The sequence below is a fragment of the Momordica charantia genome, assembly GCF_013281855.1.
Source record: "Momordica charantia cultivar OHB3-1 chromosome 6 unlocalized genomic scaffold, Mcharantia_2.0 BLBB01000006.1, whole genome shotgun sequence".
NCBI classification, from domain to species: domain Eukaryota; kingdom Viridiplantae; phylum Streptophyta; class Magnoliopsida; order Cucurbitales; family Cucurbitaceae; genus Momordica; species Momordica charantia.
The window spans coordinates 10,237,854-10,303,882 of record NW_028275164.1 but is presented as its reverse complement, the minus strand read 5'-3'; the positions used below and the strand labels follow the sequence as shown (position 1 = coordinate 10,303,882).

Genomic DNA, 66,029 nt, shown 5'->3' with positions numbered 1-66,029 from the left:
TATTGTTAATTATAATGTGAGAATTCTCGTCTCACCCACGACGCCGATTGTTTTTACCAAAAGTCTCTTATAAAGAATCACAAGTTTCCAAAAACACTTGAAGATGAAAACTTACAAAAAAGGAAGTTAGCACTCCGAAATTTTGTTAGTACAAAATCAAAATAATTCAATTACACTCTCACTCATAAAGTTCGTGCCGTGTATCCCTTTAACCTAAGGATATTTATAGTGTCTTAAGATAACCAACGGTGGAAATAAATTGGAATTTGAATTTAGTAGTTATCTCCAGAATTTCAAACGAATTATACGAGTCGGGAGGGAAATGTATCGTTGGAGTCGAGTTCGGCATTTATTGCTCAGTTCAACGTTTACCGAACTTATCTTATTCGCGCGCATGAATAAGTTGCGGGTGACACATATTTGAGACAAATTTTCACCTTAATCATACAAGTAGAAGTATGTAGTGTTTACAAGTTTACTTTTTAAATATAGAAAATAAAAAATGAAATGATTATTAGATTGATTTTTAATTTAATTTTAGTTCAACGAATGTGATTAAAAAATTAAACCTTCGACCTCCATAAATGGATTGATATTATTATTATTATTATTAAAATATATATATATGTGTATATATCGTATTAACAACATATTAGGTACTAAAAAAAAAGATAAATGGTATAAACTACCCTAAAGTATAATTGTAAGTTACAATTATACCCTCCAATTTTGAATGGTAAAAATTAAACCATAAACTTTTATACGGATGAACGAATTGTACCTATAAATTTGAAAAAATTACACCCTTACCTTCCAATTTTTTCCTTTTCATCACCCATCACTAGCAGAGATATGCAGGCCAAGAGAGAATTTGAAGATTTTTTTGTGTTTGAATTAATTTTGAATCTGTTGTACTCTCTCCCAAATTTCCAACTACTCTTCTTAAATCACCTGCCTCCTCTTTTGACTTTATATAACCCACCCCTCACCCTCAGTTTCTTCCACCTCCCATTACAATTATTCCTCCATTCTTCGAGTTCCCTTATTCGTAGACGAAGCTCCCTCTTTCTTCCTCCCCTCTCAGCCTTCCTCGTCTATTTCATTTGGTACCATCTTCATATGCCCGGAGCCTCATCGGCAGCCCCAAGCTCTGGCCGCTCGTTGACAGCCTCCTGGGGCACTTCGCCAATCGCTGCAGAATTACGATCGTCTTGAACCTCCGCGGCACGGGCGGCGCCGCCACTTACCAAACCTATGGTGGCGCTTTCGGGTTTCTGGTTCGGAAACAGGTGCTCTTTACACGGTCATGTGCTATCCGAGGAACATAGAAATCGAAATAAAATAAGTCGAAAAGAGGGTCAAATTTTCTTGGCCCCAATATTTGCTAGCCATGGTGACGAGGAAGATGAAGCATCACGTTTTCTTGAGGGAGGGACAAGAAGGAGAGAGAAAGTAGAAAGAGGGGAGAGAAAGTAAAAATAAATTTAATTTTTTATAGTTTAAAATTTTAATTTTTGAAAATGAGAAGTTTCTGGGTAATTTTTTCGCTTTATAAAAGTTTGAGGCTTTAATTTTCATAATTGAAAATTTGTGGGTGTAATTTTAACAATCATGGTATTTTAAGAGTGGGGTAACCATCGTATTTGTGGGTGTAATTGTAATAATCATCATATTTTAGAGTGATTTATACAATTTGTCAAAAAAAAAAACCAAAACAACCCACACGATGATGTAAGATCTTTTGGCAAAAAAATACATGTCTTAATTACCAATATATTATCTCAAACTAATATTATACAATCAATTTCAAATATTTAAATCTGAATTGAAATGGAAATGAATCAGAATTCAATCGAAAAATGATGTTATTCATTTGAGTTTGTACCATAAATTTTCTAAAACTATCTCAAATCTCAAATTACTAGTATATTTTTAGCTAATTATAAATACATTATTATATTATTATTTTTTAATTAAAATAAAAATATTTTTTATTTTATTCCACGGGGAGTAAATCTTTTTATTATAACAATTTATTTAATATAAAAAATAAAAAATAATAAAAATAAAATTACCTCTAGACACCGTTAATTTTTGTTATTATTATTATTTTAAATATTTTTATAAAAAAACTACCGAATTACTTTATTATTGATTATAAGTTAAAACTTAAATTAAATTTAAAAAGTAGATTTTGTTTTAAAAGAATTTGATTTATAATTAAAATAAAAGAAATAAAAAGGTTTGATTTTGAAAAGTAATTTTATTTTAAATAAATAATTTGTTTTTTAAAGAAAGAATATTGATTCTGTCGTGTTGTTTTTCTTCGTAAAAAATCCAACGTGTGGCTCTTCTTGTTCCTCCCTTTCCTCATTTTTATCTTTCATTTATTTGACTATTCTATATTTTACCACTTTCTAATATCTAAAAAGGTTTTTCATCAGCACAGTTAAGAATACGATAAAAAGAAACGAGAATGATTTTTTTTTTCTTTTCTTTTAAAGGAATGTTAACTCCAAGTCCCCCACCTGTTTTTCTTCTTTCTCACTCGAAGACCTACACTTTTCCACCATTTTTCTTCTTTTTTCCCTTTTTTTAAAAACAAAATTTTAAAATAAAAGGTTTGGTTTTTTAAAAAGAAATTTAATATACATCTCGAGATGTTGGTATAGTGGTAGTGGCTTTAGTTGTTGAAACTCATGTTACAAGTTCACAAGTTCTAACCCTAACTAGGAAAAAATGAAAAATCCATGCATATGTGTTTTTTTGAGGAATATGTGTTAAGTTGTTTATTGTTGTTTGTTGTATTTTACTTAGGAGAGATTTTAAAGTAGTAGACAATTCTAAATTTTTTTTAGTCACATCAATCAGATCAGTGGGTGATTTTGATATGTCGATTTGATGAGATAAACATTAACATTCAAAGTGAGGTAAATATTGAGAGATAAAAGAGGCCAATTATATTAAAAATTTGAATTATTTAATTAATGTTTTTATACTTTAAAATAAAACTATGAAATTACACGTGCATCGGACCTATTTCATTCTAGTTTTTATTAAAAGTTTTATTAAAAATAATTAAAACATTTTTTTAATACGAATATAGAAGATTAAACTTTCAACCTCTTTGATAGTTGGTCTTTTATCTTACCTATTTAAACACAAATATTTAATATAGTGTAATAATGGAACATTTAGTTTACAAACATGAGATATGTTGCCTATTCAAAAAATATTTAATATTTATGTCCTATATATGTAAACCAAAGTCTTAAAATATTATTTTTATGAACACTTCAATTTTTGTTATTTTACTAAACTTCTAAATTTGTCTATTTAAACTTACAAGTGGTATAATCAATATCCTAAATTAGTAAAATTTATTTGTTCTTCTCTAAGATTTATGATTAGCCATTGGTAATTAAAGTTAGACGAGTTTTGCCAGTATTTATTCTACGCACCAAGTTTTCTAAAATTTTTATATATTCGTGTAGAATGGATGGTCTCTCAACTCCAAAATGTTTTTTTTTAATATATTTATATTTACTGTATTTAATATTAGTAAATTTCGTTCTTTAAACATTAGTGACCTTTTTTTTTGGCAGTAACATTAACATTAATGACCTTTTAACGTGTAAATATATATATATATATATATTTGAAAACTGCCTTTTAACGTATATAAATATGTATGTTTTTTGAGATTTTCTGAAAATTTAAAGGAGTGGTTTCATTTTAAAATATCATAAATATATAATTCCTTAGAAGTAATTGCAAATATAATATTCTTCTTCTTTAAAAAAAATTACAAATATAATATTGTAAAAATATAATTATTAAATAACATTTTAAAAGGGTTAAATATAAATGAAATTTGGAATAAAATAGTAAGCTAGTTTAAATATTTACGTGAACATGATTTTATTTTATATAATTTATTAAATAATTCGTTTCCGAAACATATAAAAAAATGCGTTTGCCGGGAGTCGAACCCGGGTCTATTGCTTGGAAGGCAATTATCCTAACCGTTGGACTACAAACACTTTACTGTTGAAACTCTGTAAATAAAAGCATTTTTATAATAAACCTTTTTTTTGATAATCGTTAACGTTTTTTTTTTCTTTTTTTTTTTCTTTCTAAAAAGCATATGGTAGTGAACTTATTGATTGATGTGTCCACTAAAGTAGTCACATTATGAGAGTAGTCATCCATATTTTTACTATGTATTAAGATGACATATTTTAGTGAATCATTTTTAGTCTTCTTATATCTCATTTATAGTTATACAACAAACATATATTCCTGTAGGACATTAATTCTATTAGTTTATATATATATAAATATTACGTGGAGTGGGAGTTCGAACACATGATCTTCTGGTCAGAGATACATGTCTTTAACTAGTTGAGTTAGTCTCAAGTTGACGATTAATTTTTATATTAAAGTTTGGATAAAACAAAAAGAATTTTAATGAGATCATTGCAACTATGTTAAGGAGGGTCGATGCACCTACACCGTATTGAATGTTGAGATTTTAGTCATTCTTAAGGCTCTTTGACTTGCCGAGAGATGAGAAATAGAGACTTATGGCCCGTTTTGTAAGGTTCTCGTTGCTCGTTTTCCGTTTTCCGTTTTCTATTTCTTGTTTCTAATTTTTTTATAATTAGAAACAAGAATATGTTTGGTAACCGTTTTTATTTTTTTTTATCGCAAAAAAGAAATAGAAAAATACGTTTTATAACTATTTTCTGTTTCTTGTTTTTGTTTTTAGTTTTTATAGTAAAACAATTCGTGGGATTGAGAATTTGAACTTATTATCATATTTATCTCGAATATATACCTGAACAAATATTGATTTTTTTTAATTTTGAGTTAAAATATAATTTAATAGATATAATACAAAAAGATATAACATATACTATTCTAGCAATTCAGATAAGATTCGGACCGCCAGAAAATATGGTTCTTGCCTCCCTCCTTGGAGCTCGTCAAATATAATTTATTAAAGAAAATATAATTTGCAATATATATTTCTTTGATATAGTAGTCTAAATGATTAGACTTAAATAAAGAATAGATTTTTAAAAAAATTTTAATTCAAAAGAGAAATGATAAATTAAAAAAAGTAAAAGAAAAAAGATTATAGGTAGTCTATTTGGTCCAAAGGGATTATGAGTTAATTAAAAGTGAATGTGTTCAAATTCCATGAATTGGTCTTGGTTATGACATTTGGGCTGGTGCCCAACAATTTGAATCGGTCTTGTTTCTACTCAATGTGAGTTCCATAAAATAACCAATTGTTCGTCTAGAAAAATTTCTATTCTAATATTGTTTGTCTTTGAAATAAATGTTCTATAGGCTCATTAATGTCACTAAGGGGAATGGGAGTTCAATTGTAGCGAAAGAACATTTCTTCAATAAAATAGAAATTCTATAGTTCATAAAAAATGGAGTTACAAATAAATAGATGAATGTAAAATAGTCTATTCAAGTAAAGGAATGCAGTAAAAAAAAAAAAAAAATTATAATAATCAAGTAAAGGAATGCAAATAGTTTCGACTAAATTCATTTTGCTTTGACCAATTTTTTTTTTAGTGCCATTTTCCTTTGTCCATTAGTTCTATTAAATAGGGAAGGGGAGGCAAATCAACGTGATTGTGACCATGGGTTGAATTTTTAGAATCTAAAAATACTTTAATTTATTTGCTTTTTTTTTTTTTTTGAAAAAGAGACTTTAATTTAAATTAAAATTAAAATTAACAAAAACTATATTAGCGACATTAAAGGTTGAGCTAAACATACAAAATGGTTTTAAAATTCTCAAATGTTTTTCTTTTCTTTTCTTTTTAGAATGAAAGAAAACAAGTTAAACCACTAGAGATCCAAGGTCAGCTAGGAGTTGAGGTACAAATCTATTCTTCTCTCCAGACCATGTGTCACGTTATTTGCTTCTCTATATACGTGTACTATTGTTGTGCCTCTGTTAAGTTAAATAAGAGGTTCTTGTACAAGTACAGACTTGTTGGGTGTGTTACCCTATACTCGTAGTTTGTATTTATGTAAAAACAAATTTATATTCAATAAAGTTTTATTCAATTAATTTATTGTTGAATTCATAGCATTGCATTGTCAAAAATCCAATAAACTAAGCATCCAAGGTTATTATCATGTAATCGGGACAGTATATATACTGGGTATATATTTGCTATATCCCTAATATACAAGTGGATAATGTCACGGGAATAACCTAAAGGGTCTATAGTACATGGATAAGGCTGAGTACCTTATCCTAGCAACACTATGGATACGACCCACTTTGTAGATGTTACAAACGACCCGATCTAGATCGTTCGTGTGGAGACTGCAAGTGGGGGTATCTTATACAATGAATTTTTTTAAGACCGGACCGCGAAATAACCAATCTTTAGATGTAACGCCGTTGACTAACCGATTGTTATTTCATAGGATGACTAGACAACTCATTCTCAATCCTGAGTGAGTTATGGATTCCTGCTCGTGTGGGCTCGTCCTTTGACCTGAATGGGTGAGAGTGGCCCGAGTCGCTGACTCAACATTCCTACTATTTTGGGGACGAGATCGAGTGAGGAGCTAAAAACATTACTTCACAAGATGAAATTCACTCCTCCCCGACTTTAGGGGAGTAGATGAGTGTTCTCTTAAATGTTGACTCCGAGACTTGAACAAAGGGCCCCACCCTCTCACTGGCTTGAGAGAGACTTCCAGTTATTGGTCGGACCATAACTGAGTTTTTCATTAGAGTAGCAGTGGTATTTAAGAAGTAAGATGTAATTCAGGGGAAAAACGATAATTTGATCCAGATAGAGTTACGAGCACTCGTGAAAGATTGACTTGCTATTAATGGTTGTATATCGGTGGACACGAAAATATTCTGCAGTGAGAAGAGTGCAACTACGGGTCTTTAGTGGAGTGACTCATAGTTAACGAATGTTGATTAACTCAGTCAATGAGTTTGACCGATTAATCTTGTATCGTTGGAGTTCTGATTTGTAGGTTCATTAAGTCCCTTTGCTAGCTCACAACGGGTAAAACAAGGATCAAGGATTATGAAATAATTTGAAATGTTCAAATTATATAAGAGAATGTATATTGATACCTTATATATAAATATATATTAATTTTGGATGAAGATTCAACATTAATACTATAGTATTATGAGAGAAATTATTTGAATGAGATTCAAATAAAAGTTAATATGAATATGATTCATATTAAAACAACTATAAGTTAGAAATAATGTGCATAAGATGTACATTACAACTATAGATTATACGAAATGCTTTAGAATATGATTCTATTTGTGTAATAAATAATTAAGTGTTAATTATTTATTTAATTAATATATATATATATATATATAATTAATTAATTAAATGTTAATGAGATTAATAAGAGTAATTAATTATATATATATATTAATTTAATTAATATTAAACACGCTTAATTGCAGGGAGTGAGTGGTTAATAATGATGTGGGGTAACTCCCCACGTCATTGTTGTTGGGATTTAATAATGGTTCTGTAAAAACAGAACACATTCCTCCCCCTGCATTTCTTGGAAAAACGCACAATCTCTCAAATTAATTCATTTTTGGCTTCCAAATCGTTGCTCCAACAAGCAAAGATCATCGTTCCTAGAGAATAGCGGGAAGATCGGTGGTGGGGTTCGTGGAGAAAAGTTCTTCAAAGGTAAATGAAAATTCTTTTCCTCTGTATTTTTTTTCTTTTTCTATGTGTGTTTTTGTTCCTCAAAATTCAAGAACAAGATCTTCATTTCCAATGCGGGATTAACATCCTTTCAAGACTATCACAAGTAATACAAACAAGAAATGATTTTAATTTCGTCCCCACTTGAACTAGTTTATGAAATAAATTTGCGACTCATTTGAGTGAAGCAATTGGTTTTAGTGGACAAAAATAATGTGGTGGGTTTTTAAATATAAAAGAAAGTCAAAATGTAAACGACTAACCACAAGAAGAGCTCAACGCACCTGCAACACGCATAGAAGGCGGTAAGATGATGCGAAAAGTTTTGCTTGGAGAAATAGAGAGAACATATATCACACGTGTAAAATCTGAAAAAATACCACATGAATACTCTACCATAGTCAGTATTCAAGAATCAGTACATGAAATTTTAATGAATTTGAAAGAAATTTTATTGAGAAGTATTGTGTATGGAACTCGTGATGCGTCTACTTGTGTCAAGGGTCTTGGATGACCAAGTAAGCTAGGTTCAACTCCAAAAGATTAGGATAAGTGTAGCATATATGTATGGATCACTAGAATCCTAAGAAAATACGCAACCAACCTTTGTCTAATTGATAAGAGATCCAATCCAATGTCTACCCGGTCTTGTTTTTAGCACTTTATTTCCAAGTTACTTCCCAATTAACCAGAAGAAATTCATTTTCCCTAACATTTTCAATATTAGGTTAAAACTAGTTTGATTATTTAAGTGGCCAAATTTAAGAATCAGTTTGCAAAACAATCCGTCAAGCTAAGCGATAGATGGAGCGCTTGACACTCTACTCCTCAAAGACGGCCATAAAGCTCCAACCCATGCGATATTTATTGGGCCCACTTTGGAGGTTGGATGGTTGGATGATTTGAGGAATTTGGCAGCTAGAAATCAAAGATCTAACTTGACTCAACTGACTGCCTAACGAAATTGACCTGTTCAGTAAAAAATATTTGCAAAAAAGCTTGGTCAAAATGCTCTCGTATTATGTATTTTACGATTATTTTTTTGGAAATTCATAAGGAGTGCCCTTTTTCTACTAGAAAACAGAGTATTAATTAATTAATTAATTAGTATTTGCACCAATGCTAGTGTTTCGCTAAGCTATGTAGGAATGAAATATTCACAACTTTAACTAAATATATGCACAATATAGACAGCTCGCTTGAAGAAAACTCTTTTAGAGCCTGGTACAAGCCAAGCCCCTTACCCATCCTTTGGATATGGGAAGAGCTTCCTCCACAGGTCAAATTGATGTTTGTGTTGTCTGAAATGTTGTTGTGTGATCTTGATTTGTAGGAAGATGTTGTTAAGGGGTGACTTAAGCTATAGAGGAGTAAGACAATTACCTAAGGCCTCCAAATCTAGAAGACCTCATATTTTTTATATAATATATATGGTATCGTTATCTATTTATTTTAGTTTTTAGTTTTAAACATAATTTAAAATATAAAATAGTTTTGCTTATAATATTAAAAATACAAAATAATAATATATATAAGTTTTTTTTAAAAGCCTTTAATTAAATATATTTTTTTTTACAAAACCCATAATTAATAAACCTCATAAATTCTTCTATCTTTTCCTTCCCATCTAAAACCTTTCTTAAAAACTTAATTATACATATAACTCCCCAAATTTAGGTTGGCAAGCTTTCCATATACTCTATCTTTTTATTTTTTTTCCACAATTAAAACATTTCTAGTTTTTTTTGCTTGACGATAGTCTCCTTTTCACGAAGGCAAATAAAGAGGAGACGATGGCTATTTCTAAGGCCTTGAGGCTTTATTCTAAGCTTTCTGGCCAGGATATTAATTTCAGCAAATCAGCAGCTTGTTTTAGCCCTAACACCAGAAGATCTATTAAAAGATACATCACTAGGGTTCTGGAGATAAAAGAAGTTTCATGTAATGAAAGATATCTAGGCCTTTCTTCTTCTGATCTCTCTCACAAAAAGATTTCCTCGTTTAATTATATAAAGGATAGAATCTGGAAGCATTTGCAAAACTAGAAGGGGAAATTCTTTTCGGTAGGAGGCAAGGAGGTCCTTCTTAAAGCAGTAATTCAAGTTATTCCATCGTATTAGATGTCTTGTTTTAGGCTTTCGAAAGGGGTCCTAGCGGAGTGTAACAGGTTGATGGCTAGATTTTGGTGGGGAGGTGATGAGAGACGAAAGATTCATTGGGCTAAGTGGGAAAGCGTTTGCATTCTGAAGTATCAAGGGGAGCTAGGCTTTAGGGATCTGGAGAGTTGAAAGGGTGGAGGATTGTTACCAAGCCCAATTCTCTTGTTTCTAAAGTGTTGAAAGGAAAGTACTTCCAGAATTCTTCTTTTTTTTGAAGCTGAATGTAAAAGGAATGCATCTTTTTTATGGCGGAGTCTGATGTGGGGGAAGGAGCTGTTAGTTCAAGGGATGGGTTGGCGAGTCGGAAATGGTGAAAGTATAAGTGTGGATAGAGATCGGTGGATTCCAAACAGTTTGGGCTTATCTTATCAGCCTAGGAGACTGGAAAATAGGTGGAGGATTGTGGCTGATCTAATCGAACCTAGAGGACAATGGAATGAGCCTTTGATTTGTGAAAATATTATGGAAGAGGAAGCTGACAAGATCCTTGGGATTCCCCTCCCTCGAAATGGCTATTGGGATCAGATTATGTGGATTCATTCTAAAGATGGTGTCTTCTCGGTCAAGAGTGGTTATCATGTTTCAAATTCTAGAAAGCCTAGGCCGGGGCAATCTGAGACTAAAAACATGGAGCAATGGTGGAAGTGGTTGTGGAATTCGAAGGTCCCAAACAAGATTAAAGTTTTTGGGTGGAAGCTGTATAAGAATTTTCTCCCAACTCGGGAAAATTTGTGTAAACGTGGAGTACAAATTGATGGCAGGTGTGGAAGATGTGTTGTAAGCAGAGAAGATGTTTTTCATGCTTTGTGGAATTGCAAACACAGAAGAGTTTTTTTGGTTAAATACCCCCTATTACTACACTTAATGGCCAAAAAAGGTGGCCAATATTCCAGATTTGTTGTGGTGGTTTAAATACAATGTGGGAAGAGATGATTTTGATCTGTTGTTGACTATGATGTAGGCGGTATGGCGGGATCGAAATAAAGAAGTGATGATTGAAAACCATCGATATAGTCGTCCAGCAAGAGGGGAGCAGCTATGGGAGTGGGTTCAGCGATACATTAAGCAATTTGCTATTTGTAATACAGAAACTAAAGAGAAGAGGAAAAGGGACACACCTGATCGAATTCTCCACTCTCTCCCTCAAATTTCATCTCTCGTGGTCTCCCAACTTCAAGTGTAGTTATATCATTGTTAGATTAGGAAATGAAATCTTCAAGTTTTTTATTTGCTTAAATTTATGTCGAAGCTTCAAAATTCTAGATTTTTTTGTTCCATTTCTTTTACTTAAAGAAAAATTATTTGATATTATTTGATGCATCAATATTTGCTTACTTTATCATATTTATATGGAAGAATAAAAAATTAAAATTTTAGATGATATATTCTCGAGCCGCCTTGCTCACATTCAAAAGATAAGGGACCTAATAAAGATTTTTAATATAAATAGGCTATTCTCTCATTGTCAATTAATTTTGAGATTAAACTCTATCATCCCTACAGTGGAATATAGGTTTCAAATATCTGATTTTCTCCACTCGAGTCAATATTATCATGTTTCTAATCTCCCAAATTTGTCCACCTATAATCAGACTTGTTTCTATTTCCTCACGTATTGCCCTGTTGATCTTGATTTGAATTGGCCCTGTCAACACAAGAATCAACATTAATAGCAGTGTATTTATTCTAGCAAACTTTTATTTACCCCTAATATACAAAAATTCTCAAATAGATCATTTCATGAGGAAGTATATTCAAATTTATTATCATAAGGTTGATGAATCAATTATTTATGATTACAATGGCAGCACACAGACATGCTACTGATTAATAAACCGAGTTTTACATATCTAATAATATTCAAGTGGCATATCATAGATTCGATGAAACAACAATTTAATGATAGCTGAGCTCATTATTAAATACCAAATTAAAAATTTCTTTAAAAAATTTAAATCATATATATATATATATATATATATATATATATCTTTTTAAAAATGCGTATGTTGGGAGTCAAATCCGGGTCTATTTCTTGGAACACAATTATCTAACCGTTGGATTAAAAACACTCTGATATTAAAGATGGTATTAAATAAAAGTTTATAAAAATACTATAGGGATTAATGATATGCTTCAAGCAACACACATCATGCTACAAAGACCAACCGATGAAGAAGAGGATCTCCACTTCAACATGTAGACAATCAAGCTTCATGAGGAAAGAGAACAAGTGGAGAAAGAAGCTTCAAGGGAACATGAAGACACCAAACATGAGAGCTCCAATTTAGGGGTTATTTAGGATTTGAGTCTTAAAAGTAGTGTTTTCATGTAATTAATTTTGTATACTTCTTCTGGACTTCATGTATAATATTAATACATAGATGGTCTATTTAGAAATCATAATTACGTAGAAGGATGGAAAAGTATAGAATTTACACTTTTTTCATGAAACAATTCCTAATTAGATGATACCCATAACACAAATTACTAGTATCCTTATGATTTATCTCAATATTAAATAATTATTAAAATTTAGAATTGGTAAATTGGGAGGTCAAATCTCTTAAAATGTGCTAATGATACTTTTCAAAATTTAAAAATCTCAAAACCCCAGAAAACTCATCCATTTTCGAAACCCACCCCTTTTCTTCTTCCTCGTTTTTCTTTTCTTCCTCCGACCATCGGTTTTCCTTCCTCCAACCATCCGTTTCTCTTCTCCGACCGTCTGCCTTCCTCTCCGGCCGACTCCGCTTTTCTTTGTGGCAATAGCATTTCATCTCCGACTGCCTTCGAAAAGAGATTTCCGTCGGTTCTTATTGTCCGGGTGTTTCTGCCTGCCTTCGTCTCCGGCCGATGTTTGCCTGCCTTTATCTCCGACCGCCTCCATTTTTCTCAGTCTCCAGAGCAGTTCATCTCCAAATTGAAAGGTTTGCATTCCAACGGATGTTTTCAATTTCTGATTTGGTGTGAAATATTGTATATGTGAGGATATATAGTATAGTGATTTGATTAGGATATATCTTATAACTCAACTTGTATATATGCGAATATGCGGATATGCAGATATATACTATAGTGATTTTGAATGAATATACGCGGATATATACTATAGTGATTTTGAATGTATATATGCGGATATATAAGTGGATATATCTTATAACTCAACTTGTATATATGCGGATATGCGGATATATACTATAGTGATTTTGAATGTATATGTGCAGATATATAAGTGGATATATGTTGTAATTTTGAATATATTTTTTGAATATGCAGATATATGTTTATTGAGACTTCAAAAAATGTATATGTGCTTTTGTATTGTCTTTGAAGATTGAGCACCAATGTGGGAGTGAATTAAGGGAAATCAATCATTTTGAAGGAGTAAATTAAGGTTTTGAATGAGTGAATGAAGGGATTTGTATTGAAAATTAGTATGCAGCCCACAATAATTAAAGGATTATGATAATAATTTATGGAATTAAATCTTTGATATTAAAAAAAACAAATAACAGCTATAATAAATGTAAATACAATTAATAAGGGTAAAATCGGAATTAAAATAAAATCCTACATGTAGAAATCTAAAAGTGTAAAATTAGAAAAATTTAGACACTTGTGTAAATAAGTTTCAAAAATAGTCCTTCGAAGATATTATCTTTAATTTATTTAATAGGTCCTAGGTCCAAGAATGAGGTTTCTTATGCACTTTAGAGGCCCATTTAGAGAAATTCCCTCAATTTGTGTAACTTAGTAAAGTCTTTTTCCTTTTATTTTAGGGAAAACCAAGTTGCTTATTTATAGGTTTCTTCTTGTACATTTGAGAGGGTGGATAATTGATGAGTGAAAATAGTCCTTGAGCTTTCCCCTTTGCTCCCAAAACCGTGAGCATTGGTGCATCTTGACCTAGTTGTACAAAACCCTTAGAAACATGCAAGTTTAGGTTGGTCATCAAACTTATGGAGTGTTTCACTTTGGATCTAGAACAAGATCTCTCTATCCAAAGCCTTGACCTTCAAGGTAAGTCTCTTCTTCTTCCATTTGGATGATTCTTTGTGTGTGTACTAGGTGTTGCCGTGTCTGTTTAGAAGGTACTTGTTCTTACAAGGGTTGTCTAAGCCACTTGTGGTAGGCTTGAGTATACCAATTAAACTATTTGAAGATTACCAATGGATTGTTAATGAATTGTAAATAGAAAAGTAAATTAACGTAAAAAATGAGAATGTAGATAGAGGGTGGATGCACCTTATACGCGGTCTAGAGTTCTAATATTATAGACTATGGAAATACTCGGTTTAAAATGAAAAATATGAAAGATCATTTTTAGTCTTCTTCGTCTCTTTTATATTTTAACAATTACAAACAAATTCCTATAATGCATTAATTATATTAGTTTTAATATTAAATGTGGATAAAACAACCGGAGTTAAGAAGTTGGATGTACCTTACACCTGGTTGAATGTTGAGCATTTATCCATTTCTGAGGGTTTTTTTTTTAAGTACAACATGTGGGGGTGGGAAATCGAACTTACAACCTCTTGATTGGAGTATATACCAATTATCGTGAACTGTACTCATTATGATCATTCTTGAAGATTCTTTGACTTAGAGGGATTAGAGAATATAAATTTATTGAAGTTTAGTCTCTCAAGCTATCCATTTAGTAATAGGTGGGGATGAAAGGATGTGTGAAGCCGACAACTTGGATAAGGACATTTAGACTTTTGTACAAATTGAATCCATGAGCTTATTTCTAAACTACCGATTCTTCGACTTAAGAAGCTTTTCCATTCTAATATTTGTTGTTTTTGAAATGACTGTTTTTCTTAGTTGCTCATCAATGTCACTGAGTGTGACTTGAGTTCTAGCTCATACAACATTTTCTCAATGAAATTCAAATCCATCTTTCACCCACCGTTTCACAGCTCCATGTTTCAGGCATATATGTCGTCTCTTGCCATTATACACACTATTTTTGACAATCGCTATAGTAATATGTGAGTCAAAGTGTATAGATATAGGTACAAATTTTCTCCACAATGGCATGTCTTCAAGAAGGCTTTTCAGCCATATTCAACCTCTTGACCTACCAGTTCAAGTTATGTGAACTCAAATTCCATGCTGGAACGAGCAATTCAGGTCTGTTTTGCTGATTTGCATGAGATAGCTCTTCCACCAAAATTAAACACATACCCGCGAGTAAAGCTTACCTTATTATTGTCTGTAAACCGATTTGCATCATAATATCCTTCTAGCATAGTAGGAAACTTGTTAAAATGTAAACAGTAATTCACCGTACCTCTAAGATACCTTAACAAAGGATTTAGAACAGTCCAATGTTCTTTACTAGGGCTATGAGTATATCTACTCAGTCTACTTACAACATATGCAATATCTGATCTAGTGTAATTCATCAAAACATGACACTACTTATAATTTTAGTATATTGAATTGAGATATACTATCGCTTTAATTTCTCTTAAGACTCGTGCTAGCATCATAAAGTGTACAGGTGACTTCTCAAAGTGATCAAATTTATTTAGCAATTTCTCAATATAGTGTGATTGACATAAGGAATAGTCATTATCATTTTTCCTTATTTTTACACCAAACATTACATCAGCATCTCCTAAATCTTTCCAATTCAAAGTGTGAAGAGAGAAGTAACTTGGTCTCATTATTGACATCTAAGTTTGTACCAAAAATGAGCATATCATTGACATATAAGCATATGATCACACAATCAGCTCCAAACAACTTTGGTTAAACACATGTATAAGAACAATTTACTTTACAACCATTGTTTACTAGTGCCATTAAATTTTTCATATCATTGCTTAGAAGCTTGTTTTAGACCATAGAGAGATTTTTTAAGCTTCCATACTTTATTTTCTTGACCAGCAGCTAGAAAACCTTCAGGTTGTATAATGTAGATCTCCTCCTCTAAATCCACATCAAGGAATGCCTATTTCTACATCTATATGATGTATTAGTAGCAGCCAGAGCTAACAAAAGACGAGCAAATCGATTCCATGTCCATGTTCAGGAGATACCGATCTAACCGCTCCAAATAAGGTCCCCATTCAACCTCTTATACCAAGTGAACATGTCCCCTATAAAACCTGCACCCATCAAATCGCAGTGGTCATTTGCTTCTTTAAAACCATTCATCTGGCTAGCTCGCCTATCTGCTCCCCATCCCCCCATTTTTCTGAACTCATAGTAATTTCATTAAAATCCCCTCCCAAAATCCAAGGTAGGTTATTGATATTGTGAAGCCTTTTTAGCAAAACCCAAGTTTCACTACGCCTGTGTGTGACAAGATTGCCATAAATTCCAGTAAAGTGTCAATTCCATTCACTTTCTTTAATAACCATGTCAATATGACCCAAGGAATAGGACATCACCTGGACATCCAAATTATTAGTCCAAAAGAAGCATCAAGCCGCCACTATTCCCCACGCTCGGAACACTTAAACAACCATCATAATTAACTATGCTTTTAACTTTTCTTTCCAATTTGTTATGACATTTAGTCTCCGTAAGGAAGACTAAATTAGGGTTATTACAATGCACTATATGACCTAGTGCTCTTAATATTCGAGGATTCCCCAGTCCTCAAACATTCCAGCATAATGTTTTCATTGCGATCGGCGGGCCGTTCACCACAAAATCTTTTGCTATTCCTGTTTATCTCATCAAATTGAATTTGGTGCTTTGATCCAGCACTTTCTGTCTCTCAAAAATCAGACTCATGCTCACTCCTATTAGAGGTGAGTTTGGATCTAGCTAATATTTTCCAAGTTCGAAGATTAGGCTACTGTACATGCCCATTGAGTAATATTCCCTCTGCTGTTTCTTTAGATTTGACTTGGCTACTACCAGTTTGATTGGAGTTATTAGAGATTTGTTTTGTTATTAGACCAGGTCCAATGATAGTAATATTACGGGGTAACAATAGATATAGCCATTTAAAATAAGCAATTTCAAAATATGGTCAAACAACTATCGCTTTACAATAATGGCCAACGTAAGAGTAGGAAGATGTGTATTAATGTTTTAGGGACGAAATTACCTTCTTCTAAATCATTTTTAAATGAATCGGTTATTTTTCCTTTTTCATAGAAGAATCCTACTTAACCATCTTTATAGGATAATTCAAATATTTTTAGAATCCTATCTATATTTTTCAAGTCAAATAGTTTTCCAACCAATTTTAGATAGAATTATACTAACAAATCTGGAAAAAAAATAATATCTAATAAACATTAACAAACAAAATGTAATTAAAAATAGAAATATTACGGTGAATAAATACAATAAATACCAGGAACAAAAGTATAACAAATACGGTGAACAGAGAAACAAATATGGTGAATAGAGGAACAAATACAACAAATACGGTGAAGCGACGAACAAATACAACAACAAATACGGTGGGGGGAGGTGTATTTTTGTGAACAGTTAATACAAAAATATAAAAATAAGGGGAGAGTAGCAAATATAATGAACAAGATCAACTAAAGAAATATAAATAATGTGAAGACATAAGGTATATTTTTGTGAAAAATTAATACAAAAATATAAAAATAAAGAGAAAGAGTAACAAATACAGTGAACAATATAAACTAAAGATTAATGCAAAAATATAAAGCACTCTACCTTAAACCAAAAAGTTATATAAACTGTGGAAACTCAACATATAGGTTTCCCTCTCCTTTACCCTCCACCCCCACCACTTGCAACTTTCTATCAACCACTACGTTGCACCACCGTTGTTCCCTCGCTCGATTCCGTCAATTTTTCGCATCCTCTCTCTTTGTCAACTCGACTCCGATAGATTCCCTTTCTGATCGTCTCCGTCTGTGTGATGTCTCCTTATAATTGGCGAAATCTATTTCCGTATATATCTAAGTTTATAATAATAGTGGTTAGGAAACAAACTAGAATCAATGAGAGATAGATTATAGGAGAAGATAATGGAAGTTAGAATTTTTTTATTTTAAAACTAATAACTAAATAGAAGGGTAAAAGTGTCAAAATCAAACTTGTTAGAAAAATATAAATGTACATTTTTCATTATAAAAAATGATTTGGCTATTTTTGGATTACAAATAGGGAAACCTAGTATAAATTCCCTAATATTATCCTTTTCTGGCCCATACCTTACATCCTTCGTAGCAGGCCCACATCTTTTTCCTTCATTTGTCTTTGGTGAGTCATCCAAGGGAGTTTCTTTGCCCTTGACAACTGTTTAGACCAGCTGGCAGATTTGGATAGAAATTCTTCCTCAATCAACATTCTCATTCCATTAACACTGCTCGCTGCCACTTCTTTAAGGGTTTTCTTTGCTTTAGCGTTAATTGGCTATGACGTAACATCCAGTTGTAAATGCTAGCCAATTATGCTGTCATTACTCCCCCTTCAAATTTGCCGCAAAATCTGGCTGCTAAACTCTATCGAAAACATCTCACCGTCTTGCCGAGTCTTCTCCTGTTCCAATACAAATCTTCAGGTTCTTCGTCATCCGACTCTGGCTACCATTGCTAGCCTCTTCCCCTTGGGGAATCTCGACCTGTATTTCTATATCTGTTGTTTTGTTTATGCTGCATGGATCTTCTTAAATCTGATCTCGTCTTTCTAGAATTTAAAACTGCATACATACGTATTCTTGCCCACTTTTTCAATGTTTACAAACAAGTGTATTTTGTTCTTGCTTTTATGAGCTTTCAGCTTCATCATCTTCCAAGTCGAATATCTTCTCTCTTTCCTCTTCCGTGAGTTTCAATTTGTCTACTTGTCGAAATAGAAAATCTTCCTCCATTTATAGCTTCTGAGATAAAATTCAGATCACACCAAGACTAAACAGTCGTAGAACGTCGCCACCTCTATCCAACACTAAGGTTGCCAAAACTTTATGAGGTCTGTTAGTAAACGGTGTTACATCTAAAGATTGGTTATTTTGCAGTCCGGTGTTATACAAACTCATTGTATGGGATACCCCACTGGCATGTCTCCACACGAACGACCTGAATCGAGTCGTCTGTAACATTTACAGAGTGAGCCGTATCCATAGTGTTGCCAGGATAAGGTACCCAGTCTTGTCTATATACTATAGACTCTTTAGGTTATTCATGGGACATTATCCACTTGTATATCAGGGGTATATCAAATATATACCTAGTATATCAGGGGTATATCAAATATATACCCAGTATATCAAATACATATCCAATAGATATACTATCTCAGTTACATGATAATAACCTCGGATGTTTAGTTTATTGGATTTTGGACAACGCAATGCTAGGAATTCAACAACAAATTGATTGAATAAAACTTTATTAAATATACATTTGTTTTTACATACATACAAACTACAAGTTTATGGCAACACACCTAATAAATTCCCACTTGAACTAAACTCGAGTGGGGTGTACATTATCATAAAGTAAGGGGAAAAAACAATAAACTAGGACATACACTATACCCATTACATTTCTCCCACTTGCCCTAGACAAACTGTACAATGCCCGTAGACCTAGACTTTCTAGATGGCCCTCAAACACTCTAGCCGTGAGCGCGTTCGTAAAAGGATCAGCAATATTGTGCTCCGAACCGATCTTTGTGACGATCACATCTCCTGGTTGCACTATCTCCCGTATAAGGAGGTACTTCCTTTCGATGTGTTTGCCTCTCTTGTGGCTTCGAGGTTCTTTAGAATTTGCCACAGCACCATTGTTGTCACAATAAAGTATGATGGACAAGTTCATGTTTGGAATGACTTCCAAATATGTTAGGAACTTCCTTAGTCAAACCGCTCCTTTTGTTGCTTCACAAGCTACAACATACTCAACCTCCATTGTGGAGTCTGCGATGCATCACTGTTTGATGCTTCGCCAAACTATCGCTCCTCTGTTAAGAGTAAATATTGAACCCGACGTGGATTTCCTTGAATTCTTGTCTATTTGGAAGTCAGAGTCAGTATATCTATAAGATAAAAAAAATCACATTCGTGGAAATTATAATATGTAAAATAAAAATATGCTTCTATGTTTTTAAGTCCTAAATGTTTGAGTTTTGACCTTTCAATTTAATTATATTTTTTTAAAATTTTTAATTTGAACTTTTATATTTTAACATTTTTCAAGTTACTTTATCGCAATCGGTGAATGTTAAAATTGATTAATTATAAACTTGCATGTGATGAGATAATACTTAATAAATTTGCAGAAATTTAAAGAATAAAAATATTATAATACTTAATAAATCGGTAGAAATTTAGAGGATAAATTATTATAATACTTATTGAATTGATGAAAATTTAAAGGAGAAAAAAGTATCATATAAGAGAAGAAAATTTAAAATTTATTCTAATTTCTTAAAATTTTGAGGGAGGGATGAGTACTCTCTAAAATTATTTTTTCTTTTTCCTATAAATTTCCATCTATTTGCTAACTATATCATGTAAATTTATGAATATCCAACTTTAACGTTCAGCAATCGTAAGAGACTAAAAATGTTAAACATAAAAGACTAAATTGAAACTTTAAACAATAGATACCAAATTAAAAAAACGCTCGTACATGATAAAATAAAACATATATTTGGTCAATCAAAGTATTTCACCCCTGAAATAAAATTGTATTATTTTTTGTTTTTGAAAAGTAAAATTACATTATAAGAAGGGATAAAACTATCTTAAACTTTTTTTCTTATCTTAATTTTTTTTTTTTGACCTAAAAATAATAATTCAATTCAATAATATTTCACCCATTTATTTAACATTGTAAATACTTTAAATATTAAAAAACAACATGCACGCACTAAAATATTAGTATTAAAGGTTAGGCAAAATATACTAAATAATGCTTAATTTTTAGGATAATTCCCAATTTAATACTTAATCATGTAAAATTCTCCATTTTACCCCTAATAAATTAAAAACGTACAATTAGATCATTTCATGAAAAAACAAATTTAAGTTTAGATGAAATTGATGTGTTTATTACTTTAATAGCTCAACTTTTTGTTAACGAACTTGAGCAAACTTTCATGGAAGGACCTGAATTTTTAGTACACTGAGGAAAAATTTGAGAATTTTAAAAAAATTAATGAATCAAATTAAGAATGTAATAATATTAATATATACCAAATTAAATAAAATTAAAAACATAAATAAAAAGAGATATTAATGCGTTTGCCGGGAGTCGAACCCGGGTCTATTGCTTGGAAGGCAATTATCCTAACCGTTGGACTACAAACACATTGTTGACAAAGGTGTATATTTAATTAATTCTACTTTAAATAGGTAATGGAAATTAGGGAGGTTCATGAAATTTCATCACATAAGTGGTGAAATTATTCACTGATGTGTGTCCTCTAAACTTCTTAAAATATAAATGAGAAATATTACTATATTGAAATGAAGGATTTTAGGAAATTCTTTTTAGTCCTTCTCTTTTATATCTTTGCACTTTTAATACAATTATTAATTCCATTAGTTTTAATTTTAGCTGTAAATAAAGTATGGGTGATATCATTATAATTATGTTAAAGCGGATTTATGCACCTCGGTGAACTTTTTGCTATTTCTTTTTTCAATTTGTAGAGAGATTGGAGGAAAAATAATATTCGATGAAGCATATTTCTTTGGAGCTATCTATTTAAGCAATAGGTAGGGATGAAATTATGTGCTTGATTATGGACACTTGAGTTCTTGTTCAATAATTTGAATTGATCTTGTATTGGTAAGAGACACGAGTTTAATGAAGTAGCTAATTATTTAGCTAAGAAAGCTTTACGTGCGTGTTTGTGCCAAAACTATTTTTTTCGTTGTCAAATCATATTGATTTTAAAGTAGTAATATATGATAATGGTACATAAATAATTTAAGAAAATAGTTTAAGTTATTATAGATAATTGTTTTTTTGAAATAAAATCTCATTTTAAATTTTAAAATGTCCCTCTATTTCGTTAAGTTTTTGTCCTAAAATTTTGAGGAAAGGTTTTTTCCATCAAAAACTTTTCTATCTAACTTTATTTTTCCCTATTTTGTTGCTCTCTCACTTATTTTTCTCTCATGTGACTCTTTTTAGGTCTCTCGAAAATATGGCCCCTCCTATTTTTCTAACATTTTTTCTTCCAAAATTTTTGCCCCTCCATTTCTCAACATTTTTCCCTCTAAAATTTAACCAATTTTCCTTTTTAACCTTTTTTTTTTCTAAAATTTTTTACCTCTCTTAAAAAAATGTTGGGTCCTCTCCATCTCTAGCTCTTTTTTCTTTCTTAAAATTTTGGTCTCTCCCCATATCATATCTTGGTTGGTTGATGAGAGAACATCATACAAGGATGCAACTCCAAAAATTGGAGAAGAAGGGGAGGAAGAAAGATGAAGAGAGAGGGGAAGATAAAAAACTAAAAAATTATAAAAAAAAAAAATTATAAAATTAATATAAAATTATTTAATATTACCACATAATTTAATTTGTTGACTCAATAATGTCACATCATTTTTCAGTTAGTCAACTAAGTTCAGATACCATTTAGAACCATCCTCTAAAGGTCGAGGCCAAACTATCACTTTTTAAAATTTAGAGATCAAATAGACACTTATCTTCAAACTAAAAGACCAAAAGTGTATTTTACCCGAAAGAAAAAGATAGAATTCAAATGAAAATAATTATGAGTACCCATGACTTACTGACAAATATGGATTGAGTTCTGGAAAAAAAAAATTGTACCTACTAAATGAATAATTACCGCTAGATTAATATTTTATACATAATTGATTAAGTTAAAATTGCATAACCAAAACTTATGCCAAGCTAAACATAACTCAAATGGGTGAAAGCATAAAGTATAATTAATCTTCTACTAGATTAAATGTAACTACACCACACTTATTATTGATTTACTGATCAAAAAGAAAATCAAAACCTCTGAATATTTTAGGTTTCACACCCAAACACAAATATTTATTTTCTCAAACAATTAAATTCATTCTCAACTTACACAATTTAGAGGTTAAAACTCTGACCCCACCCTTTTATTTGAACTACATAACAAGAAAATACAAAAATTATGGCAAGTAATTCTACAGATGTTTTTGTTTTTCCCTTCTTTAGATTAAGAAACAGAAAAAATCACGGCTTGCTAATTTATATGTTAAAATTAAAAATGAATTATAACTGATGCGTTTGCCGGGAGTCGAACCCGGGTCTATTGCTTGGAAGGCAATTATCCTAACCGTTGGACTACAAACGCGTTGTTGTTCAAGCAGCTATAATTAAACAATTTAACAGCAAAACGTTTTGATAATTGTTAACGGATTTTCCCCTTTTTTTATTATTTTTTATTTTTTTTTAGAGAATAATTGTTAATGGATTGTTGACGTTTGAAGTAAATTAATAATTAAACATTGATGCAGCATGGTACAAGGAAAGAGGTATGAGAGGAACGAGAATGTAGGTTGTAAACCTAAACAAGAGAACAAAGATATTATTTACCTGGAAATGATGGTCATCTACAAGGGATTGTACGCGAGTCGTGGAGGAAATCATCACCTGATATATCCATTTAGAGTTTTTAGCGATTTAGACCCTGCATATGCATGGTCAACTCTTAGATCTGATTGAAATTATATGGCTCGTAGAAGAAGGTAAAATAGAGAAGAAAGAAAAAAGGTATTACGTCAATAGTGTATATCAACAGAGACACAAATAAGGCGCATGGTATAGCTAAAAAAAGCACTCGAAGACAAATTGACGAATGAGTGGCGAATTCACACTCATATATCTAGCTTGATATTTTAGTTCAATAATGTTTTGAGTTGTTGCTTTATTTCTAAAAAAATTTATAATTATAGAAGAAATTTGTAGTTTGAAATATATGTTTAAATCTAAAATTTATGTATATCTATCTATTATAAATAATGATGTATTCGTATATTATTAGTCCAAGATGTATTTGTAGTAAATTCATTATTGTATCTTTATGACTCATTTTTAGTCTTCTTTACCTCTTTTATATTTTTAAAATTCCAATTATACCCCTAATGGAAGATTGTTTGCATTCCTTTTTAAAAAAAATTTGTAATATAAAACTCTTGGAAAGGAAAAACAACAATAGAATACCAAACTTAGTTAGGCAAGATCAACCAATTTAGTGGGTGGTGGAGTGAAAGAAATGCAAAAAAGTTCACACTATTTCAATTCCTTTGCAATGAATTTTCTTTTCATGTCAGGCAAATAATTAAGCTAGCACTAGTACTAATAAAAATTTAATAGCTTTTTAATTTTTTTAAAAAAATATCTCTTTTTCTACACTTTTCTCTCTTATACTTGTCAAAATTTTAATGGTAATTAGTAAAAATGGGCTTAATATTTTTCTTCAAGCTATAGAGTGGAAAAACAATACAACGAGGCGTTGAGTGATGGTAGGATAATCTTACATTAAAATTCCATAAAATAGTTGAATAGTTCATTATAATTCTAAGTGGGATACAATTTATTTTAAATGACTCGTTCCTTAAAAAGAATGTTGAATCAGATTGTTGAGAGACACAATATACATTCATTCCCCCTTATGAATAGTTGTATTTGGAAAGTCATGCCAAGTGAATAATGGTTGTTTTTCCTTTTTCTCTAAATTGATTCAACTTATCTCTCCACAATATAATTATTCTATTTATCAATTTTAATTTGATATCTTTAACTAAATAATTATGCTATCACGAAACACACCAATATTTTCTAGTTAGATCATTACTGAAGCAAAATTGATCTGTCGAGAATTGTGGAGTCTAATCATCAAGACAACTCAATCAGAGACTCGTTGAAAAGTCTCTTTTTCGCAATATTAGAGTGAATATGCCATTAGAAAACTAAAGTTTACGGTGTAGCGTATCATTATAAATCCCTAATATTATTTTTATCTTTATATCGTCTCCTTTTTATTTAATTATTTTATTATGATCTACTCTATGTGGAAGGGAAATTTTTAGGTTTGATAAAAAAAAATTCCTATCAGAACTCTCAATAAATACAAATCTATGACTCATAAAAAAGACTACTCATCAAATTGACTAATTGGATTAAAATCTAAAATATTTTCTTTCTTCATCTTTCTTCAATTGATTTTTCCAATGTTAAGCTCAACCTTTTTAAAACCTCTAAAAATTTAAGAGCGCGGGATAGAGACAGATGACGAATTGGTTTCTTACACATGTCACAAGATATTTTTGTTAGCATGCTAAGATCAACCACTTGGAGAACGTGGAGGCCTTTCTTTCTCGATCATCTGTCTTTCTCGTTGCATGGATTTTCGAAATAGAGTTTGAATCGTATGTAATCTCTCCACCACCCTAGCTAGGATGGTGCATAAATATTATTGTACATTTACTCAACATCTATTTTGATGATAGACTCATTTAATTGTAACTTTATTTTGAATTCTCAGTATTTTTATTCTTACTTAAATATATAGTTGACTAATTTAAACTCCTTTAAGTAAAAAATAAATAAATAATTTCTTAAATATTAATTAAAAAGACATATTTCGTTGATTTACCTCTCTCTCTCTCTTTTTTTGTTTTTTGTAGCTCGTTTATTTACCTTTTGATTAAATATGTAAACAAGTTTTTAAAGTTGCACGTATAACGGTACAAGGTTGAGTCATGGGTGTCTTGTTACAAATTTTGTTAAATGATTAATGAGAAACTAATGACAATTATTAAGGTAGATTTTTATATAAGGGAAGGGATTTAAACATAAAATTTAGAAGTTGAAATATTAAATGGCTAAAATAAAAAAAAATTGGTTGAAATATTAAACAAAACATTTGATTCAGGCCTCATTCTCTCTTATATGTCGAAATCTCGATTTATGTTGTAACGTTATATTCTTAAAAAAATAATAATAATAAAAAGTCAAATTATAAATTTGGTATTTGACCTTCTAGCTTATCTAATCATTAAAATCCTTTTAACTTTTAATTTTGTATATAGTAAATTGATAGGATTAATTTTCTCTATTTAATGTTTTATACCACAAAACGCTTAAATTTGCCTAAAAATTAATGTGCTTTATGCCACAAAACGTTTAAATTTACCTAAAAATTAATGTTTGAACCTGCTCAAAGAATTAACGAAAGTTAAATGATTTTATAGATGTTAATTTCTAAGGGGAGAGAGAAAATAACGAGAATAACAAATAGGATTTCATTAATTTAATTAAATTATTTTTACCAATCTAATGAACTATTTATATAATACTGTAATTTCTGATCATAATAATAGGAACAAGAATATTTATCATCTTCCTGTGAGGTGGTGTTCTCGCATATTCCCAGACATGCAAATAGTGTTGCCCACAGAGTAACCTCTGAGGCGGTTTCTTCAAATACTTCCAATTGTTGGTTTCATTTCATTTTATCCCCAATTGGATGATTTATGAAGCTTATCAGGATTTTCCATATAATGTAGCCCGTGGAGCACCTATCTCAATGAAAGTTCCCTTGATTTCAAAAAAATTAAAAAATTAAAAATTAAAAAAATCATAACAAATCTAATTCAAAAATAATATAATCTAAACTAAATCTAATTCAAATAATATTATCTAACATCCTCCCTAAATTATGAATTAGCTAAATAAGCCAAAACTAATGTGTCAATCAAAATAGAAAAACAACTCTAATGTTAAAAACTTAAAACTAAAACTAAACTAAATGAAGCTAAACAAACAAGGTTCAAGCTAAGAATGCACATGCCAACGAACAACCACGCCAATGCCAACCAACAACCAATGTTGATATCAACGCCAGTGCCAACCAACAACCAATGTTGATATCAACGCCAATGCCAAACAACAATCAAGGCCAATGCCAATACCAATGCCACCCAACAACCAATGTCAATGCTATTAGAAACCATATAAATGAATCAAATTTACCCGACCCATTAGCTTAAGCTTTTGGGTTGAGTGGTAGTTTGTTCATTCTTACGATGGTATCAGAGTGGCAGTTTGTTCATTCTTAAGTTAGGCTTAGATTTTCTCTCCTATTTCTTTCTATTGGTTTGTTTGGAAATGGAAGTTCGAAAGTTTTCATGGTCTATATCTTAGTAGCATTTGACATTGTGAGTGAAGGTTAGGTTTTTTTTTTTTTTTTTTTTTTTTTTTTTTTTGCATTGACATTTTCTCAATCCTATTTCTTTCTATTGGTTTCTGGATCTAGAAGATGAAATTAGGAGCAACCCGATAACCCGACCTGATCCAACCCGAAAATTTTGGGTTGTGTTGGGTTGGGTTGCCTATCATGTTCGGTTTCGTCGGGTCTCTGATCTGATCAACCCAAAAATTTGGGTTGGTCCAAAAAAATCCCCCTAACCCGACTCAACCTAACTCGTGAACAGCCCTAGCTAGCCGAGCTATTTTGAGAAAGAATGTAATTCGCGTACCTGAAAATGAGCTAGGAGGTCTCTATTTATAGGTGGAGCTTCCGATAAGGCATCCAACAACTTTCCAACGATTCTACGACAGCTCGAGAATCACGACATATATATTGCCATAGAGTGTGTCGGATATCATTTCATGAAAGAGCGTCCTCTAATTAGTGTTGGCCTCGGCTCGGCCTAGATTTCAAGGGGTCGAGATTGGAGACATAGGACGACTCGTCCAATAATGACTTTTCAACTAGTCATTTGGATTGGTTCAAACTCCTTCTTGTTGGTTCGACATTATGGACCTATCAAATGTAGATATATGTTGGTGAGAAATGGCCCCCAACGATACTTTTAAAAATTAATTGATCTTTTAAATATAAAATTAAATTTTATGTCTTATAGGTGGGTGAATTTTTGGTTTCAAAAGAAAAAAAATGCGTGAATTTTTAAAGAAGTTGATACAAAATTCAAAATTGCTTATCACAAAATTTAAAAAGAAAATACATACGTAGTTGGTTTAATATATATATATATATATTGTACTTTTTTTTCTTTTTTTCTTTATTTTTTTTTTGTTTTTTTGAGTACATATATTATGCTTTGTAAGGTAATAATAGACAAAGTAGGGCATATCGAATCGTATATATTTCGGCCGGATTCCCTTAATTAATCTGGAAGCAAGTTGTAGTTCCGGAACGCAATTTAATTTAATTTTTTAAAATAAATTTCTGAGTGGCGTAAAGAATACAGAGCGAATCCATAGAAGAAAGAATATAATTAGGGAATAATTCTATTTTTTAAATACATTTATTATGTCACGTCAAAAAGTAGTGACTTGGATTTTTTCAAATTTTTTTCTCTTTTTCTTTATATTTCTTAAAAGCCGGAAAGTAACTCTAAAGATGGCTAAATTGCTGTTGAAAAATACTCAAGACTCTTTACGAGTGAGGACCAATTTTGTCCTCGCTCCTCAACATGTTTGACAACTAGAACGAAAAATAAAAAAACATAAACATTTTTTTAAAAAAAGAAATAATAAATTGTTAAATACTTATTAGTAACGATGACCAAATTTGGTCTTTAGTTTTTAGTAGAGTTTAAAATGATTGCATCCAAGGATTTCCCGTATATATTTTATTTGCTTGTAGGATACAAAGCTTGCTATGGGTCGAGCCGTTTGGGTTAAACCAACCAGATCAGACCACCCAATCAAATCAGACTCGAGCCGATCCAAATTTAGTCAATTTGGTCCACTCAAACCAACTCAAGAAGACTCCCTCTGTAAATAAAAAGAGAGACTTGGGGCATGAGATACACTCTCACAACTCTACTTTTACTCTCAACGAAACACTTTGCTAACGTAGGCATCAAAATATATTGGGCTTAGCACCACATCGATGTGCAGATTTCACTTGTGTGTAGGTGTTCATTGGAGCTTTCGCCATCATAAAACGTATCCAAATTTATGCATCAACAAAGCTAGCATGGATATTTCGTATTAGTAGAGACCGTTCACTTAGATGTAGAATATACAAGATTACTTAAACTACTTCTATATCTCATATTTGGAAAGGATGTAATTAAAAAATTCATATGGTGGTGTCTCTCGTATCCACCTTCAGTCGTCTTTACATTTTATTCAAAGTGATGTTTACGCTCATACCCGACCTTTGATAAGGTCTGTTTGAGATTTGTTTTCATATTTTTCTAGCTCCTAATGTATTTTTCATATTTTATTCGTTTTCTTTAATTATGTTGTTGTCTTTATTGTTCATATTCCTACCCCATTTTTTGTAGGTCTCTTGCTTCTCATGCAGGACAACATCATTTTTTCTATTGCAATATACTTTAACATTTACAAAAAAAAAAAAAAAGACATGATATTCTCATGTTTGACTTTATTTATTTAGAATCTTATTTCATCGTCTTGTGTTTGGCATAGTTAATTTTCTTTTGTCTACGCTATTCTCACGCTTTCTTTTCTTTTCTCATTTTTCTCTTTTGTTAAAAAATATTACACTATAATTTTAGGCAGTGATCAATACCTTCAATCTATAGAGAAGATTACTATAGATGATTGAACTAGGCCCAGGTTGGCCGCTAACCTTAATTCTCAATAACCAATTTTTTTAGTTTGGTTACCACGTGGATTGTACATATCCCATATGTACATTAAATTGTATATAAAACTATATAGTCTTTTTAATATTGGTGGATATTCAAATATATATTCTTTAAGAGATTACCAGTGCCTTGAACAATTGTTATGTGCAATAGAATTTCTTTTTCTTTTGACAGTAACACCCTATTCTTTTAATTAATTTATAAATTATAATGAGAACATTCATCTCAATATTAAAATATTGATATTAATTGGCATGGAGTGAATAAATACAGACGACAAATTTTAATTAAACAATATTTTTTTTTATTGAAATAAATGGTCGACAAGGATCATGAAATTAAATATAGGTTGACATATCAACATTTTCATCAATATGTCTATGTATCTATGTATTTGATATCAACATAAAAGATAAATTGACATTTTTATCATAATAAAAAAATCGACAAAATATGAAAAATATCATAAAAAGTCATTAATATATAATATAATATTAACACTAATATTAATATTTTTAACTTAGAAATAGAAAAAATTTTGTATATTAATTTAAATATTTTTTACAACCTTTTAATTTTTCTACTTTTTACAAAAATATTAGTTGAGATCGATAATTTATCAATAATTTCATCAATATTCTCATAAAATGGGGATTTCAAACATTTTCATCGTCTGAGTTGAAAACCTTGACAAAGATGGGTTAAGGTCCCAAGCCAATCGTCAACATATCTGCAAGCAAAGAGCCACGACGTGGGCCCACTTCTCAAATAATTCATTCTGTAAAAAGAAATAAAAAAAAGAAAAAACAATTTGTAATTTTTTCTTTTATTTTTTAAGGCTCTACTTTTAGTTCATTGGTTGTACGTATCTGTAATCTGTTGCATCAAATTTCCGTTCGTCGACAATCGCCGGAGAATCATGGCGGAAAAATCTCAAACATTGAAGATCAACCATGACGAATCCGCCGCCATTTCCTCTTCCCTATATCACAATCTCCCCACCACCACCGCCGCCTCCGCCGTCGCAACCAGAAAGAAGCTCACGCTTATCCCCTTAATCTTCCTCATCTACTTCGAGGTCGCCGGCGGTCCCTACGGCGAGGAGCCCGCCGTCCAGGCCGCCGGACCGCTCCTCGCCATCATCGGCTTCCTCGTCTTCCCATTTATCTGGAGCGTCCCGGAGGCGCTGATCACGGCGGAGCTCTCCACCGCCTTCCCCGGCAACGGCGGATTCGTGATATGGGCCGAGAGGGCGTTCGGCCCATTCTGGGGATCCCTCATGGGGACCTGGAAACTCCTCAGCGGCGTAATCAACATCGCCGCCTTCCCCGTCCTCTGCATCGATTACATCAAGAAACTCTACCCGGCCTTAGATTCCGGCTGGCCCCGCCGCATAGCGGTCCTTGCCTCCACCGTAATCCTCGCCGTCTTGAACTACATCGGACTCACAATCGTCGGTTACTTCGCCGTCGTTCTAGCCTTCCTATCGCTCTTGCCCTTCGTCTTAATGACCCTAATCGCCATCCCCAAAATCCAGCCCCACCGGTGGCTCAGTTTGGGCGACAATGGTGTCAAAAAGGATTGGAATCTTTACCTCAACACTCTGTTTTGGAACCTTAATTTCTGGGATAACGTCAGTACTCTCGCCGGAGAAGTCGAAAAGCCCCAAAAAACGTTCCCTAGGGCTCTGTTTGTGTCGGTGATTTTCACTTGCCTGTCTTATTTAATCCCGCTTCTGGCGGTGACCGGCGCGGTTTCCGTAGAACAATCCGCTTGGGGATCGGGATTCCACGCGCAGGCGGCGGAGATAATCGCCGGGAAATGGCTGAAAATCCTCCTGGAAATCGGGGCCGTGCTGTCGGCGATTGGGCTTTTCGAGGCCCAGTTGAGCAGCAGCGCGTACCAGATTCTGGGAATGGCGGAGATTGGGATTTTGCCCAAATTCTTCGCGTCTAGGGCAAAGTGGTTCAACACGCCCTGGATTGGGATCGTGATCTGTACGGCGATCTCGCTTGCGGTTTCGTATATGAACTTCGCGGACATCGTTGCGTCGGCGAATTTCATCTATAGCTTGGGGATGTTGCTGGAATTTTCGGCGTTCATTTGGCTGAGATGGAGGTGGCCCGCCATGGAAAGGCCGTTCAAGGTCCCAATGAAGATGCCGGGGCTGATTGTGATGTGTTTGGTTCCGTCGGCGTTTCTGGTGGTGCTGATGGTTTTTACTCACAAGACAGTGTTCTTGGTTAGCGCTATCATGACGGCGGCGGGGATTCTCTGGTTCGGTTTGATGAAGATTTGTAAGAGGAAGAAGATTTTCAAGTTCGATCCTCAGCCGGAAGCCATGGAAGCATCTTGAGAACAGAGGACGTGTTTCTTATCTGTCGCTTAGTTTCAATTCATGTGTTTTCTTTTTCTTTTTTTCTTTTTTCCTTTTTGGTTTAAACTGTGGCTAATTATGGGTTAGATTTGTAGATATTTTAGTTGGAAATTAAGCGAAGGAATAATTTTAGGTTATGATCATTTTTGTTCTCTACTCTTATGATGTTTATTGTTTGGCTATTGTAATTGTTCATGTGATTTTTTGAGTTTTCTGAGCTCCAAACCTAATTGATCCTACATATTAGGTCTCACCCATATTAAAACTTTGTCAAATTTTAGACTTGAACATCGGAATATATTTTGAGACACTAGGAAATCAAAGTCTAGCACCCCTAACGGTTAACTTAAATACAATCAACAACGTAGGAACGTTTCACTGCAACAAGTGTGAAGATAAGATATCGAACCTCCCATCGGAAGGAATAGATAAATTCTTAACCGTTGAGCTAAGCTGTTTTCATTTTCCCTTATTATTTATTCTTTGTGAAGGGCCTAGAGGAAAAAGACAAATCCTCTACATAAATTATAACCCATTAGCATGTTTACTCGAAATTAGTCCACTTGGGACACCATCCGGACAAATCTCTCAAACAATCATATGTTTGATTGTATGTTTTTTTTTAACAAAGCATTTTTTAGTACAACAAATATTGAGCCCAACAAATGACCAAGATACCTTCGTCGCACTAAGTTCATGTTAGCTTTTATTTTCATTTTTTTTCCTTGTTTAGAATTTAGAGGAATAGACAAATCCCCGAAAAAATTGAAACCCAGAGAGGAATAGACAAATTCTCTCAAGAAATTCGAAACTTGTTAGCATGTTTGCCCGAATTAGTCCCCTTAATCCTCCAAAATTAAGAGATGTGGAAGCTTTTCAGAGTTCACAAATTTACAATTTCATTTTTTAAGAATAAAGAAATAAATATAAAAAGACCATGAGAAACAGGACTGCCCATTGGAATAGAAAATACAGCATGGAAAAGAAAAATCAGAAGCTTCTAACATGGGGTGGGATGCTGTGAGAGAGAAGTTTGAATTAACAGTTGAAAAGTGCACTAAACGCAAAATGCAGCTTGGACTTAGAGCAAGAAAAAAAAAAAAAAAAAGAGAAAAAATCTTGATTGGGTCCCACTTTGATTCCAAATGTTGAATTATTTTTCAGAAATCAAGCCCTTCCTTTGACTACGAATTGCCTCTCGGGGGTCAAAGGTTTGAATGTTTATTCTTTCATGGTATTCAAGAAAACAAGAAAAAAGATAAATCTATTGCTAACCTTAAAAAATATTTTTCGTCTCTCTGCTCCACTTAAAATAAAAATTTAGTCCAGAACTTTGGTTTGTAATGATTTAGTCATTGTATTTCCAAATTTGTGAGTCATTGAATTTTAATATGTAACAATTTAGTCATTGTAATTTAAGGTTTGTAACGATTTATCATTATCGTGATTTTTTTTTGTCAAGTTTCTTATATATATAGATTGATAAACCAAGGAGAGACCAAATATATTTATAAGTTAAAAAGATTAAATTGTTAACAAAAAAAAAAAATTGACACTTAATTTTAATATAATTTTTTTATGATATGGGTTAAATTGTTACAAATTTTGAACTACCGAGGCTGAATCGTTACGGAAGTATAAGGATTAATTATTACAAAAAGTTTAGAGACTAAATCGTAAATTTAGCGAAAATATAAGGACCAAATGTATTTTTTTAACCTTTATTTTATCAAGTTCTACTAAGTTAGAAGTAGAAAATCAAATCTTCAACCTTAAATTTATATATATATATATATATATATATATATATATATATATATTATGTACTAAATTATGTTTGGATTGACCAATAACTTTTATGTTATAATTTTTATCCTAATTTTTTTTTAATTATATCAAATTGGATCTTATAATTAAATAAATGCTAGAGATTTTATGTTATATTAGGCTTTTACTAAAACAATAGACAAATCTCTCAAAATCTACACATTTCAACAAAAGTAAAATAAGCCCCAACAAATTTACTTAAGTTCCTAGTCCTTCGGAACTAATCACGTGATTACATTCAATAAATCTCCTAAGCTCTCGAATTTCAACAAATTGCCAACTTCGCCTTTATCTTTTTTTTTTTTTTTTTTTTTCTTTCTAGTAAAAATTGCAACGATTGCCTGAATCAAGGATGAATATGATGAAATTCATGATGGACTCACTCCGCTAAATTTGGAATATCAAATCTTTATTCATCGTAAAAATAAATAATAAATAATACGTTATAAAAAATTACTTCACATATATTGATGGCTAATGCCATTTTTTAAATCTTGAGTAAATATTTTAGATGAATATACTTCGGTAACAAATTAGGTACATATGAATCAGAAAAAATAATGGACCTTATGGGAATCAACCGTATTTAATAAAACAATCAAATAATGAAAAATCAAATTTAAACAACTTAAATCTAATTTTAAATTCATACCCTATATTTGAAATCAAATTTTGAGAGAAGATTTTAAAATTATTAAAAATTTGTTAAGGTAGGATTTGAAATTTATAGATCTAAAATCTAAAATTCGTAGAAGATAGGGAGTAGTAAATATAATTATTTCTTGGTGATTCACGATATTAACTTTGTGATTGAAGTAGAAGCATCCTTTTGCACAGGAGTTCCCACATCTTAGTTGGAACATTTTGCATCACCCAAACTAGATCTGTCGGTCCATTTGTACACCGTCTGGTGTCCCATCGACCATCACTCGCCACCAGCCGCACCGATCCGCTGACTCGATCGAGATCCACCGCGTGCCACCCAGATTCATAAGTCCTCTGATCTTATCCTTCTTCAAGCTCGATACAAATAGATGCATTTGAGGCTCCAAGATTTCAAATCAGTAAGTGATTATAATTTCGCATTATTTATAATCAGTTCTAAATTGAAGTTATGCAGAGAAAAAGTTACTGACGGATATATACTAGAGAAGACATTTTCTAACTTTTATGTCTCAAATATGCTATTGTAACAAAAATATCGAGGAAGGTTTTAAAAAATATTATGAGTTCATATCATGTGTTCTTGTTGCTGAGCAAAATAATGAACTGTTGATGAAAAACCATGAATATCGACCAACGAGAGCAACACCAGTCCTTGAAACAAATGGTGTGAATTTTAATAATCATGGTCGAGGTTGAGGCCATAGTCGAGGCCGTGATCGTGATAGAGAAAGAAATAATTATTATTTTCGTGGTGGTCGTTATAATCATCCACATTTCAAAAAAACCACACGAAATGATGATCTTAAAGTAAAAGCTCCAAAAGATGATAATTCTAGAAATGTTGAACATAAATGCTTTCGATGCGGAATGATAGGGCATTGGACACGTATTTGTCATACGTCAAAACACTTGGTGGTAGGGATGTTCACGGGTTGGGTTGGGTCAGGTTAGGGGGATTTTTTGGACCAACCCAAATTTTCGAGTCGATCACATCAGAGACCCGACGAAACCGAACATGATAGGCAACCCAACCCAACCCAACCCAAAATTTTTGGGTTGGTCAGGTCGAGTTACCGGGTTGTTTCAAATTTCATCTTCTAGATCCAAAAACCAGTAGAAAGAAACAGGGTTGAGAAAATTTCAATGCAAACACAAAAAAAAAAAAAAAAACCCTAACCTTCACTCACAATCTCAAATGCTACTAAGATATACACCTTGAAGACTTTTAGCTTCCATATCCAAACAAACCAAGAAAAAGAAATAGGAGAGAAAATATAAACTCTAACTTAACATTCACTCGCAATCACCTCACAATCACAATAGCTACTGATATACAGACGGCGACGATGACCAACAGTGATGAGCGACAACATACAACGACGAACTGTAGCGACGGGGCGACGATCTGCGGCTTGCAGCAATGGGCGACTACCGACCAACAGCAAAGGGCGACGAAATCATGATCTGTGGCGGTGGGTGATGATTTGCAGCGTACGACAACAGGCGACAAAATTGAGAGATGTGAGATCGAGCGATGAAATCGTGATATATATATATATATATATATATATATATATATTTAAATTTGGTTTGGTTCGAGTTGAACCGAGTTTTCTTGGGTTGAACCCACGAACCGAACCGAACCTGTTGCGTCCACACAACTATGTCGACAATTCGTGCAAGTATACACGAATAGTCAGCTGTAGTACGTAACGAGATCGTATCTAGAGAGATTTTTGGTTTATATTTTAACAATAAAAGCAGATACCAACAAATAAAAATGCACAGAGTGAGTATGAATATGATCTAGAAGAATTAAAACAAAGTAATAATAGGACGATAGAACTTTGCAAGAGACAACAGTTTCAAGGTTATCAACGCAAGGAAATAGCAGCACAGAAAGCGATAATGGGGATTTAAAAGATATGAAGATGGCGGGGAGATTCAGCATACTTTAACACGTTATCAACCTATCTTCTAGCGTAGCTAACATTTATTAGTGCCCAGCTCGTTGCTAAATACCCAAAAAATAAACCCAAGCTATAGCCATGATTAGGGGACCTCATTCCTGAGTATCCCTATAGCTATAGAAAAGTGCTAATCACAAGCAAAACTAGTCAGCACCCACAAGCCCTTCTGGGTCAATGTAAAAGCTAGCATACACGAAACAGCGGCCAACAGTACGCGAAGATTTAAAAAATAAATTCAGATTTGCTTAAAAAGAAATGTAGCAGCTAGAGGTTCGATCTCAAGAAATACAACTCATAGCAGAAAAATAGCTAAATGACAGAGAAGAAGAGCAGTCAACGCGTTCCAGCAGACGAACTTCCCCTTTTTGGCGTTGGCTCTCCTCCCGAAAATGGGTATATTCCCTTCCTTGGTCTTTTCAGCTGGGATTTGCCTCCCTGTCGGCTAGGGCAACATTCCCTTTAAATATCAGGTCCCGTTTTTAGGGCACCCGATTGAGGATTGTACGGACATAAGTGAATACCGTTTTTGAATTAACTGTATGGAGACCCGTGCCCTGATATCGCTATGCTCCAGCTTTTATATGCTCCGACTTGACAATGCTTGGGTTTTCCTCTCTGGTTCAGCGCTTCTTTCTCTTCTAGGCTCTTCTTTAAAAACCTGTGCAAAAGAACCACAAATACGAGAGTTTATACTGTTTTTGGTCAAAGTTCTCAAGACTAAGTATATTTAGTTAAGAATTTGCAATTAAGCACTAATTATGCTAATTGTAACCTAAAACCGACACACTTTGACATTTTAATGCACATTTTCGCCTAAATAATCACCAGAATAACTCTCTTTTGGAGAGTTATCAGAACCCTCCGGTTCATAGAAAATTGAACCCAACCCAAACCATGGTTTGGGTTGGGTTACTCGGGTTGTCGGTTTTTCTGAACACCCTTACTTGGTGGATCTCTATTAGGCTTTCTTAATAAAAAAGGAAAAAATGTGGAGGTAAATCTTACGTAGCAGGATGGTGATATATTTGATCATGTCAACATAATAAATATGGATGTGCATATTTTCTTGAATCTCCTAGAGAACAAATTGGCACAATAGATGGAATGGCCAGTGATTCTTTAGATTTTGAAAACATCCAGAATTAATGTTTTTTTTTTACATCTAGCTTTCATGTTTTTTAGTTAAGGTTGGCCTTTTGTATTTCAAGTTTTTTTTTTCTTCTTCTTTTCTTCTTCTTATTGTAATTATTTTGTTTAATGAAGAAGCATGAAAAGTTTTCATATATTGAATGACTCGAAAATGAGCATGAAGATCTATATCTGACAGATAGTGCAACAATGCACACAATACTTAAAAGTAGAAAATATTTCTCAAACTTGACAATGTTAGAAGCAAAAGTCAACACAATATCAGGTTATGCAAACTTGATTGAAGGTTTTGGAAAAGCAAATATTATTTTTTTTAGAGGAACAAAATTTACAATTGACAATGCATTATTCTCTAGTCTATTAAAGAGAAACCTACCGAGTTTTAAAAATATATGTTGCAACAGTTATCATATTGAGACTGATAACAAGAATAATATAGAATATCTCTATATTATATCTACTGTCTCACGTGGCAAACATATACCTAGAAAAGCTGTCTGCTTTATCTTCTGGGTTATATTATACGAGTAACTGAAACATATGCAACAATGAACCTGAAGTTCATGAACCGTATATATTTACTATATGACATAGAATGATTGGGTCATCCAGGGTCTGTAATGATGTGAAGAATTATTGAGAATTCACATGGATACTCATTGAAAAACCAGAAGATTCTTCAATCTAATGAATTATCATGTGATGCTTGCTCTCAAGGCAAATTAATCATTAGACCATCACCAACTAAAGTGGGGTCATAATCACCTACATTTTTAGAACGAATTCATAGTGATATATGTGTTGGGGTTTATGCCCTAAACTCGTGATTTGTAAATCTAACTATAAATTTATCTATTTCAATAAAATTGTTATTAATGTTTCTTTTAGACTTGCATTAATCCAAATCTAATGTCCCGACGATAACCTAAAGGGTCTATAGTATATGGATAAGATTGAATACCTTATCCTGGTAACACTATGGATACGACCCACTTTGTAATAGTTACAAATGATTTGATCCAGGTTGTTCGTGTGGAGACATGTGAGTGGGAATATCATATACAATGAGTTTGTATAAGATCGGACCGCGAAATAATTAATCTTTAGCTATAATACCATTAGCTAATAGATTAATATTTCAATAGGATGATTAGATAACTCGATCTCAATCATGAGTACTGAGTTATGGACTCCTGCCTATTAGGGTTTGTCCTTTGATTTGTATGGGTGAGACCGAACGGGGAGCTGAGAACATAACTTCACAAGATGAAATTCACTATTCCCTGACTTTAGGAGAGTAGATGAATGTTCCATTTACTACTGACTCTAGGACTTTAACTACGGGCTTCACCCTCTTACTGACTCAAGAGAGACTTCCAGTTATTGGTCAGACCATAACCAGATTATTCATTAGAGGATTAGCAGCTTAAGGTATAAGATGTAATACAGGGGTAAAACGGTAATTTGACTCAGTTGTGGTTACGAACACTTGTGAATGATTGACTTACCATTAATGGTCGATATCCGTGAACACAGAAATATCTGTAGTGAGAAGAATGAAACCACGAGTTTTTAGTGGAGTAACCCGCATTTAACATATGTTGATTAAAGTGGTTAATGCGCTTAACCAATTAATCTCGTAACGTTAGAGTTTCTGATCTATAGGTCCATTAGGACCCCTTACTAGCTCGTAAAGGGTAATTAAGAACATTAAGTCTTGCAAAGAATTTGAATTGTTCAAATTTAATTAAATGGAATTTGAGTTAATTGTGTGTGACAATGTATGATGATAGATTATAAAACTATATAGCATGAGAGAATAATGTGAATTAGATTCATATTAAAACTATAAGTTAAAATTTAATATGAATTAGATTCATATTAAATACTATAAGTTAGGAGGGAAATGTATATTTGACTATGATTCAAATATTAATTGAATTAACTAAATGTGATTTAATTAAATCATGTTTAATTAATTAATTAAGATTTAATTAATTATTAATTAAATTAAAATAGTTTTACTTTAATATTTAATTAATTAATTTACCACTCCCCATAAATTTTGCTCGGAAGTGGTGAGGTGGAGAGTGGGAGGGTACTCCCACTCCTTTCTCTTCTCTCTTTCATTCAAAAATCACATCTGTGATTTTTTCTCTATTCTTCTGGTAGGAAAATTTTAAAGATTCTCTCATTATCACACAAAATCTGCAAAATTCTTTTTGTTTTTCCTTTTCAAGTAAGAGGATCCCACAATCCAGGTTCTTAATCTCAGAGGATAGCAAGCTAGTTTTGTGGTGGTGTCCACTCTTAGGTTCATGGAGTTTTGTTCGTGTTGTCACAAATTTCGTGCTCGAGGAAGAAGATTTGTTCTCATCAACAAACGTAAGTTATCTAGTTCCCCAAGAGGTTTAACCTCTAATTTAGAATAAAATTGTTCTATTTTAAAATCTGGTAACATATAACTTCTAAATTGAGTTGAATCACAGCAGTCAATTGCTTTCGTTTGGGATTCGATCCCTTCAATATGTGGACCTATTAATCCACCAAGTTGTCCCTTTAAATATTTTATGTAGATGGTCACATGTGTACTTATTATCAAGTCAAAATCTTGCATTTGCAAGATTACTTGCTCAGATAATTAAGTTACGAGCACAATTTCCTGATTATTGTTCACTTTCCTCACAAATAAGAGAAATTAGTGCAAATATACACTAAATAATCAATTGTAGTACAAAACAAGATCGTTTCCACACGGATTGTTGTTATACTTCGATTTAACAAATCAGAATACCAAAAAGCAAAAAAAAAAAAAATAGTTTGATTGAAATACTGTGGGAACAATAAAAATAAATTTATAAAATAGTAAATGAACAGCTGCATAAATATTTCGATACAATGTTGGAGCATCCAACTCAAGAAAACAAACAGATTGCGAAGAGGAAATGATTATGAGGTAAATTGAGGGGTTTCGGACAGATGCCTCCACCATTTGCTAACTTTGCTCTAGCAAACCAAGAATATTGAATGTCCAAACAGACATAGTTTTCTCTCGAGATACCCACACATGCTTGAACCCAACTCGTGTTATAATGAAATCAAGCAATAAGAGCAGTTTATAGGCACCATGAGGGGAGCAGAATATATATATATATATAGTCTATTAAAAATTATATGAAATATGTACTTTTTTTTCCTTCACTAAGATTTTTTTTTTCCATTGGTTTTTCCCTAGTAAGGTTTTAACAAGACATATTTCATATATACAATGGGAATCTAAGGAGGAGTATTATAAATATTACTACAATTAGATGTCCATTATTTGGATTAGTTTCCACAAATGTGTCTCATTATCCATATGCTACAAATGTTATTACCCAAAAAAAACTCTAAGTGTCTCATTTAGGGGTGTTCAAAAAATCTGACGGACCCAACCCAAATCATAAGGGTTGGGTTCGGTTAGATGAAACCTTGAGTGGGGTTGGGTTGTGATTTTCTCGTCCGGATCGGATTGAGTAGGGTCTCGTGTTCAACCTTTAAAAAATCGGGTCAACCAAACTCAACCCAAATTTATGCATATATGTGTATTTTTTTAATTATATATTATAATAATAATAGTAGTAATAATAATAATAATAATAATATTTTTATCTTGTCAACTGACAATTTAGTTCTAATCCTAGCCCTTTTAAGATTTTCATATTATTTTCTGTCATTTTGTATCTTAATCTCATCCGTCCATTTAGTTTTAATCCTAACTCCTCGTCGCCACGATAATTAAAAATTAAAAAAACACACAACTTGATATCTCAACCCGAAAATATTTGGTTGGGTTGATAATCCAATTCAAACCCGACGGTTCCTATATATGCCAACTCGAAAATTCGGGTTGGTCCCAAAACCCCTCCTAACCCGACCCAACCCAACCCGTAAATACCTCTAGTCTCATTTCCTTCAATGTTTAGTGTTCATTTGTAACACTTTATGGTTGTCCAAATTGCCTATTAGTGGCAATTCATGTTCATTTTGCAAGGGAAAAATAGTGGAAAAATCCATGGTTGAAATTTCTAAGGAGATTTTGTATTTTCAATTTTCCATTTTCGTTTTATATTTTAAAAGGATTTTATATATTTTTTGTCAAATCTCGTATTCTCCTATTGTTCATGTATTTGTAAGCCTCAGTTTGCTCCATAATTTTACAAGAATTTAATATTAATTATTTTTCACGGGTTAAAATTATTCTTGAAAAACATAAATTTATTATGAGTTTCAATTATATTATATGATTGGTTGATGGTGCATCTTTAATTTAAAAATGACTGGTGTTTTGAGGTATTATTGGTAGAGCAAGGTTTCCAATGCATATTCAATCACCCAATTGGTGAAATTAAATGTAAAAGAAAATATACCCAAGGAGGTGACATGGTGGGTGTGGATCAACCATGAGCTGACGGATCGAGAGCTAAAATTTTCAAATAGAAAAAGATTAAAAGAAAAAGAAAAAATTCAGTAAAGGACCGGAGAGCAGGGGTACAAATATATTCCAAGAACCGAACCGACCGATCAAACCGACATTGGTAGGTTAGTTTTATAGATACATCGGTCAATTGTCGGTTATACATGTATAAAACCGACTAGTCGGTCGGTCGATCCAAAATAAATTATAGGAAATCGACTGACCGATCGACTCTTATATAAAAAATTATATACGTGGTCAATCGATCGATGAAACTAACCATGTATCGATCGATGGGAATTTTGCCCTGACGATCGACCGAGGTACACCCCTACTAGAAAGAAAGATAAAACGCCAAAAAAAAGTGACGTGGCTGCTCTTGGAGCGCGTAAAAAGAAAAAACAAATATCAATAGGTTGTCCTGCTCCTTAAAAAGAAAAAAGAGAATCACTGTAAATATGTCCTGATCAATTCAATTAATACGGGATTAATGATTGAAAAATGCATTAAACGCACAACTATATTGGATTTTTTACTCATTGAAACCATCAAAATGAAGCTTGGACTTGAAGAAGAGAAAAGTGAGATAAGATCTGTATTCTATTTTGGACTCAACACATCTTAATTGGGTCCCACTTTGATTCCGAATGAACGTTGAATTATTTTTTAAAATTAAGCCTTCCTTTGACTATATATGTTATTATTCGTGTCTATCCCTCATGTTTGGACTCTGCGCACTTCTGTTTTCCCTTTACTAGACTAGTGGGGGATCCCGTGGTTCCTATACCGCCGCGTTTCCCGGTCCTTTTCTTTTAGTACTTCGACCCGAAGCAATAGCTTAACGCTAGTTCAGTGGATAAGATGGCTGCGCTCCAGCTCACTCAAGAATGGGACGGCAGTGGTCCGCCGGCAGGCTCGTTCTGATCTTGGATGCAGTACATTGGAATCCTGAAGCACCACCAGGAACGCTACCGTGCGTCCTCTTTTCTTTTCTGCATCAATCCTCATCCACCACCTATTTTACTTTTTTTGGGTGTATAGCTCAGTTGGTAGAGCATTGGGCTTTTAACCTAATGGTCGCAGGTTCAAGTCCTGCTGGATTCTCCGAAATCACCTCTTGATCTTGAGAAAAAAAAGCCGAATCAAAATATCGAGGATTCATTAATTTATGACTTGTTTGGTCATGTTGTCATTTTTTATTTTAATTTTTTTTTGTTGTTTTTTTATCTGTTTCTTTATTTTTAATAAAAAAAAAAAGAAGAGTCGAACATAACTCAACGATAATTGATATATATCTTCAACTAAAAATTTATGTATTTGATCTCAATTTCCATATGTTATACTAAATCAAGTAAATAATAAATAAATAGAATAGGATTGCATTTCATAATTATTTCTTATTTCTTATTCTTTCTTTTTACTAAACAAAAGAAATAGAAACATGTATAATAATCATTTTTTGTTTCTTGTCATCTAAAATTTAAAATTACAAAACATCTATATTAAAATTAAAGTTTTAAATAAATATTTAATTTTTTTTATCTTATATTTATAGTCAAAATTTTATTATATAAATTTATAAGTCAAAAATATAAATTAACGAAAAAATTAGAAACAAGAACAAAAAAACTCAATTTTGTTTTTTTCAAAGTTTATACATAATTTTAAAAAATTCTTTTAAAATGAAAAATGAGAAATAGAAATAATTACTAAAAAGTTTATATTTCTCATAAAATGAAAACAAGAAACATGGGCATTATCCAATGGAACCTAAGTTTGAGAATAACTTTTAATTTTATCTATAGACCATTTTTTTTAATTTAATCATTTTTATTTAATTACATCAAATTGGGTCCTAGACTTAAATAAGTATGACAAATCTCTGAAAACCCACCAATTTCGATGAAAATAAGTCCTAACAAGTCAAAACTTAATTTACAGTCTTGGTAAATTAATCCACATAATTACATTGAATACATCTCCTAAACTTACAAATTTCAACAAAAGATTGTCGAAAGTAAAAATAGCAACAATTTAATTTGTCAAACCGAGCATAGCTCAAGTGGTTAAGGCACCTATCTCCGACCAAAAGATTTTGAGTTCAAACTCTCACCCCCACAATGTTGTAATGAAATAAAAAAAACAATTTCATCTTTCTTTTTTTTTTCCCGTATTACGAAGGGCCCACTTGGCTGACTTTTAAAAGTAGGTGGAATATCAAATTAGTAGTATTAATTCTACAATGGCTACTCCAAGTTTGATTTGAAAGTTGAATTATCGTAGAAATTAAGCCCTTCATTGCGACTGCAATTGGTGTTGGATGGTGATGTTTGAATGCAAGTCTCAAGAAGTGAGTTTCTGAATGACTTTCAAAGAAATAGTATTTTAAAATATGAGTTTGACATATCTTTGATTAAATTAAAAGTATTTTTTTAAAATATGTAGGCCGCCTTATATAAAAAAAACATTCGATTTTTGTTTTTTATTTTTTTGAAGTTATGTTTGCCTTTTGATAATTGTTTAGATATGTTTTTGGTTTCTTATAAACATATTTGAATTCTCAATCAAATTTCAAAAATTATATATATATATATGCCTTTTTTTCCTCATAATTTTGTGTAGATTTTGAATTTTTTTAAAGTAAATAACAAAACAAAATAAAAAAAAATACCTAAGTGAAAGTGTTTATAAGCTAATTTTTTAAAAATAACAAACTAAAAATAAAATAATTATTAAATAGGAGTCTTTTTTCTTTTAAAAAATGCTTATAGAAAAATATTTCGTACAAAAGTAATATTCTCATAATTTATTCCAAATTGCACCTTTTATAAACATATAAATTTTTTGCGCCACGCAGGAAATATTTGTACAACTTTTGGGTTTGTATCGTGGGTGTTCTTCATTGGGTTCGAAGATCGAAGCAAAAGGAGATCTACAAAGGTTGAATTTCTCAATTCTTTTTTACTTTTCTTGTAAATTAATCCCTCGCGAAACTTCTGTTGTATGTAATACTGGACATTTTCGATCATTAATAATATTGACTCGCAAGGGTGTCATCCTTGCAACTGGATGTAGGTCTTAACGGATCGAACCACTTTAAATCTTGTGTTATCTCTTGCATATATTGTTTTTAGTACATATTTCAGTTTTGTCCGGCATCTTAAATTGTAGATAATCGCTTGTACTCACTGTTTTGACTAAATAATTGTTGGAGAATTGTTGGGATTGATCTTGGGTTCATAACAATTGGTATCAGAGCCATGGTCTAAGAACGTCCTAGCTGTGTCAGTGAATCCTTGAGTGCCGAACAAAGAAGTGGTGAGTTTCAGAAGGTGTGGTCATGGTGTAATTCGTAGGTGTACTCTATCAGGTTGTGCCCATAAGCCTTGGATAGGAGCAAGCTCTCGTTCAAGTCCGAGAGTAGATGAATGAGTGACTATTTGAGGGGAGGCTCGGTGGTACTTTGCTCGAGGGGAGGATTGTTGGGTTTGTAAGGTGATTGCAAACAAAGTCTCACATTGACTAGGGAAGGGAATGATCATGAGTATATAAGAGATAACAATTATCTCCATTGGTACGAAGCCTTTTGGGTGGAACCAAAAGCAAAGCCATGAGGCTATGCCCAAAACGGACAATATCATATCATTGTGACTCAACGAATGTCCTAAATGACCCACCATAGAGTTTGAACTCAAATTTTTCCAAAATCTATTAACTTCTTCACTTTTCCACCATGGAACTAAGTCCTAATGGCTAATTTCATAATAATTTTAGTAAACGTAATATTAAAAAAATTAATCTAATTCTACATCTTTTGAATATTTTATTGCATTCTCACTCGAGAGGATCTAAATACAAAAGTTAAGGTTAGGATTAATTTTTATATTTTATTTTACTTGAAGATTTCAACTTCAACCTAGCTTAAAGTTTAACGCATTAGTAATCAATCGGAGTGGTAGATAAGACACCAATTGTCCTCTCCTTAGAGTTAAAGGTTTGATTCCTCGTCTCAAAATTGTTAAATTTAAAAATAGAAATAGTTAAGATATTAATGACTTTCTCTAGTCAGAATTTTTTTATCCATACCTCATAAATGTAAATAAAAATAAAATGAAAAAAAATTGAAAAACTCATTGGCAACTTTATTTGGACCTTCCAAATATGTAGAATGATATGATATTCTCTGTTTATAGACTGATTTTGCTTTTGATGGAAAAAAAATGATGTTGGGTTAAGGCTCATTTTGTTGTTTTTTTTTTAAGTTTTTAGAGGTATATATCACATAAGCACGAAATGAGAGAGAAATTCCTATTGTAGAATCTTCATTAAAACTCTCTAATATGTAAGAATAATTATAGTTTATATATAGTACAAACAAGGTTTGATTTGTTATAACCACTAAACCATCAAACTAACAGAATAACAAACTAGAAAGATCTCCAATACTCCCTCCTCAATATGGAGTGTAAAGATCATAAGCACCCATCTTGGACATGAGAAAATGCAAAGTAGTATTAGAAACCAACAGCGATCCCAGAATGAGTAGGTAGCACAACAGTAATATTAGAAGCAAGTCTTAAATTCGTGAAAAGTTCACGTTGATGACATATGTGACTAGACGTGCCCGAGTCAACTATCGACAAATTGGAATTAGTATGGACAGATGAACAAAATGTCGAAAAATAAGTACCTACTTTACTTTGATCTGCCATGGAGAACAATTACTCAAGGATTGGGAGAGAATTATTTTCACAAAATGATTGTGAAGAATGGAAAAAGAACAAAATCACATCAAGCAAAAAATAAAAATAAAATTTTTTTGCTCTGATACCATATCACATAACTAGAAGCGAAATGAGAGAGAAATTATAATTATAGTTTATATATAGTACAAACAAGGTTTGGTTTGTTATAACCACTAGACCACCAGACTAACAGAATAACAAACTAGAAAGATCTCCAATACTCCCCCTTCGAGATGGAGTGTAAAGATCATAACACCCATCTTGGACATGAGAAAATGCAAAGTAGTATTAGAAACCAACAGTGATTCGAGAATGAGTAGGTAGCACAATAGTAATATTAGAAGCAGGTCTTAAATTCGTGAAAAGTTCACGTTGATGACATATGTTGTTAAGAATTAGTGCAAACATGTATTAGCTTCTTTGTTAGTGGTTCCACAATTTTAGGAGTTATGCTTGGTAATTAATTTCATAGTGGGAAGTTTATTAAGTAGTGGATGAGTGAATTGAAAGTTTAGAGAATTAATAGGTTAGTGGTTTAGTGGAGTTATGGTTTTGGTTTAGGGAGAATTTGAAGGTTGTGGCCTAAGTAGTAGGTTAGTGGCCTAAGTAGTGGATTAGTGGTCAGTTTTCTTGTTTCCATATAAATACTTTGTAACAATCTCAATTCAATGAATAGAAGTTCTTCTTTCGTACAATTTCTCTCGCTTCCACTTTGTTGTGCACCTTTGTTTTCGTTACATGGTATCAGATCAAGCCAAGTTCTTTATCTTGTGTTTGAGTTTCGTGCTCGGTGTTTGAGTCTAGTGCTGGTTAAGATGAACGGTGGAAGCAATGTTTGCGTAGATAAGCTTACTGGTGATAATTATAGCTATTGGAGGCTATGTATGGAAGCTTTTCTACAAGGGCAAGATTTGTGGGATATTATATTTGGTGAAGATAGTGTAATTCCAGATGATACTCCACAAAATGCTGAGGTACAAAGGAAGTGGAAGATCAAATGTGGCAAAGCTTTATTTGCTTTGCGAACTTCTATTGGCAAGGAGTATATCGAGCATGTTCGTGACGTAGATTCTCCAAAGGAAGTGTGGGATGCACTTGAAAGGTTGTTCACTCAAAAGAACACGACGAGGTTGCAGTATTTGGAGAATGAACTTGTTGGAAAAACTCAAGGTAATTTATCGGTTTCAGAATATTTTCTAAAAGTTAAAACTTTGTGTTATGAAATTTCAGAATTGGACAAGGAGGAATCCATTAGCGATCGTTTGCGTCGATATCTTATTCGTGGATTGCGAAAGGAGTTTAAGCCGTTTATTTCTTCGATACAAGGTTGGGTAAATCAACCTTCTATCATTGAGTTGGAAGATTTACTATCAAATCAAGAAGCCTTGGTGAAACAAATGTTTGGTGACAACAAGCGTTCTTCTCCCGAGGTAGAAGATATTATTTATACAAGAGACAAAGTTAAAGGAAGTTATGTTTCTGAATGTTCTTCATATGATAACAAGCATTCTAGAAATGAAAGGCAGTCCAAAAGTAATTTGAAAGGATGTTTTAGGTGAGGAAAGCCGGGACATATCAAGCGTGATTGACGGGTGAAAGTAGTATATAGTCGATGTGGGAAACCAGGTTATATTAAACAAAATTGTCGAGTAGAACTTAAAGAAGCAGAAGCAGATGTTCTACAGGAAATTAACAAGCCTGAACAACTCAATTGGGAACATTGTTTATCAATTGAAGTTATTGATCAACCCATTAATTGTTGTACTAATGCTTCTTAATAGTGAGGATTGGTCTGATGGTTCTGGTTGTTTTCATCATACTAATGAAGATGTATCTCTTCTTTATGATGTTTGTGGAAGAAGAGTCAATGCGACGACTAGTAATTCCTTACATGCAGATGAGGAAGGACATGCTAATATTGAAAGTCATGAATTGGGCGATGTTCTTCGTAAAGATGGATGTTATGGTCCAAATTTGAAGAAGAATGTTGTTTCGGTCTTTTAGGTTGTTGATGTTGGGAGTGTTTCTGGAAACAAGTTGAATTGTGGCAGGAATTCTGCTCATTCTTGTGCTAAAGATGGTACAAGCTTAAGTTGTTTAAATAATCTGAAGGTTAGTCTTATAGCTGGACTTATTGCTGGGTTAACATTTGGTTGTTTGGTCGGATTATTGTTTTTCTTCAAGAGTAACTATAAAAGCTACAAATACGGAGTCTTTGTAGATGTTGCAGGTGAAGTTGATCGAAAAGTTTCATTTGATCAGTTGAAAGGATTTGCATGGAGAGAAAGCCTTGAGAGAGATGCTTTCCAACATGAGAATTTGGGTGTTGTCTACCATCTTGGAGAACTTAAGCTTGGGAAACTTACTTTGGATTAGTATACTCAAATGTGTATGTCGGACACAACTCGAGGTTTATCGTATTGTTTTGAAATTTACAATCCAATTATTACTCATCAAGGTGTTGTGGTTGCTAGTGTATTGCTTGATGAAGATTTTGAAGCGTTTGTTCATGATTTTGGCCTAATGAAGTTGGTTGGTGTTAGCATGACTTATGTCACTCGAGTTTGGAAAATAATGGGCCATATTGAATTGAAGTATTTATTTACTGGAGAATCTTCAGGAAGGATTGATATTTTTTGTTACGACATGATTCATTTGGAACTTGTTACGTGTAAAATTGATTTTTTGTGCTTTGAGGAAGAAAATGATGTTCTACTCCTCGATCATGTCAAGAAACTGAAAGGGAGAAGCAACTCAATGCAACAATGATTGTTTTCATATGAGGGAGACAAAAGCGATTTCTACTCCTATGGAGGAAGATTGAAATAATCATAAGTGCACAATGTTGTTGTTGTAACTGCATGTTTGCACCAAGGGGGAGTGTTAAGAATTAGTGTAAACATGTATTAGTTTCATTGTTAGTGGTTCCACAATTTTAGGAGTTATGCTCGGTAATTCATTTCATAGTGGGAAGTTTATTAAGTAGTGTACGAGTGAATTGAAAGTTTAGATAATTAATAGGTTAGTGGCTTAATGGAGTTATGGTGTTGGTTTAGAGAGAATTTGAAGGTTGTGGCCTAAGTAGTGGTTTAGTGGCCTAAGTAGTGGATTAGTGGTCGGTTTTCTTGTTTCCATATAAATACTTTGTAACAATCTCAATTTAATGAATAGAAATTCTTCCTTCGTACGATTTCTCTCGCTTCCACTTTGTTGTTCACCTTCGTTTTCGTTACGTATGTGACTAGACACGCCTGAGTCAACTATCCACAAAATGGAATCAGTATGGACAGATGAAAAAAATGTCGAAAAACAAGTACCTGCAACATGTGTTACCGCAGGTGTTGTGGTGTCCAATTTCATGGCATAAAGACGAGATTGGAGCATAGTAACAGTATTTTGATTTGCCATGGTGATAAGACTTGATTTAATGCTAAAAAGTGTAGGTTTGCATGCTTAAGTAACTTATATTTGGGATAAAAAATGTATGTTCATGCATATAATTTAGGGAAAATGTGCATAATTTGTGATTAGGGACTTTGGAATTCAGTTATAGGTAAATGAAGGCTAATTTGTGTAAATATGCTTATTTTGTAAGGAAAAGTGAAGATTTATGATCACAATGTGTCAACACATCGCATGCCCAGAATTTCCAGCTTACTTGAGGAATGCACCAACCAAATTGTTTTGAAAGTTCCAGCTTCGCAATGCACCAATCACATTCGATGCATAGATTGTCAAAACGGGAATAACAACTTTTGACCAAATTATTGGTCCAAGATTCAGTCTTACTCCTAAAATCTCTACAAAGAGTGGTTGCCAACTTCCCTTCAATTTCTCAAATACTTGTTACTTCCATGGCCTATAAAAGGAGCATCCAAGCATCACTTCTAGACATCTCATATTTCATGCTTTTGTTTTCCTTTCTACTTTAGTTTTGTAGTTTTTATTTAAGTTTTGTTTTCAATTATTTTTTTACAATTACTCTTGTTTATTTTATTGCAATTCCATTTGTTCCATTTTGAACTTTTTTTTCCAATTCTAATTAAAATGCTTTCTTTTGTTATCTTCTCTTGTGTTTTAATTTCTTTCAATTCCATGAGTAGGTAAATTGTTTCTTCAACCCTCCTACGAATGTTTTAGTTCTTATCACTATAAATTACATCTATTAGTGAGCACGGCGTATTACGCTCTCTTTGCTTATCTTGATTGATACAATTTATCTAGTTGATTTTTCTTGTTGGCCACTTGTTTAAATCGCACTAGTTTGAATTTAATTCTGAGAAGGTTAGAGTCAAACGGATCTCATCAAGGTAAAACGGGAAGTTACTTAGAAATAAGAACTAAAACAAGATCCTAGACATAGGCTCTCTTACCCGTTAAACGTAAGTTGACACTTGATTCATTTAGGATTCTAGAGTTGCATAGACATATGTAAACACTACCCTAAGCTTCTAAACAAACCAAAAGCGGTATGGAATAGGAGTTGAACCAGTTTGCATAAATTGAGTGTAATTACGGGCACGTTTGGTAGGTGTAATTCATCATTTTAGAACTAAACAGTATAGGGGTTGGCCTTTTAAATTCTATTATTTTCGTGTGTTTTTCGTGTTCCCAACAATTTCACCAATTTTTATTCCCAAACTCGATTGCTCATTCAAGCAGTTTACAAAATCAATTTTAAAAGAAAACTAGTCCCTGTGGAAACGAACTTGGAATATTTCCAGATTATTACTTGTGACAGTGTGCACTTGCACTTATCCTCTAGCTATTAAGCAGAGGCACAACACATGGAGAACAATTACTCGAAGATTGGGAGAGAATTATTTTCACAAAATGATTGTGAAGAATGACAAAAGAAGAAAATCACATCAAGCAAAAAATAAAAATAAAATTTTTTTGCTCTGATACCATATCACATAAACTAGAAGCGAAATGAGAGAGAAATTCCTATCGTAGAATGTTCATTAAAACTCTCTAACATGTACAGGATAATTATAGTTTATATATAGTACAAACAAGATTTGGTTTGTTATAACCACAAAACCACCAAACTAATAAAATAACAAACTAGAACGATCTCCAATAGTATATTCTCTTCAACTTTTCAACTTGGCACGTACATTTTATAAATTGACAAACAATCATGCATGATAGTGCTAGTGCAACTAAATTTTAGGTAACAATCTCGAGTTAAAAATGAAAATTAGTTACTTCAATAATTTAATTAATTAATTTTATAGGTTTTCTTTATTAATTCATGAGATTAGTTTATAGATCATTTACTTCAGAAAAAGTTTTTTAAAGGGTTTTTACATATATACTAGTACTCATAAATATTTATAAAGTATATCGAGCTTGTTATAGGGAACAAAAGCAAATATTAGACTGGGGAAGAAGCGCACGGGCCAAGTAAGTGCCGAAAAACGTCGACCCGTGCCAACCCGAGTCGACCTCAGCCGACCAAGCACCTCGGCGCCGAGTAGTTCTCGGCCCCACGGCCGAGAACTGTAACGACCCACCCGACCCTTTCATAGTACCTCTCGTTTCGTAGTTACGCCCGTAACGGGTTTGAAGATTGAGATTTATGAGGATCCATTTGGGACTGCTATAAGAGGGGGATGTAGGGAACCCTAGAGGTATGCTCGGAACACCCGATATCTTAGACTCTACTTCTTCGATTCTGATTTAGGCATTGGAGCCCGTGTGGCAAAAGCCACATCAGTTCAAGTGTTACTTTGTTTTGCATGTTACATTGATCCCTTGATTCTAGAAGATTGGTGAAAATTTGATAAGATCCTAGGAGGCCAACTTTCTACATCAACAATTGGCACTGTCTGTGGGGACGACACAGTCCAAGTAAATTTAACCAAGGTGAAACCCAGATCTGTCGAGCACCCAGATCTGCAGAGCGAAACCTAGATCTGCCGAGCCGAAACCCAAATCTGCCAAGGCGAAAACCAGATCTGCCGAGGCGAAACCTAGATCTGCTAAGGCAAAACTCAGATTAGAAAAGGGTAGAATGGAGCAGGTCGACGCAAGCCCAGGTGAAGGCTGGCAACACTTTGAAAAGAAGATCCAGACCGAAGCTATTGACCACTCGAGAAAAGGAAGTCTGAGCCCAGGTCATCAACTTAATCTGACCGACCACTCGGGTGAGGCAAGTCCGAACCCTGGTCATCGACTTAATCCAACCACCCCCGACAGGGGAGAACCGGCTGAGGAGGTAGAATCTATTCCTCTGACAGCCGAGGATCGACGAGTCAACATTGGAACTAGATTAGAGGATGAGGAAAGGGAAAGTCTTATAAACTTCCTCAAAAGCAACACCAACGTGTTTGCGTGGTCACATGAGGACATGCTAGGAATCAATCGAAGAGTTATGGTACACCGACTCAACCTCGACGAGAGCTATAAGCCCGTGAAACAGAAGCAACGTGCGTTCAACCAAGAAAAGAATGGGATTGTAGCTGAATAGGTGGAAGAGCTACTGAAAGCAGGCTTGATTCGAGAATTACATTATTCCCAGTGGATATCCAACGTAGTGCTAGTAAAAAAGTCAAACAGTAAATGGATAATGTGCATCGACTTCGCAGACCTGAATAAGACCTATCCAAAGGATTCCTTCCCCTTACCGTGAATAGATCAACTGGTTGATGCCATTGCGGGACATGAAAGATTGAGTTTCATGGACGCCTACTCCGGATATAATCAAATCAAGATGCATTTACCTGATCAGGAGAAAACCTCTTTTGTCACGAGCCAAGGTTTGTATTACTACACGGTGATGTCTTTCGGATTGAAGAATGCAGGTGCGACCTATCAACGCATGGTAAATCAGATGTTAGCAGCTTTAATCAGCAAAAATATGGAAGTCTACGTGGACGATATGCTGGTAAAGAGTCGAAAAAACAAGCGACACAAGGAGGATTTGGCAGATGCATTTGACGTTTTGAGAACGTACAAGATGAAACTGAATTCTACTAAGTGCATATTAGGGGTGACCTCCAGCAAGTTCCTAGGATTTTTAGTGCACCAAAGGGAATCAAAGCAAACCGGGATAAGATCAAAGCTGTTTTGAAGATGGATCCACCCAGGAATCTAAAGCAACTACAGGGACTCAATGGAAGGATAGCGGCACTCAATAGATTTGTTAGCCGCTCAACTGACAAGTGCTTGTCATTCTTCAAAATCATAAGGAAGAAAGGGCATTTTAATAGACAGAAGAGTGTGAAGCTGCCTTTAAATAGCTAAAGCAATATCTAGGGACAGCCCCACTTCTCGTGAAGTCGGTCGCAGGTGATGAACTCTACATGTACTTACTACAGTGAGTTCCGCGTTGATAAAAGAAGAAGATGGACAACAAGCTCCAATTTACTACACAAGTAAAGGAATAGTAGATGCAGAGCTTAGATACCCACAAATTGAGAAGTTGGCATTAGCCCTGGTTACTTCGGTTTGGAGACTACGTCCGTATTTCCAAGCCCACAAGATAACTGTCCTCACCAATTTTCCCTTACGACAAATTTTGCAAAGGCTAGACAGTTCAGGGCAACTGATGAAATGGGTCGTGGAGCTTAGTGAGTACGACATTCACTATAAGCCAAGAACTGCCATTAAAGGATGATAGCACACTTTGTGAGTTACAATTCATGAGATTTATATTGAAATTATTTGTTAGTTTTCGTTTGTTCATGACAAATTTAAGCACATAATATATATTTTGCAGGAATAAAGCATCAGGAGGAAACGAGACATATTTGGATTAAAATGAGAGAAAAATCGGAATCAAAGTGACCAAAATGGAATAACAACAAGATTTGAAGCTAAAAACCCGAGGAGATAGCACCACGGCGCTCCGAAGTTTAAATTTTGCGTTTGTGAATAGTGTAGCGCCATGGCCCTGTATATAGCGCCACAATGCTGCCGCGATAACTTTTTATAAAAATAGGGTTGTGCAGCCGTCGAGAAGGGGTAGTTTGGGAGAGGTTTTTTGGCAGTTTGCCTTTTTGGCCAATTTGGAGGGCAAGGAGACCATTGGAGAACTTAGAAAAGTGATTTTCAAGGCTCGGGATCGTGGAGGTCGCTTCGGGGACGGACGATTGACACGCCGAACATAGTTTCTTCTCTTTTCTCTTGATTTTTCTAGTTTTGTTATAGACTTCTCATTGTGATTTTATTGTTTTCCATTGAATATGAGAAGCTAAACCTCTCATCTTAGGGATTCATGTAGCCATTGAACTTTATGCATTGATTGTTTAGTTTTCTTGATTGAATGTTTATGAATGTTCTATTTATACTTCTCTATGCTTAATGCCTAGAATCTACTGGCCGTAGATTAATTGATTTTAGACTTGAAATCTTACGCTCAGGAGAGGTGGTTTAGAGTTAGAACTAGGATGCATAACTAAAGGGGTTTTAAGATCGGGAGATTTAGAAGTCCTTTAAAGGTCGTTAAAAGACTTGTTCAATAAAGCATTTACTTTTTATAGAAAGTAGATAAAGATATTGGTTTCATAATTCGTAAGGAGAATTAGCTAGCGCTCGGGAGAGGCAGTTGAGATTTGAGAGTTCTTGACCTATAGAATTAATAATTTGTTCAATCTTGAGAAATTAAGTAGTTGGTTCGTAGATTCAATAGGTGAAATCAATTCCCTAGAACCTTTCTCCCTATTGTTTTTATTTTTGTTATTGCATGTTTATTTCCTTTGATTATATTCTCCAATTTGATTTTGATTTTCTAAATAAAATTGAGCAATTGTATCTGAGGTACTTGAGTGATCTAGAAACCCAATCCAAAGGACGATATCAGTATTTGACTTACCACTTTATTAAAGTTTGACTCATACACTTGCGGTAAGCAATTTCTGCTACAAAGGACATGTTGTGGCAGACTTCATAGCAGAATTGACACCAGTGGAGCCTCAGGTATGTAACATCAACCCACAGCTAGTTAAGGAAAAGCAACCCTGGACGTTCTACGTAGATGGATCATCAAATTTTTGAGGATGTGGAGCAGGACTTCTATTAGTCTCTCCAAATAAGGAGAGATTCAAATACGCACTGCGATTCAGTTTCTATGCATCCAACAACGAAGCCGAGTACAAGGCTCTGCTAGCAAGATTAAAGGCAGCTAGACACATTGGGGTCAAGAACATACTGATATTCAGTGATTCGCAGCTAATTGTAAGTCAAGTAAAAGAGGAATTCCAGGCTAGAGAACCACGGATGACGAAATACCTTTCCGGGTAAAAGACCAGCTCAGCCATTTCTCAAAATATGAGATTCGACAAATTTCTCTTACTCAGAACGTCAACACGGATGCATTAGCTCGACTAGCTGCAGCTTATGAAACCGACCTAGGAAGAATTGTGCCGGTCAAACTTTTGCCCCAGCCGAGCATAGAAGCTCAGGAAGTAATGGATATCGACAAACAATGGTAGCCGAAGAAAATTGGATGAGCACCTTGGTCAAGTATTTGAAAGACGGGATCTTACCTACTAAGAAGATAGAGGCCCAACAACTACAACGACGAGCGGCCAGATATGTGTTTTAAGACGAAAGTCTGTATAAAAGAGGTTACTCACTGCCACTCTTAAAATGTTTAACGCCCGACGAAGCTGACTATGTCATGAGAGAAATACATAAGGGCGTTTGTCGGAATCATTCTGAAGCACGATCCCTAAGTCACAAAATAGTACGACAAGGATATTATTGGCCGACCATGATAAACGACACGATGCAATCTACCAAACAATGCGACAAATGCCAGCGGTTCACAATGATAGCTAGGAAACCGTCATAACCTTTAACAAGCATAATGAGTCATCGGCCCTTTGCTCAATGGGGAATAGACCTTATAGGTCCTCTCCCGTTAGGAAAGGACCAGACCAAATTTGCAGTAGTGGCAATCGACTATTTCACCAAATAGGCTAAAGCAAAAGCTCTAGCTACTATTACAGAGAAAAAGGTCACCGACTTTATATGGAAAAATATCATTTGCCGCTTTGGAATACCCTACACCATTATCAGTGATAATGGGAAGCAGTTCGACAATACTGCCTTTCGAGAGTTTTGCAGGGAGTTGGGCATTAAGCATATATGTTCTTCACCAGCGCACCCACAAGTCAATGGGCAGGTTGAAGCAGTTAACAAAATCATCAAAATGACTCTAAAAACCAGGTTAGAGAAACTCAAAGGATTATGGACAGAAGAACTTCCCAACGCGTTATGGGCCTACAGAACTACACCTTGTACATTGACGGAAGAAACGTCGTTCTCGCTATCATTTGGTTTTGAGGCAGTGGTGCCAGTAGAGATTGGGCTTCCTTCCCAAAGGATAGAGCAGTTCAGTCTACTAAACAACAATGAGTCCGTACAACTCAACCTTGACCTATTAGAAGAACATCGATAAGCAGCGCCACTACGAACGACTGAATATAAGAATCGAATAGCCCGATACTACAACTCGAAGGTTAAGAAGCGTGACTTTATATAAGGTGATCTTGTCTAAGAAAGATCATGCCTAATACCAAAAAATCAACTAGTGGGGCATTCGGGCAAACGTGTGAGGACCCCTACAAAGTCACTAAGGTGGTTCGAACAGGCATGTATGCCTTGGAAGACCAACAAGGGAAGGCCTTACTACACCCATGGCACACCCAACACCTCAAGAAATACTACCACTAGTTCGACGCATGTATTTTAGGCATTTTATGTTTTGGACCTCCGACATCTTGGACAAACTAAAGTTATTTTATTCTAATTGGTTCTCCGACAGGACGATTTTTCTACTAATAGAAGTCTTCGACATTTGACACAATACTTGAGTTTTTTATATTCATTCTGAAATAAATTTCTCAAGTAGGGGTCACTATATGTGAGTATCTACGACCAGTCAAGAAACTCAAAATTTGGACAGACTTAGATGCAAGTCAAAAAGGCTCAGCATGGTCAAAACTAAAGTAGGGGAATACAAGAAATAAAACTATTTGGCATAAAAGCCAAACAAGTTAGAAATCCGAAAATATCAACGCTGGTTCGGCTAAAGTTAGATCCCAAGGCTAAAGAGGAACGGTTAAAACCGGATGAAGGTAAAACCAATCTCAGGAAACTTGATTGTGATCAACAAAAATTGGAAAAACTTCCGGTTCATGAAATAATATCGACGAGTTCGAGGTATAAAACAAGTAGCAAAAACCAAGCATCAAAAAATCCAAAACTGGATACAAAGAAGATTTTGGTAGAAGCTCTATGGATTAGAAACCTTGGTGTAGTTAACCACTAGTACGAGGCTATGAATGATCTCATGATAGCAGCAAACGACAAATACTTTCAAAACAAAAGTCTTGACACAGTAATTCGTCTTCTGTTTTGAGAGTGGAGGCCATTGTTATAGGGAACAAAAGCAAAGATTAGACCAGGGAAGAAGCGCACGGGCTAAGTAAGCGCCAAAAAACGTTGACCCAGGCCAACCTGGGTCGACCACAGTTGACCAAGCGCCTCGGCGCCGACCCCCCCCCCCCCCCCCCCCCCCCCCCCCCACCCGGCCAAGAATTGTAATGGCCCACCCGACCGTTTCACAGTACCTCCCGTTTCGCAGTTATGCCCGTAACAGGTCTAAAGATTGAGATTTACAATGATTCATATGGGACTGTTATAAGAGGGAGATGGAGGGAACCCTAGAGGTATGCTTGGAACACCTGATATCTTAGACTTTACTTCTTCGATTCTGATTTAGGCATCAGAGCCCATGTGGCAAAAGCCACATCGGTCCAAGTGTTACTCTGATTTGCAGGTTACATCGATTAAACTTTACTATTTTTGAATAATTAAATTATATAAATCATGAGCATTTCAACGTATAAATAACTCATATACACTATAAATAGTAACATTTAAGATGTTTAAAAAACTCATATACTCTATAAAGAGTAGCATTTCAAATGTGTAAATAACTCATACTCTATAAATAGTAACATTTCACTCGTATAATTAAGTAATTCATAAACTATATAAATTAATTACATATGGATTAGTTACGTAATTGGAATATTATTATCTATGGAATAAATGTATTATTTACACAATTGAAATGCTGCTATTTGTAAAGTATATGAATTATTTATACATTTGAAATGGTACTCTTTATAGAGTATGTACTCTTTTTTCTTTTTTTTTCTTTTTTTTTTAACTATAGAGTATGTAAACTATTTGTTCAATCAAAATGTTGCTGATTTTTTTTAGTTTCATTATCCAAAAATGAGAGGATTTGTCCACTTGAGCATAGTTCATAGGCACTATCTTCAATCAAAATGTTAAAAATTAAACAGTGACATAGTATATTTTAGTTATTTTATAAAGTATATGGATATTATTTATTTTTTCTTGAGAAGCGAAGAAAATCAACAACAAACATAAAAGAACAATCGGCAGCAATCATACTAGAAATCTTCCTAGGACCATCTTCAAGCCAAACCATGGAAGAACCACGAACTACCGCCAAAGGGGCCAATTGTGGATGATTTATATAGTTCAAAACCACATATATATATATATATATAATTGAATTATAATTCATATAATCTATAACAATTGAAAATTGTATATATCTATAAATTAAAAAGATATATTCGCATTACAATTTAGAAAATTTCAATATTTATAACTGTGAGTATGGGAAGGTGAAACCAAAGCAATTAAATTGTAGAAAAAATGAATAATTAGAAAATAGAAAGAAAAAAAATATGGGAGTATAGACGTGTAGTAAAAAAGAGAGAGAGAAATGGTGGGACTCACCAAATTTGAGATGATGTGGCCACATTCTGAGGAGAGATCCAGAGAAAAAGATATATGATTTTAGGACTCACTTGAAGGAAGAGAAGAGAGATAGAATAAATAAAGGAGTTGAATAGTCAATTGAAAAAGTTTGGAGGATATATTTACTATTCAAATATGAGAAGGGCATCCACCTTTTTACATTTTTACCCTTCATTTTTTCTTTATGTATTTTCTTTCATCCATTTTTTTAATTTTTCCTCAAAAAATTCTTTATTTTTTATTTTTAAATTTATAATTAAGATAATTAATGTATTCATCATTTAATAAACAATTTTATGTTATTAACTATATCCATATATTAGATTTACACGTAAAATAAATTACAATTAAATTATATAATATTTCCATTCATTTTTAATATTTTGAAGGAATTACATTATTAATAAACAACATTCTTTCTACTACCAACATACCTATCATATTTTTACTTTTAGAAAAGTATAATGTCATGATAGGATAAATAAATTTCATCCAAGATAGCATAAATGATATGATTGTCTTTTTAGAAAACTATTAAAGTTGAAAATGAAATTTATATTAAATTAATATGAATTAATTCGTTCTACAAATTAACATATAAAAAAATTAAAATATTAAATTAATTCAAATAAATCTATTATATTAAATGAATTTATTAATTATATAAATATTTGTAAGGACATTTTTGAAACATTCTACAAATTAAACATTTTCCAAAAATAAATCCTCCAAAACAAATGTGCTATCCAAATGTTACCAAACATCCTTATAAATTTTCCTACAAAACAAACATGATTATCTGAAGATGCTGGACATCTAAAATTTCAGGCATCTACAAATGCCAGGCATCTACGTTCTCAAAAAAAACAAACGGCCCCTAAATATTTAAAGGGAGGGAAGCAAGTAGTTGGTCAAAATTTATTTTAAAGTTCGTGTTGATTGAGGTGATAAAATTAGTTGAAGATCGCAAGGCGTTTCAAATAAGAAAACTCAACTGGGACGTGTCTAAATTCATGACATCCATAAACAGCTACTTAGGAAAAAAGTGTTTGGAGCATAAGTTCGACATATGCGAAGGATTTAGAAAGCTCGAGTTATACACGAGGCTTGAACAGTGAACTATTGTTCAAATCCATCTGTTCCCCAATTTAACCCGTGTTTGGCAACACCTACCCCAAACACGAGTTAAACGCACCCTAAACCTAACTCGCCCCAAACGCCCCCTCAAACGTAGTAAACAACTACTTTCAAAAATAATATTCATGGATTATTCCCTCCATAACCAAAAATGGAAACTAGTTTAAAAAATAATACAAAATATAACCCAGTTCCTACTACCACCTCATAAGAGTAAATTACAAATTACAATGAACAATAATGAACAGGGGCCCTACAACAAGATGAATAAGAGGGAAGAAGAAGAAAAAAAGAATAAGAAAGTGAAAAGTGATGAACATTTTAAAACATGTGTTGATAAATTCATCTTCTATTCATTTTTGCTCAATAAATTAGCAATCTGAAGAATGATTTTGGGTATTGAAAAACTCAAGAAGAAATCTTTCATGTCAAAGCCCAAGAAAATGAGACCAAAATCATGAACTGAAATGAAGAGATCTTCAGCTTTGAACTTGCACCAGGAAACTGACCTGAAGGCCCCATTGCTGTGGGAGGAGAAAATCCACCTCCACTGCTTGAATTGGAACTGTTTCAAACATTTCAAAATACTTTCACAAGTCGGTTATCGATATATAAACAAAACAGAAGATTATTTAACGCCCCGTGTGAGGACAACGTCGTTTTTGGTTTTCTATTCTAAAAACTGTGTATGCTTTCTCACCATTTCTTTGGAGTGTTTTTCACCTTTTGAATTCTTAGTCAAATTAAAAAAAAAAAAAAAAAGTTGTTAAGAACATATGTATTCTGGGTTTCAAAATTCGCTTTGATTTTGGAAACGATTTTAAAGAATAAGCTTAATTCTCCACCATAAAAACCCAAAAGCAAAATAATTATCAAATAGGGTCTAAATTATCGAGACAGTTACAATCTTCCACTTACCTTCCTGAGTATATGCAAGACCCATGACCTGCAAAAGATGGGGAAATCAAATGAGATAAATTTGATCTAAAGGGAAAAAGTTCCTGTTAAAGTTTAATTCCGAACAAACCCGACAGTCGATCTCTGATGGGGTTGTTCAAGCAGCCATTACAAACAAAATTGAGCAGAAGTTTATTTCTTAAATAAGAAAACTAGTCCCCTAGCAAGGTATAAAAACAGAATTGTAGATGAAACTCGTATACGATATATACTAGCAGACATACCCACAAATACAGGCTGTATAAATCAAATTAAGCAAAGATATCAGATTCTTAATACCAAAAAATAGGACAAGCACAAAACTAGAAAATAAATCAAGAGAAACAGAAGAGAGCTTATGTTTATAAGAAGCACCTTGGAAGATCAAGCCCGTTCTCCCTTAATTGTTGGTTGGATTGATCGTTGTTTTTCTCATACAGTTAAGGATATCAAAAAAAAAACTTCTTGTGGTCATTGCTCGAGGGTAAAGGCTGAAGTACTTTTTGTAGTTGGTTGGACAGAAGCCATAGAACATTTTTGGTAAATTCCAAATCCAAGCCCAGAACTTCTAAAGTTGGTCTATTAAATCCTTGAACTGTAAAAAGTGCGGGCTTTGTAAATGCTCGGCAGAAACGATTGACCACCTCTTTCTTCATTGTTTTTTTGCTACTTCGGCTTGGGCGTTTGTTCGTACGGAGTTTGGTATTTCGTTATTCCTTCCTAGGAGGATTGACGATCTGTTTCTTGAGAATTTTGGGGAGACTGGCTTAAAGGCAAAGTTTATGTTATGTGGAGTTGTGCTGGGAGGGCAGTCCTATGGTTGATCTGGAAGGAAAGGAATAGTAGGCTTTTTGAAGACAAGAAGTCCCTTGAGGAGATTTTTTGTAGCAATGTACAGCATTTTGCTTTGCAGTGGTCCATAAATCACAAGAAATTCTTTTGTAATTATAGTCTGCACATGATAGTTAGAAATTGGAAGGCCGCCATTGTCTAGTTTTGTGGGGTAGGGTATCATCGACCCTCCGCCCTTAGGTTGTCTCCCTTTTTGATAGATCAATAAATACTTTGTTTCAAATATATATATAAACCTATAGAAAGTGTTAAGTCTCTAAACTTTTAAAGTCGTGACTAATAGATCCTTCAACTTTAAAAATTGTCTAATAAATCCTTAAACTTTCAATTCTGAGTCCAGTAAGTTTATTCCCGATCAAACTTCTTATTTCTTTTTTTAATTCACGAACCTATTTTACACAAAAGTGGATTTTGTGTCCAATAAGTCTCTTCTCTTTTGTGTCCAATAAGTCTCTTCTCTTTTGTGTCTAATAAGTCTATATCCATGAATTTTAGAAGCAACTTCATTAGTGGAATGAAATTTACAGAAAAGGGAAGGGGAAAAAAAAGTCACCCAAATGAATGGAAATTGCAAAAGGGAGCTCCAACTCTAACTAGTATAAAGGAAGTAAGGCTGTAACTCCAGAAAGAATTGTTAAGTATAAACCAAGTTACAGCCAAAAAAATAATTTGGTCCAGAGAGTTTTTGCTTCATCAAGGAAAATTCTCCTTTTTCTTCCCCACGGAAATGATTCCTAAGTTCAAAACTGGGTTAGCAATAGGAGTTTGCATGAGCATCCTTTTGCAGGACATTAAACAATAAATAGAAAAGTTCTAAACTACAATACATAGTTATTTTGGTAGATATTTGATATAAAAGGCTCGTAAATAACTGATAAAGTAGAACAATCTCATCTGCTTATTGAATCTAAGGAACAAGGAGAAAAACAGTAAGAAGAACTTACTGGGATCGATCGTCGTAATCATAGCGGTACCGTCAAAGTCGCATGTTCCACCAGCACTATGCATTTTCTGATAATAATCATTAAATGCATAAGAAGCATGGTTAGTAAGGTTATTCGGAAGATAGCATGGCCTCCCCGGCTGAATGGCAACACAGTTTGCTCCTCCTTGTCCACACGCCCAATTCAGGCCATCTTGCAATTTATCTTCATCGGCACCGTCTTTTGCCACACAATAAACTGCAGAAGAATTTGCTGTGGCACGGCCGGAAGTCACACCCAAAGGATAAACAGCAGAGCCATTGGGGAAAAGTATACCCCAGTTCTTTTCCGAGACCGGGCCAGGCTTCTTATCTTCGTTAAACAACTCATACAGATACGTGTTGATTGGTATAGTTGGCTGACTGGGTGGACCTGAATCGTTGGTGACTCTCCTGATCAGATTGTTACAGTAGGTGCCAGCATTTTGAATTGTTGCATCAGGTTCATTTCCTCCACCAAACCATGGCCAACCAGTCTCAGTAACCACAACGGGAATCCCGGAAAAATTGAAAGCATCGATTGAGTAATAGGTTGCATCAACCATAGCATCAAACATACTATTATAGTGGAAAAGAGTGTTCGGATCAACAATCTGCTTAATTGCAGGAAGTGATCGAAAAAGTGCATAATCAAGCGGAAAAATTCCATTCCCACTAGTGTAACCGTAATAAGGATAGGCATTCAACATGTAGTAGGACTTCGTGTTATTTAAAAACTGAAGGAGCTGATAGATTGTAGAGTTCCACGAAGCATTAAAGGTAGCGGTGGACGGGGGAAAAGCTCGGGGTATTATGTCCATTGATTGGGGAGTGGAAACTTTGATCATAGAGTTTAGGTTGGCAGCAACTAAGGCTTTATGTATGGAATACATGGCCGGAACTAAGACTGGGCCAACATGAGGAATTGCTGTAAGGACCTCACTGCCAACAGCAATGGCTGTAATATTCGTTGCTGGCAAGTAAGCAGCAACATTTTTGTTAACCCAAGCTGCAGCCACTGCTGGAGATTCACCAATCCTGAGAACTTCCTCATTTGTGACGCCAACAATTACTTCGATGCTACTGTTTGCTAGGGCCTTTAGCAATTGAGCATCAGCATTATAAAGGCGGAGATGAGTAATTTGATGGGATTTAAGAATTGCAACTGTATCTGAAGCTGATGGAAGCTTGGAGACATCGGTCCCGAGATTAACCCCCACAAATGCACCTATTATTGTCAAAAACACAACTTAGTAACCCTTTTTCATTAGGAAAAGAATCAAAAGTAACTAATGGAGGTTGGTTGCATAACGCCATTGAAGAGGCCATTTGATTAACATCTATGAAGCCCTTGCTTTGCTGCTTATTCTCACAACCACCAATCAAGATCATAAAAGTAAAGTCCATGACTGTTCAAAAATACTCCACAAAGCCCCAAGCGTGTTTGAAATCTTATAAATATTCCAAGCAAACCGGATTTAGAATGAGAACTACGAAGGGTTTAAATGAACTCGAAGTTAGACAACTAAGATACCTAATGCATTGATACACATGCCAAAGAGAAGCAAGATCACAGTCCCATGACAACTCTCCCGCATTGTAGAAGCAATCGAAACTTCAAGTTTTCAGCTTGGTGGTAAGAATTTGGCTGCCCTCTACTTCCTCTGCGTCTCGAGACTCTCGAGAATCAAACTCTCAAAACTCAAACAAGCGAGAACATGCAATCTGCAATCAATTCATATAAAAGGGAAAACAAAAGTAAAAACCAACTAGAGAAACATGTAAAAGTGATTGAATGCATGAAGAAAAAAGGACTAGAAGACATAATTCACTCAAAGATAAGGTATTAACTTTGCAAAATAGCGAATCACTACCTCACTTCAGCTAGGAATTAGCAAACATCTTATCCATTTTTTGTTCCATGGGTTCAGCAGAAATTTTAAATTATAAAGGAGGGAAATGGAAATGCACAAAAAATGTTAAGAGTTTGAGGAGAAAAAAGAATTTCCCCACTCAAAAGCATTACAAAACAAGCTTCTTTCTGCAGATCCTCTGACAGGAGACAACAAATGTAATAAAGCCATAAATATCCAGACCAAGTATTAACAAACACGCTGTAGCTTAGCTTACAAATGAGACTCTCTCTCTCAATCCCCATCTCAGAGAAAAATTGAAGAATTTCAAACTTACTGTAGCTTAACTTCCACAGAGTTTCGAAAAGAGAAACCCCTTTTTCTTCTTTCTATGACTGCAAACTAAGAACAGCTATTGGAAAGCCAAACTTGAGAAATCTTGAACACCAAAAAAAAACAGTCATAAAACACGAAATAACAGAGAACCCAGCTGGGAAAACGAAAAACATGAAGTGGGCAAATACCCGATCTGAAAAATACAGCAGAACAAAGCGATTCCAACAGTCTTCAGTCAGCTTCAGAACAGAAACAAAACCCTAAAGAGAGAGCAAAGAACTAAAATGTACACAGATTAATGGAAGTTCCTTAGAAGTGCAGAGAGATTCGCAACAGTAACAGCCTCAGCAGCAAGAGGCAAAAAACCAAACTCCCCCAGACTCCAGAGAGGGAGAGAAATCAATATTTTAGAAAATAAAAATTAACAATCCCAAAAAACCATACCCCACCATTTCCCAACGTATACATTTTGTACTA

At 33.6% G+C, this 66,029-nt stretch overlaps 3 protein-coding genes, 4 non-coding genes and 1 pseudogene across 10 annotated transcripts in view; 4 read left to right on the top strand and 4 right to left on the bottom strand.

Annotated features, from left to right (window-relative positions):
• Positions 1–3,971: 3,971 nt before the first annotated feature.
• TRNAG-UCC (transfer RNA glycine (anticodon UCC)) lies at positions 3,972–4,043 on the bottom strand. The gene has a single exon. It is a non-coding gene; the product is annotated as a tRNA-Gly (tRNA).
• Positions 4,044–21,102: 17,059 nt separating this feature from the next.
• On the bottom strand, positions 21,103–21,174 carry TRNAG-UCC (transfer RNA glycine (anticodon UCC)). The gene has a single exon. It is a non-coding gene; the product is annotated as a tRNA-Gly (tRNA).
• Positions 21,175–23,101: 1,927 nt separating this feature from the next.
• TRNAG-UCC (transfer RNA glycine (anticodon UCC)) lies at positions 23,102–23,173 on the bottom strand. The gene has a single exon. It is a non-coding gene; the product is annotated as a tRNA-Gly (tRNA).
• Positions 23,174–30,107: 6,934 nt separating this feature from the next.
• LOC111020799 (putative polyamine transporter At3g13620) lies at positions 30,108–31,991 on the top strand. Its single transcript, XM_088124828.1, has one exon. The coding sequence runs from the start codon at positions 30,391–30,393 to the stop codon at positions 31,825–31,827; it is 1,437 nt and encodes a 478-aa protein (XP_087980954.1). The 5' UTR covers positions 30,108–30,390; the 3' UTR covers positions 31,828–31,991.
• A 10,956-nt stretch (positions 31,992–42,947) lies between these two features.
• On the top strand, positions 42,948–43,020 carry TRNAK-UUU (transfer RNA lysine (anticodon UUU)). Its single transcript has one exon. It is a non-coding gene; the product is annotated as a tRNA-Lys (tRNA).
• A 4,525-nt stretch (positions 43,021–47,545) lies between these two features.
• On the top strand, positions 47,546–48,257 carry LOC148210669 (uncharacterized; annotated as a pseudogene).
• Positions 48,258–53,445: 5,188 nt separating this feature from the next.
• LOC148210668 (uncharacterized) lies at positions 53,446–57,072 on the top strand. The gene is made up of 5 exons (XM_088124802.1): positions 53,446–53,618; positions 55,552–55,586; positions 55,678–55,844; positions 55,967–56,074; positions 56,590–57,072. The coding sequence occupies exons 1-5, from the start codon at positions 53,446–53,448 to the stop codon at positions 57,070–57,072; spliced, it is 966 nt and encodes a 321-aa protein (XP_087980928.1).
• A 3,650-nt stretch (positions 57,073–60,722) lies between these two features.
• LOC111020775 (glucan endo-1,3-beta-glucosidase 4) overlaps positions 60,723–66,029 on the bottom strand; it is a 5,541-nt gene continuing 234 nt past the window's right edge. The window contains exons 1-6 of one of the 4 annotated variants that reach the window (XM_022297543.2): positions 65,741–66,029; positions 65,554–65,654; positions 64,898–65,088; positions 63,347–64,591; positions 61,533–61,560; positions 60,723–61,179 (exon numbers count right to left, since the gene is read on the bottom strand). The exon at positions 65,741–66,029 is cut by the window's right edge and continues 84 nt beyond it. In XM_022297543.2, coding sequence (XP_022153235.1) covers positions 61,038–61,179; positions 61,533–61,560; positions 63,347–64,591; positions 64,898–64,961 — 1,479 coding nt within the window. In that variant the 5' untranslated portion in view covers positions 64,962–65,088; positions 65,554–65,654; positions 65,741–66,029 and the 3' untranslated portion in view covers positions 60,723–61,037. The remainder of the gene's footprint in view (positions 61,180–61,532; positions 61,561–63,346; positions 64,592–64,897; positions 65,089–65,553; positions 65,655–65,740) is intronic. The other 3 variants (XM_022297545.2, XM_022297544.2, XM_022297548.2) reach the window with 3 other exon arrangements.

Coding starts and splice junctions, on each gene's coding strand:
- LOC111020799 (XM_088124828.1), top strand. CDS start 30,391: ATGGCGGAAAAATCTCAAACATTGAAGATCAACCATGACGAATCCGCC.
- LOC148210668 (XM_088124802.1), top strand. CDS start 53,446: ATGTCTTTCGGATTGAAGAATGCAGGTGCGACCTATCAACGCATGGTA. Junction 53,619..55,551: donor GCATTTGACGTTTTGAGAAC/GTACAAGATGAA, acceptor ATGTTGTGGCAG/ACTTCATAGCAGAATTGACA. Junction 56,075..56,589: donor CGAGCATAGAAGCTCAGGAA/GTAATGGATATC, acceptor TTCACCAAATAG/GCTAAAGCAAAAGCTCTAGC.